We start from the raw sequence: 56,028 nt of genomic DNA, 5'->3' as shown, positions 1-56,028 counted from the left end.
TGAACTATTCCAATATTATTATAGTTGAATGTGACTGGCTCAGTTGGCAACCATTATCCAATCCCTGTGGCCAGAGGAATGTTTAGGACTGGCTGCCATGCTCACCCAGAAACCAGAGTCTGCACCAGTGGGATCATAGAGTCCTGGCCATTGTGATGTGTAGAGAGGGGAGGGGCAGCAGTAGGCAGGTGGGATATAGAAATAGAGGTAATAATACTGTCAGTTGTGCTTACTTAGCAATGGGAGGGAACTATGAAGTCTGCGAATTCAGCCAAGGCTAAATAGTTCTAGAAATCCTTTCAGAAAGGTCAGAAAGGTTAGATGCTGTTAACATTTCTTGAGTTCTCAAGGTGGCTGCTCAATCGTGATGTTGATCTGTAAGGTTTTGGAGATCTGATAGTGGAGACTTCCAACTTTTTAATCCAAGATTGCCTTGCCTTTCTTTATCCCCCATTTTTTTCTGAACATGCTGATTTTAGAATCTCATATCAATTTTCACAAATAAATCTCAGACTATGCTTGGAATTGCATTAACTTTATAGACAAGCCTGAATAAAATTGACATGTTTGTGCTATTGAGTCTTCCAAGTGAACAAAATGCAACTGTCCATTTACCTGGGTCATCTTTAAATTCTCTTAACAGTGTTTTGTAATCTTAATCATAGAGATTGAATACACCTATTTAATTTATTTCTGGGTGTGTTGTGTGTTTTGCTTTGTACATTTCTTTTTCTTGATTTTTGGTTTAGCACATAGAATTGCAAATTCTCTTTGTACATTGTACATCTTTTAACCAGTGACATTTATAAATCCAATTATTTATTCAATGGGATTATTTTGGACTCTCTGTGTTTACAGTCCTGTCAATCCAAATAAAGTCTTGCTTGGTCTCTAAACTGTTACTTTTCTTGCCTCATTGCTTTACAGTGATGCATATACATGTTCCTTAGCTAGGGGAAAGTGTTCTATATTTTACCATTAAGTATAACAATAGCTGTAACTTTTTCATGAATAATATGTGTTAAGTGAAAGGAATTCCATTCAATTCCAGGTTGCCAATTTTTTCTATCATGTACAGAAACTGAATTTATCCAATGCCTTTTCTGCATGTATCAGGATCTTTTTATTTATCTATTTCTTTGTTTGTTTGTTTTGGTATCGTTAATGTACAACTACATGAACAACATTATGGTTACTAGACTCCCCACATTATCAAGTCCCCCCCATATACCCCATTACAGTCACTGTCCATCAGTGTAGTTAAATGCTATAGAATCATTACTTGTCTTCTCTGTGTTATGAATGTATCAGGATCTTAAAAGAAAAAAAATCCTGTAGTCTGTTAATGTGGTTAGTTACAGCAATCCTCGATTTTAAATTGGTAAAGAATCTTGTGTTCCTGGAATGAAACACCCTTGGACATTATATGTATGAGTTTAGTAGCCTTTTCCTCTTGCTAGTTTCATTATGGTAACATAAAAAATTATTTCCATGTCTGTGTTCATGAGAAGTTTGTCTTTTATTTTAATTGTCTGTTGTTTTTTAAATTAGGTTTATGCTGTCTCTTAGAAGGAGTTGGAATACTTCTGAAAGACTTTGTATAAAATTTGAACTATCTATTTCTGATATGTTTTTAATAATTCACCAGTGAATCTTTCTTTGGGTTTTCTCTACAGGAAGCTTCTGTAAGATAGTTTCACAGGTGAATTATAGCAGACATATAAATAGACAAAACACTATTCAAATTTTCAATTTGTTCTTCTGTTAGTTTTGCGATCGCTGTATGTGTCCATTCCATAACTTTTCTAATTTGTTGCCATAAAGTTCATGATATCTTACAATTTCTTTTTAATATTTGAAAACCAACTATATACCCTTTCGTATTTCTGATATTGGTAATTTATATGTTCTCTTCCTTCTTTGGAAGGGATGTTGGATATATTAATTTATTTGAACAACCAACTTTCACTTTATTCTACTTTCTAATTACAAAATTAGAAGATTAAAAGATAAATTTTTTTCTTCTATTTGAATTTATTTTCTCGTATTTTTCTAGGTATTTGAGACAGACGCTTATATCATTGCCTGTCTTTTATTATGTCCAGTTGGCCTATAAATCCATCCAATCAGAACTTGCTACTCTTAACATTATCAACAGCAGTGCATTTGAAATATGTGCAGAAAAAAACTTTTTATGTGAGTGTTAAAGTCACAAGGGTTTCCTTGGTGGAATGGCGAGAAGACTGGGAATCAAGACACTTGATTTCCAGTCTTCATATTTCAACTCATTATCTCTCTGACCTTAGAAAAGCCATTACACATTCTGGACATTTTGGTGTTTGTGTGATTAAACTTTTTATTATGGAATAATTATAGATTCATAGTAGGCTGTAGAAAAAATATGTACAAGGAAAAACATGTAATCCATTACCCGGTTGCCCCCAGTGGAAATCTACAAAACTTACTTAGATTTCACCAGCATTACATGAGTGTGCACATATGTGTGTCTGCAGTTTTAGTGCATGTGTAGATTAATGGAACCACTGCCACAGGGTACAGAACTGCTCCATCACTACAAAATAGCTCTTGTAGGCTACTCGTTTGCATTCAGACCCAAACCTCTTCACCAACAGCCCCAGCAGCCATTAGTCTGTCCTCCTATCTAATTTTGTTATCTCAAGAATGTGATGTAAATGGAGTCATGCAGTATGTAATCTGAGATAGACTTTCTCACTTAGCATAATCCGCTTGAGATCCATTCATGCTGTGTGTGCAGCTGTGCTCTTTTTTTTATTTCTCACTTTTAAAAAGTCATGAACAGGTAGATATTGGTTTTTATTTTGATATTCCAAGAATTTTCTGTCATTGAACAAAGATACAAATCAATAAGTAGAGATATGAGTGACGAGCAGAAAGGGAAAAAACCAACCCAACTGCCTTCTGTATCCAGGTGTTCCAGGTGCTGAGGACAGAGGCATGAAGAAACCAGACAACACTCACTGTGTACTCGGAATTCAAATTCCAGGCAAAGCAGTAGTCAGTTAAACAACAAGTGCTCTAAGGAAAAATACACGGGGGTGGGGGGGTATGGAGAAGTCCTGAGAGAGAATAATTTTAAATCAGTTGCCTCAGAAATTGAGAAAAGACTTAAACTAAAGGCTGATGAACATTAGAAAGGGAAAGAAGGTGAATATTGGGCAAGTGCAGCACTGGCAGAGCAGGCAACAGGGGAAATGCCTCAAGGCATGGATGCCCTTGGGTGTTTCAGGAATTTCAACATTGGGGTATTTTGTGAAAATTACATGTGCTAAAGTTTAAGAACCAAAAACCACCTGGGACACTTCCCAACCCTTTGGGTCCAGTGTTTGTTCCTCCAAATTTTGGACACAAGAGCCTGAGTAAAACGATAGCGGTTCTGAGTCACTGGCTCTTGGAGTATCAGAAGGTCCATACATGCACAATGCAGGCACTCATAATTGTGCCTATATTCTGTGAAGTTTCTCAAAGTTCCTGTAACTTCATACATGGAATGCCATGTAGGAATATGGTATTCAACTCCCAATAGAAATGTGGAGTTGAGTCTAGCAACACTTGTCTTCTGCTCTGGACAAGATTAAAGGCTCTTTAAGACAGTGTGCATAGCAGTGGTTTTTAACCAGGAGGAATTTTACCCACTAGGTGACATTGGCAATGTCTGGAGACATTTTTGAATGTCACAGTTGGGGTTAGGGGGCCTACTGGTATCTATTGGAAGGAGACCAGGAATTCAGGGAATGCACCAGACAGTGCCCACAACAAGGAGCTCTGTGGCCCAGCTGCCAGTAGTGCTAAACTTGAGAGATCATGGTGTACAGCTAGCCCATTTCCATGGCAGCCTCCATCTCTACTGAGATCCAAGGGAAACCCTGAGCCATAATAAGCTGGAATGTCTTCATTTTCACCACCTAGGGAACAGCAAAACTTCTCAGTGTCCAGTGAGCAAAGTCTCTAGACATATATGACCTTGCAATTTTGGAATGCTCAAATGGGATCCTTGTGTTAATAGTTGCTTTCGTCTCTATAGTGGTCTCATGTCATGGTCTGAGGACCATAGCCTTCATTCCCATGTTTTAGATTAATTCTACCATTTCTTCACCCGTGTGTTCTTGCCTTTTGTCGTGTGACTTGTTTGGGCCAGTCAAATGTCAGGTAGTCAAATGTGAGCAGAGACTCAAAACTCATTGGTGCAGTTAGGCATCCTAACTAGCACCCTGGCATTACCCTATACACATAAGGGAGGTAAAAACAGACAAGGAGTCAGAAAGTTTTGTTTTCATTTAAGGCAGTTATATTATCCCTGGCCATAAATCAAACCAAAGCCATCTAGTACCATCAAAGATTCATAAAGAAAGCACTACAGGAGACATCAGAAGATGGCGGCGTGAGTAGAGCAGAGGAAATCTCCTCCCAAAACCACATATATCTAAGAAAATATAACAAAGACAACTCTTCCTAGAATAAAGACCAGAGGACACAGGACAATATCCAGACCACATCCACACCTGAGAGAACCCAGCGCCTCGTGAAGGGGGTAAGATACAAGCCCCGGCCCTGCGGGACACAAGCGCCCATCCACCCAACTCCTGGTGGGAGAAGAATAGGCAGAGCGGGAGGGAGACGGGGCCCAGGACTGCCGAACACCCAGCCCCAGCCATCCGGGCCAGAGTGCAGACACAGTGAGTGCGCAGGAGGCCCTGGATACTACGAAAACAGGGCAGCAAGAACAGTGAGCGGGCACTGGAGGCCTGGCGCCGGAGGACACCAGAAAAGAGAGCGAACATTTTTTTTTTTTGCTGTTTTGTTTTAGTGAGAGCTTTTTGGAAGTCTTAAAGGAATAGGGACCCAATACTAGGGAAGCAGGGCAGCAAGAATAGTGAGTGGGCACCGGAGGACTGGCGCTGGAGGACACCAGAAAAGTGAGTGACCTTTTTTTTTTTTTCACTTTTGTTTTGGTGAGCGCTTTTTGGAAGTCTTAAAGGGATAGGGACAACAATTCTAGGGAAACAGGGCAGCAAGACTGGTGAGCAGATGCCTGAGGCTGGCACCGGAGAATAAAGAAAAACGAGCGGCCACCTTTATTTTCTTTTTTTTTTAATTAAAAAAATTCTTTTTCTTTTTTTATGGTCATTGTTTTGTTTTGGCAGGTGGTTTTTGGAACTCTTAAAGGGGCAGGGTGGGACACTTAATCCAGAGGTAGAGAATTCGGGGATCTCGGCACCCTAACCCCTGGGCTGCAGGGAGCAGAGAGGCCCCTTACACAGATAAATAGCCTCCCATCCGCTACCCCTCCAACGCGACTCCACCACTTTGGAGGAGCTGCGCGAGCCAGGCCACGCCGACAGCAACAGCGGAGATAAACTCCATAGCAGCTGGGCAGGAAGCAGAAACCCTGTCTGTGTGCAGCTGCCCAGCACAAGCCAATAGAGGTCGCTGTTCTCCCAGGAGAGGAGGGCCACAAACCAACAAGAAGGGAAGTTCCTCCAGCCATCACTCGTCCCAGCTCTGCAAACTATTCCTATCACCATGAAAAGGCAAAGCTACAGGCAGACAAAGAACACAGAGACAACACCAGAGAAGGAGACAGACCTAACCAGTCTTCCTGACAAAGAATTCAAAATAAGAATCATAAACATGCTGACAGAGATGCAGAGAAATACACAAGAGAAATGGGATGAAGTCCGGAGGGAGATCACAGATGCCAGAAAGGAGATTGCAGAAATGAAACAAACTCTGGAAGGGTTTATAAGCAGAATGGATAGGATACAAGAGGTCATTGATGGAATTGAAACCAGAGAACAGGAACGCATAGAAGCTGACATAGAGAGAGATAAAAGGATCTCCAGGAATGAAACAATATTAAGAGAACTGTGTGACCAATCCAAAAGGAACAATATCCGTATTATAGGAGTTCCAGAAGAAGAAGAGAGAGGAAAAGAGATGGAAAGTATCTTAGAAGAAATAATTGCTGAAAACTTCCCCAAACTGGGGGAGGAAATGATCGAACAGACCACGGAAAAACAAAGAACCCCCAACAGAAAGGATCCAAGGAGGACAACACCAAGACACATAATAATTAAAATGGCAAAGATCAAGGACAAGGAAAGAGTTTTAAAGGCAGCTAGAGAGAAAAAGGTGACCTATAAAGGAAAAGCCATCAGGCTAACATCAGACTTATCAACAGAAACCCTACAGGCCAGAAGAGAATGGCATGATATATTTAATACAATGAACCAGAAGGGCCTTGAACCAAGGATAATGTATCCAGCACAACTATCATTCAAATATGACGGTGGGATTAAACAATTCCCAGACAAACAAAAGCTGAGGAATTTGCTTCCCACAAACCACTTCTACAGAACATCTTACTGGGAGTGCTCTAGATGGAAGCACTCCTAGAAAAAGCACAGCACAAAACACCCAACATATGAAGAATCGAGGAGGAGGAATAAGAAGGGAGAGAAGAAAAGAATCTACAGACAGTGTATATAACAGCTCAATAAGCGAGCTAAGGTAGGCAGTAAGATACTAAAGAGGCTAACCTTGAACCTTTGGTAACCACGAATTTAAAGCCTGCAATGGCAATAAGTACATATCTTTCAATAGTCACCCTAATGTTAATGGGCTGAATGCACCCATCAAAAGACACAGAGTAATAGAATGGATAAAAAAGCAAGACCCATCTATATGCTGCTTACAACAAACTCACCTCAAACCCAAAGACATATAAAGACTAAAAGTCAAAGGATGGAAAAACATATTTCAAGCAAACAACAGCGAGAAGAAAGCAGGGGTTGTAGTACTAATATCAGACAAAATAGACTTCAAAACAAAGAAAGTAACAAGATATAAAGAAGGACACTACATAATGTAAAGGGCTCAGTCCAAAAAGAGGATATAACCATTCTAAATATATATGCACCCAAAACAGGAGCACCAGTATATGTGAAACAAATACTAACAGAATGAAAGGGGGAAATAGACTGCAATGCATTCATTCTAGGAGACTTCAACATACCACTCACCCCAAAGGATAGATAAACTGGGTAGAAAATAAGTAAGAACATGAAGCACTGAACAACACAGTAGAGCAGATGGACCTAATAGACATTTATAGAACTCTACATCCAAAATCAACAGGATATACATTCTTCTCAAGTGCACATGAAACATTCTCCAGAATAGACCACATACTAGGCCACAAAAAGAGCCTCAGAAAATTCCAAAAATTGAAATCCTACGAACCAACTTTTCAGACCACAAAGGCATAAAACTAGAAATAAACTGTACAAAGAAAGCAAAGAGGCTCACAAACACATGGAGGATTAACAACACGCTCCTAAATAATCAATAGATCAATGACCTAATAAAAATGGAGATCCAGCAATATATGGAAACAAATGACAACAACAACACTAAGCCCCAACTTCTGTGGGACACAGCAAAAGCAGTCTTAAGACGAAAGTATATAGCAATCCAAGCATATTTAAAAAAGGAAGAACAATCCCAAATGAATGGTCTAATGTCACAATTATCGAAATTGGAAAAGAAGAACAAATGAGGCCTAAGGTCAGAAGAAGGAGGGACATAATAAAGATTAGAGAAGAAATAAATAAAATTGAGAAGAATAAAACAATAGCAAAAATCAATGAAACCAAGAGCTGGTTCTTAGACAAAATAAACAAAATAGATAAACCTCTAGCCAGACTTACTAAGAAGAAAAGAGAATCAACAAAAATCAACAGCATCAGAAACGAGAAAGGAAAATCACGACGGACCCCACAGAAATACAAAGAATTATTACAGAATACTATGAAAACCTATATGCTAACAAGCTGGGAAACCCAGGAGAAATGGACAACTTCCTAGAAAAATACAACCTTCCAAGTCTGACCCAGAAAGAAACAGAAAATCTAAACAGACCAATTATCAGCAACAAAATTTAATAGGTAATCAAAAAACTATCAAAAAACTAAACACCCAGGCCAGATGGATTTACCTCGGAATATTATCTGACATAAAGGGAAGACATAATACCCATTCTCCTTCAAGTTTTCCAAAAAATAGAGGAGAAGGGGATACTCCCAAACACATTCTAAGAAGCTAACATCACCCTAATACAAAAACCAGGCAAAGACCCAACCAAAAAAGAAAACAACAGACCAATATCCCTGATGAACGTAGATGCAAAAATACTCAACAAAATATTAGCAAATCGAATTCAAAAATACATCAAAAGGATCATACACCATGACCAAGTGGGACTCATCCCAGAGATGCAAGGATGGCACAACATTCGAAAGTCCATCAACATCATCCACCACATCAACAAAAAGAAAGACAAAGCCACATGATCATCTCCATAGATGCTGAAAAAGCATTTGACAAAGTTCAACATCCATTCATGATAAAAACTCTCAGCAAAATGGGTATAGAGGGTAAGTACCTCAACATAATAAAGGCCATCTATGATAAACCCACAGCCAACATTATATTGAACAGTGAGAAGCTGAAAGCATTTCCTCTGAGATCGGGAACAAGACAGGGATGCCCACTCTCCCCACTGTTATTTAACATAGTACTGGAGGTCCTAGCCATGGCAATCAGACAAAACAAAAAAATACAAGGAATCCAGATTGGTAAAGAGGAAGTTAAACTGTCACTATTTTCAGATGACATGATACTGTACATAAAAAAACCTTAAGACTCCAAACCAAAACTTTTAGAACTGATATCGGAATACAGCAAAGTTGCAGGATACAAAATCAATACACAGAAATCTGTGGCTTTCCTATACACTAACAATGAACGAACAGAAAGAGAAATCACGAAAACAACTCCAACTCCATTCACAATTTCGTCAAAAAGAATAAAATACCTAGGAATAAACCTAACCAAAGAAGTGAAAGACTTATACTCTGAAAACTACAAGTCACTCTGAAGAGAAATTAAAGGGGACACTAACAGATGGAAAATCATCCCATGCTCATGGCTAGGAAGAATTAATATCGTCAAAATGGGCATCCTGCCCAAAGCAATATGCAGATTTGATGCAATCCCTATGAAACTACCAGCAACATTCTTCAATGAACTGGAACAAATAATTCAAAAATTCATATGGAAACACCAAAGACTCCGAATAGCCAAAGCAATCCTGAGAAAGAATAATAAAGTAGGGGGGATCTCACTCCCCAACTTCAAGCTCTACTAAAAAGCCATAGTAATCAAGACAATTTGGTACTGGCACAAGAGCAGAGCCACAGACCAATGGAACAGACTAGACAATCCCGCCATTAACCCAGACATATATGGTCAATTAATATTTGTTAAAGGAGCCATGGACATACAATGGCGAAATGACAGTCTCTTCAACAGATGGTGCTGGCAAAACTGGACAGCTACATGTAGGAGAATGAAACTGGACCATCGTCTAACCCCGTATACGAAAGTAAACTCAAAATGGATCAAAGACCTGAATGTAAGTCATGAAACCATTAAACTCTTGGAAGAAAACATAGGCAAAAACGTCTTAGACATACACATGAGTAACCTCTTCTTGAACATATCTCCCCGGGCAAGGAAAACAACAGCAAAAGTGAATAAGTGGGACTATATTAAGCTGTAAAGCTTCTGTACAGCAAAAGACACCATCAATAGAACAAAAAGGAACCCTAGAGTATGGGAGAATATCTTTGAAAATGACACATCCGATAAAGGCTTGACGTCCAGAATATATAAAGAGCTCACACGCCTCAACAAACAAAAAACAAATAAACCAATTAAAAAATGGGCAGAGGAACTGAACAGACAGATCTCCAAAAAAGAAATACAGATGGCCAACAGACGCATGAAAAGATGCTCCACATCGCTAATTATTGGAGGAATGCAAATTAAAACTACAATGAGGTATCACCTCACACCAGTAAGGATTTCTGCCGTCCAAAAGACAAACAACAACAAATGTTGGCGAGGCTGTGGAGAAAGGGGAACCCTCCTACACTGCTGGTGGGAATGTAAGTTAGTTCAACCATTGTGGAAAGCAGTATGGAGGTACATCAAAATGCTCAAAACAGACTTACCATTTGACCCAGGAATTGCACTCCTAGGAATTTACCCTAAGAATGCAGCAATCAAGTATGAGAAAGATCAGTGCACCCCTATGTTTATCGCAGCACTATTTACAATACCAAGAATTGGAAGCAACCTAAATGTCCATCGATAGATGAATGGATAAAGAAGATGTGGTACATATACACAATGGAATACTACTCAGCCATAAGAAAAGGGCAAATCCTATCATTTGCAGCAACATGGATGGTGCTGGAGAGTATTATGCTCAGTGAAACAAGCCAAGCAGAGAAAGAGAAATACCAAATGGTTTCACTTATCTGTTTAATATAAGAACAAAGGAAAAACTGAAGGAACAAAACACCAGCAGAATCACAGAACTCAAGAATGGACTAACAGGTACCAAAGGGAAAGGGACTGGGGAGGAAGGGTGGGTAGGGAGAGATAAGGGGGGGGAGGAGTAGGGGGGTATTAAGATTAGCATGCATGGGGGTTAGGATAAAAGGGAGGGCTGTACAACACAGAGAAGGCAAGTAGTGATTCTACAACATTTTGCTATGCTGATGGACAGTGACTGTAAAGGGGTTTATAGGAGGGACCTGGTATAGTGGAGAGCCTAGTAAACAAATATTCGTCATGTAAGTGTAGATTAGCGATACAAAACAAAAAGGGCATTTCCTGTGTGGTAACCTCCAATGAGTTCTACACAAGGGTATAAAGGGCATATAAAAGTGTAGGCAAAGGGTCTGTTTGTGTTTATACAGAGGATCAAAGCCTAATTGGGTTACCCTGAAAAGGAACTAAGATACGATATGAAAGAGAACTTCCAACATCTGCACTCTCTGGAAGACTCATGCCAGAAGATGATCATCAAAAAACCCCAACAAAGATCCACGCACTGCTACAGCTGTAGATGCATTCATCCCACCAGTTCCTGGACTTGCCATGGGAATGAGGAAGGATATATCTAAGCTGCCCTGTGCATCCAGTAAAACAACAAATTTGACTGGATCTATACTGTTGGAACTCAATCAAGAATTAGGAGAAGTGCACATTGTAGCGCTCCAAAATCTTACAACTACAGACTATTTACTGTTAAGAGAACATGAGAGATGTGAACATTCCCCAGGAATGGGTTGTTTTAATTTGTCTGATTTCTCTCAGACTGTTCAAGTTCAGTTGGACAATATCCACCGTATCATAGATAAGTTTTCACAAATGCCTAAGGTGCCTAACTGGTTTTCTTGGTTTCACTGGAGATGGCTGGTAATTACAGGTCTGCTTTGGTTCTGTTACTATACTCCTATTATGTTAATGTGTGTGCGCAATTTAAGTAGTAGCTTAAAACCTATACATGCTGAAGTTACACTACAAGAAGATATGTCAAAGAAATATTCAATCTTCCCATGTTTTCTGCCGCCTGCTACTTCTATAGCTTTTCTTCTTCCTTCCTAATTACAACCCTTAAGTAGAATTCGTGCCTCATATCAAATTTACAGAGTATCATAATTCTTCCAAGTTGTAAAGATACCTCAAGACAAATGCTGGGCATAGAAGCTACAGAGCATAAATATGCAAAGAAATAAAAAGCTGACCATTTCAAACAATAAGGCTTCTCTCTCACTTACCAACTTTACATTTCCCTGTATGGCCCCGGAAGATGACTGGTTAGCCAGAGACAGGTAAGATTCCTCAAGGGAGGAACAACCTAAGACAGGCACAGTCGCAGGGGGGTCATTAGGTGAGAAATTGGGGATCAACAGAGGTGAGGCTTAGAACCTCACCCCTCCTGTTCTGAGAGAAATCTTCTGCATACGTGGATGTTTTATTGCCCTTGTGTAGCTTGAATTAACACATAGTCTACAGTCACACACCTGATCATCTACATGTGCTCTCTTACAACACTAAACTATGTTTTCTACCTTTATCTTGTATCTACCTACCACTTCAGCATTTTATTAAAAATAATAATAATAAAGAGAGAAATGTGATATCCACATATAAATCAAGTATAAAAATCAAATGAGTATTCATATTTGAACTGACTGTTTATAGTTCATAATGCATGAGCAAAACCGAAGGTTTCTGTGATGGCTGCCCTTGTATTATTCACCATGTAAGAACTTATTCACTATGTAAGAATTTGTTCTCCATGTAAGAACTTGTTTGTTATGCCTCAGAAGATTGGAGACTGACGAAAATTAGGCTTGGGGTGGATTAATGATTGTGCATTGAGCATTGACTCCCCTATACAGAATTTTATTGTTGTTATCAACCATTTGATCAATAAATATGAGAGATGCCCTCACAAAAAAAAAAGTACACATTTCCAATGGTAAAATAATAAGTAACCGGGATGTAACGAATATAGTCAAGATATTGTAACAACTTGGTATGGTGATAGCTGGTACCTGGAATTGTCATGTATATAAATGTTGAATCACTATGTTGTACACCTGAAACTAATGTAATGTAATACTGTGTGTCAATTACCCTTCAATAAAAAATAATTATCTGCAAAAAAATAATAATTATAATAAGTAAGAAATAAATCAGCAACAAATGAAACCAATGATAGGGAAAAACAAGTGAGAATGTTTCATATCTTGATCTGGATGATAGTTACGTGTGTGTATACACACGTTAAAATCCATTGAGCTGTACACTTAAGATTTGTGCACTTTATTGTATGTATCCCAAAGAAAAATATGAAAAAAAAATTGAAGTAGGAAACTCTCCTAGCAGACATAAAAATGTTCAAATTCAGGAATATTTACAGGTTCTGGTATGTAAATGTTAACAGTAAAGATGGCAATATTCCTGATATTTCATCAGTGTCATTTCAGTAAATCAAAAGTGCCATAGAATTTGCAAGTTAAAATAATCTAAGGTTTCCAGGAACAGCTTCTGTTTTGGACGTGTGACTGGAGTCGGCCAAGTACACGTGCCTCTGGGAAAGGGTAGGACTCAGAAGTAATTGAGCTGGACCAAGGACATTGACTTTCCTCCCACGGATCCTCAAAACTGCAAAGCCTTAAGGGAATAGCGCACATGGACCAATTTAGCCAATTATGAGTCCTGTGCATGGGGCTACCAAGGCCACGCATAAATAATCGGCCTGTATCTCCAGTATTTCTGGTTGAGAGCCCCACATCTCCTCCTCCCAGTGTAGTAATCTCCCTCAGGAGGCAAGCCTGAGTCTGTATTCCTGCCAGTCCTCAGGACACAGCCACAGCCATCACTGTGCACCAGGAAGGAGAGGGACAGCAGACTGGCCTTTCCTGGTCATGCAGCAGCAGAGTCACAGCGCAGCCCAGTGAGTGCCCTGGGAGACTGGGTGGAGTGGGCACTGGGACAAAATTGTTTCCTTATTGCCAGGAGAAGCAGGACATCTAGGATGGCGATGGACCGCTGGTGGAGCAGCAGCGTGCAAAGTTTCGCCTCTGAGCGCTGTGAAGTTAATGTTCCTGGTTCTGGAGGGAGTCCAAGGACTCCTAGTACAGTTCTTCTTTCCTCCAACCCTGGTTCTAGACACCATAGGCATTACTACAACTATAACAGGAAACAGGTCTGTCTAAACTGTCCCCTAAGAACTCAATGATCATGAAGTGGAGGTGAGGATTAATTCAGAAAGCATGCCATCACAAGTCTTCCCTAAGAATATCCTGAGGTGCCAGGAGCTAGCCGTTGTCTAGAGCTTGTTTCATTTTACCTGCATAATCACACCCCCAAAAGAGGAATGCACCTTATTGTCATTTTACAGATGAACAAGGGAGCACAGCATTTAAATATATCTTGCCATGGGGTGAAATGCATGAATTAGAGTTTGAATCTGGCCACCCAAAATCCAGACACAGGGCACCAGGCACACTATTCTCTCCTCCCAACATAATATGTCGTTCAACCTGCTGGGCCACTCTGGGCAGAGACCGTCCCGGTCACCGTGCTCTTCCCTTTGGAGGTTCCCAGTGGACCTCAGCAGAGACGACTGGATCCCCTTGCTTCATCAGCCACAGGAAGGACAGCAGAGATGAAGGCCAGGGTCAGAGAAGGATCAGCAGATAATTATTTAAGGCAGATCTCTCTCTCGCCACTGCTGCCATCTTCCTTGAAGTGTCTTCTTCCTCCTTCAGCTTGTACTATAGCCCTTCTCACTCAGGGTGCTGGGTTCCATTCTTAGGAAACCAAACTCAGATAAAAGATTTATCTTAACTAAATTTTGTTAAGACCTCTGGACGTCTGTGTTAAGCCTTGTGAAGGGCAGGGAAACAGTGTGAAGAGGAGCTTAGCATATGGGCGTCAGACACTCACAAATTATGTTAATTCTGTCTGCTCTATTTCTTATCTCTTGTGTGATATGGGGCCAGTTCTTACCATTTCTGTGTACATAGAAAGGGCAGGAAAAATTTCAGATATTATTATTATTAACAGTCTAGCTTCATACTGTTTGATTAAAATATCCTGTGATCTGAAGGTATGGATTTGTCTGACAGGACATTTAATTTTGCCCTTATACAAGTAGATCCTTTCCAGAATATCCCATAAGACAAGACAAGGTACAGCAGGACTGGTGTGTCTCTACAGCATGAACTTTCTATGAGCCTATTATTTTCCTTTTATAAAGTATATATCCCTATATACTCAAATATCAATTAAATATATTCAAGTGTCAAAAACTTGTGGAGATTTTAAACAATGAAAATTTTAAACGAGGGAGAAATAGAAAGGGAAGACTAATTTGCCATCATAGACTGAGACACATACAAGATTCCACATTTATGATATGAAGTCATGCCATGCTCTACTTCCCTGGTATGAGAAATGCTGTGATCTCTCTGCCATGTAACTAAATAAAAGCCATTAAGTTTTTCTTGAGGTTAAATTTATCAGTAACCTACTGCTGCAATAATAATTTAATTCTGATTAAAATTCCATAACAATACTAAGTGCCAAATTTCAGGGATATTATTCTTCCCATTTCTAGGTAAGAAATGCCATCAGAAACTGGTTGAGATATTTACACACTCTCCAAATTTAGTGAAAGATGTCGGACTCAGACTACCTTTGTCCCAGATGGTTTCTCTTCTCGGGACCCACTGAAGTCACCTGCGAATCTGGGAATGGAAAAAGTGGTTCACTGGGGTCTGTCTGGCGTGCCTATTGTGCCTCATAGGGTTTCCAAGAATAGTAGTATTTTTTCCATCTTACTTTGAAAATATGAGATATACAAATATTATTTCCTCTACAAGCTTAGAGTTTTAGGTGAGCCTTCATGGAATAATGATCACTAGACAGACTTCAGGGATATACCTGATTCTATATTTCAGCAGTAAGAATAGGTAGTTGATTGTATCTGATTTTTTAAATGGGAAAATTATGCAGGCAATGAATAGCAGAATTAAATGTGCACTGATTTGAATAATCAAAAAACTATACTTCATATTTATATCATACACATTCTCACTTGTGTTATGTGGAGAGGTAAATGAATTTTCATAAGATTGTCATAATAAGGAAATAAGCTAAGTTTTCAGGAAGACCGTTGAGACCTTCCCTAGTTGTATATCCTCAACTGTAAATAAGAGTATTCATTTGATGAGGAAACAGTACTTCACAAATTTTAGAATTAGAAATGCATTTTAACATTTTTATCAATCCTAACACCACAGAAACATTGGCAAGAGAATATACCTGTAAAATTCTAGACACTGGTTGCCTTTGAGGGACACGTATATATAGGGGAAAGAGATCATGAAGGGGGTGCAAGAAAGCTTAAATTTTTTTGGTAATATTTCAAATATCTATAGAATAAGCTATGAAGCACATATTACTGAATGCTCCCATTTTGAATGTTTGATATGATGAGTGGGTTTTACTGATACTACTAATAAATGGCATTAATGGAGGATTTACAAAGTGGTGGTATTCAAAGGCAGTGGTTCTCAGCTCTAACTGTACATTAGATTTATGAACAGATTCACATACAGAGATTCTACTTTAACTGGTTTTTGGCTGCATCCAGTACCTCAGTATATTTTAAAAGATCCACAGTTAATTATAATGGTCGATTGGGAGTGACCATCAGTGGACTAAGCACTTTATATTTATTATTTCCTTTAATTTCTCAAAATGACCCTATAAGCTGGGTTCCATTCTTACATCCATTTACAATTCAGGCTTTTGTTATATTATTCTCTGAATTACACTTTTTTTGCATTTTTTTCAAATTAAATCATGTTGTTACCTGCCAGGACGAACTATGACCCGTACTGCCTACAATTGAGAATTGTAGACCCCACGACCAGGAAGGACTGACATTGAAGTTCTCAATCTAGTTTAAGAAGGCTGGGATTCAGTCAGCTTTGGGATATGCCTTGGTTGTAAAATCTCAACTGTAAATAAGTGCTGCTTTCATGAGGAAACAATGCTTCACAAATTTTAGAATTAGAAATGTATTGAAACATTTTTTAAGGTTATCATTGATATATAATCTAATGAAGGTTTCCCATGAGCAACATTCTGGTTTCAATGTTCCCCCATGTTATCAAGTCTGCCCCACCACACTGTAATCAGTGTTCATCAACGTAGTAAGATGCTGTAGAGTCATTACTGTCTTCTTAATGCTGTACTGCCTTCCCCATGACCCACCTATATAATGAGTGCTAATTATACTGCCCCTCAATCCCTTTCTCCTTCCTTCCCTACCTAATCTCCCCAACCCCTTCCATTTGGTAACCGCTAGTCCCTTCTTGGAGTCTGTGAGTTGGCTGCTGTTTTGTTCCTTCAGTTTTGCTTGTTACACTCCACAAATGACTAAAGTCTTTTGGTACTTGACTTTCTCCATCTGGATTATTCACTAAGCATAATACCCTCTATCTCCATGCACATTGTTGCAAATGGTAGACTTGTTTTCTTCTTATGACTTAATAGTATTCTGTTGTGTATATGTACCATATCTTTATTCATTTATCTACTGATGGACACTTAGGTGCCTTCTATATCTTGGCTATTGTAAATAGGGCTGCAGTAAACATAGGGGTGCATAACTCTTTTTGAATCTGGGATCTCGTTTTCTTTGGGTAAATTCCTAAGGGTGTAATTACTGGGTCATACTGTATTCCTACTTTCAGTTTTTAAGGTACCTCCATATTTCTTTCCACAATGGTTGAACTAATATACATTCCCACCAGCAGTGTAGGAGGGTTCCCCTTTCTCCACATCCTTGCCAACATTTGTTGTTTCTTGTCTTTTGGATGTTGGGCATTCTATCTGGTGTGAGGTGATATCTCATTACATTTAAAATTTGCAATTCCCTGATAAATAGTGATGTGGAGCATCTTTTTATGTGTCTGTTGGCCATCTGAATTTCTTCTTTGGAGAAGGGTCTGTGCAGATCCCCTGCCCATTTTTAATCGGGTCATTTGTTTTTTGGGTGTTGAGGCATGTGCGCTCTTTATATATTTTGGATGTTAACCCCTTATCAGATAAGTCATTTACTAATATATTCTCCCTTACTACAGGATGCCATTTTGTTCTGCTGATGGTGTACTGTGCTGTACAGAAGCTTTTTAGCTTGATGTAGCCCCACTTGTTCATTTTTGCTTTTGTTTCCCTTTCCCAAGAAGATGTGTTCAGGAAAATGTTGCTCATGTTTATATTCAACAGGTTTTTACCCATGTTTTCTTCTAAGTGTTTTATGGTTTCATGACTTACATTTAGGTCTTTGATCCATTTTGAGTTTACTTTTGTGTATGGGGTTAGACAATAGTCCAGTTTAATTCTCTTGCATGTAGCTGTCCTGTTTTGCTACAGTTGTTGTAGAGGCTGCCGTTTCCTCATTGTATGTCCATGGCTCCTTTATTGTATATTAATTGGCCATGTATATGTAGGTTTATATCTGGGCTCTCTATTCTGTTCCATTGATCTATGGATCTGTTCCTGTGCCAGTAACAAATTGTTTTCATACTATGGCTTTGTAGTACAGCTCGAAGTTGGGAAGCATAATCCTGCCAGCTTTATTCTTCCTTCTCAGGATTTCTTTGGCTATTTACAGTCTTTTGTGGTTCCATATGAATTTTAAAACTATTTGCTCTAGTTTGTTGAAGAATGCTGTTGGTATTTTGATTGGCATTCCATTGAATTTGTAGATTGCTTTAGGCAGGATTGCCATTTTGAGTACATTAGTTCTTCTTATGCGTGAGCACGGGATGTATTTGCATTTATTGGTGTCTTCTTTAATTTCTCTCATGGGTGTTTTGTAGTTTACAGGGTATAGGTCTTTCACGTCCTTGGGTAGGTTTCTTCCTAGGTATTTTATTCCTTGTGATGCAACTGTAAAATGAGTTGTTTTCCTGATTTCTCTTTCTGCTGGTTCATTGTTAGTGTATAGTAAGGCAACAGATTTCTGTGTATTAATTTTGTATCCTGCAACTTTGGTGAATACAGTTATTAGTTCAAGTAGTTTTTGGGTGGATTGTTAAGGGCTTTTTATGTATAATATCATGCCATCTACAAACAGTGCCTGTCTTTCCTTTGCTCTGGAGCAGCAGGTTGTGGGTACCTGTTATGTACAAGCAACTGGAATCTCAGTCTCTCCTGTATTCTGCCTGCCTTTGCTTTCCAATCCCACTAATCTCTGGAGCACCATTTAAGGTGGGTTGGTGCCCCAGGAGCAGATCTCCAGGGATGAGTGTTTAGCAGTCCTTGGCTTCTACTCCCTTCCCACCCCATTTCTTTTTCTCCTGCCTGTGAGCTGGGGTGGGGGAGGGAGGGCTTGGTTCCTGCCAGATCATGGCTTTGTTACTTTACCTTTTTCTATGAGCTCTTCTCTTTTCCCCAGATGTTGGCAGTCTGTTCTGCATTCTTTGGGTAGCTTTTTCAGGAGTAGTTGTATTTGCTGTACTTTTGTGTTGTATGTGGTTTTGTGAAGAAGTTTCTGCCCCACTTCTCACACCACCATCTTTTCCCCCTGCTGCTAATATTTAGATATTTCCATCAATGCAATATATAGCGGAGATTTAAATGCAGAAAGCAGCCTCAAGCACAAAGGCTGTCCTTGACATGCTGTAGAGTTCATACAAACAGTGCTGTATACAAAACTTCATATTAGGATTAATGTTTACAAAAACTCTTAAACACAACTCACATAGGTGGGTGAGCACTTAATTCCACTGAGGACAGATATCAGAAAACCAAATCATAATGAAAATCCATCTAGATAACCGTCATATCAAAATTCTAACTGATTAAACACAACTTGACTTTCATTGAGAATTCAGGTAATATTACAGAGTGTTTATAAATGCTCCACATTAAGGGAATGTCTTGTAATGCAGTTGGATAAGTTAAAGTATATTTGATTGCTTCCTGTCTTTTAATTAGAGTGAATATTTTTATCAGAGAATGATATTTTTATCCCATCTATTTTCTTCAAAGGAGGAGACAGATATGTAAGTGCAGTCATGAATGTATCAGCTCTAAATCATTTGCTCCTCTGTCACAATTTAGCTCATTGTCTCTGAAATGGGTATATATAGAAACAGGTAAATAGACAAGAAATCAATGAGGCAAGAGATCTAAAAGAAATGAGTTGGCCACCAGTGACAAATATTGCTCAAGGTCCTGCAGTGTATGATCTTCAGTGGTTGAAGTCTTTACTTTGATTTGCTTGAATTCAAAATGTAGATGGAGTGCTGGCTTCCTGTGTGCTTGTTTCATTCATTCCCAGCCTTTTTTTCCTTTTTAGGAGGTGTCTCAGCTACATGGGAACAAAGAATCTAACATGTGTCACAGAATTCCTCCTCCTGGGCCTCTCAGATGATCCAGCACTGCAGCCCCTCCTCTTCGGGCTGTTCCTGTCCATGTACCTGGTCACCATCCTGGGGAACCTGCTCATCATCCTGGCCGTCGGCTCTGACCCCCACCTCCACACCCCCATGTACTTCTTCCTCTCCATCCTGTCCTTGGCTGACATTGGTTTCACCTCCACCACGGTCCCCAAGATGATACTGGACAATCAGACGCACAGCAGAGTCATCTCCTATGCAGGCTGCCTGACTCAGATGTCTATTTATATTGTTTTTGGATGTATGGACAGCATACTCCTGACTGCCATGGCCTATGACCGATTTGTGGCCATCTGTCACCCCCTGCACTACCCAGTGATTATGAATCCCCGTCTCTGCGGCCTGCTAGTTTTGGCGTCATTTTTCATCAGCCTTTTGGAATCCCATTTGCACAGTCTGATGGTGGTACATCTCACCTTCTTCATAGATGTGGAACTGCCTAATTTCTTCTGTGGCCCTTCTCAGCTATTCAACATCGCCTGCTTTAAAATCCCCACCAGTGCCATATTAATGTATTTTACTGGTGCCATTTTTGGTGGTGTTCCAGTGTCAGGGATCCTTCTCTCTTACTATAAAATCGTTTCCTCCATTCTGAGAGTCCCCTCAGCAGGTGGGAAGTCCAAAGCCTTCTCCACCTGTGGCTCTCACTTGTTAGTTGTTTGCTTGTTTTACGGCTCGGGCCTTGGGGTGTACCTCAGTTCAGATGCGTCACGTGCCCACAGGAAGCGTGCGGTGGCCTCGTTGATGTACACAGTGGTCACCCCCATGCTGAACCCCTTCATCTACAGCCTTAGGAACAGGGACATGATGGGCGCCCTGCAGAGGCTCCTCAGGGGAGCCTCCAAATCTCAATGCCTTTGCCACCTTTCTCAGTGTGCGGGTTGAAAAATTCAGTAAAACCAAATAGCTGGAGCATGAAGTTGTGCCCATTTGGTTACATGATTTTTGTGATTCTTGTGGCTGTCAATACCCTCAGTGTTTCCTATCTGAGTATTGATTATTTGATCCATTATCAGCGGGATTGGGGCAGCTTTGTGTTAACCTATCCTCATACAATCAGTGCATGATTAAATCATTGTACAGGAGTGGAGCATTTTTATTTCTCATCTGTGACCCCAGAATTCTGGAGAAACGTTCAACTTAGGTTTTTTTAATAATTACAATCCTGAACCCTTTCCAAAATTCACAGCTATTCACATCCAAACAACTTTTGGATGCATGTTATGAGAAAGATTGCCCATAACTGGCTCTCATCTCTGGCTTTCTGTTACAATCATTGGGGAGCTTTAAAAGTATGGATGAATCCTCTTCACCATAGAGCATGATTTCATTTGACTTAAGTGTAGCCTTAGCATGAGGATTTAAAATTGATCCCCGTTGGCTGTCATGTATAATCAAGGCTGGAACTACTGATATAAGTACATGTTTGTTCAGTGACATCTAGTGTGTTTGAATCCTTTCCTGCTCGTGACTAGGTGCTGAAGTTCTCAAAGTGATCTGAGCTCACACGAGGGACAACAGCAAGGTCCCCCTGGTGATGGGCAATGTGACTTTCCCCAAAATCCTTCATATTTCTCTACCTACCTCTTCCTTGTGTACCTTGCAACTGCATATCTGTGTTGGTAATAAGATGCTGTCCCCCTGTGTACTTTACTTCAGCAAAGGTAGCTACCTCCCTTCACTAGTAACACTATAGGGCTCAACTGGAAGATGCTCCTCCCTATCTGTTATCCTGAGAAGTCAGCCTGTGCCTCTGATGTGTGTCCACTACGCGGGTGCCCATCTTTCCTTTAGAGATGCTGCACGTAGTTTGTTCAGCGAGCTGGGTCTCTCTGAAAACATGTCTATAACTAGTTCTATTTATTTGACCTTGGGCCAGTAACTAAACTGTCTATCAACTTCACGATGAGGAACTTTCATACTGGAGAAGGGAGCACCCTTTAAAGAAGATAAAGCCATGCAGACCTAATAAGAAGAACTATCCCCAATCAAAAATGACCAAACTAGGGTTTTGATTCCTTTGTTTTTCATGAGGTGATATAAAAAGCTTTGGGTATGATCTACTCTGGAAAAAATGGATAGGGCATGCCTACATTTCTGAAAGCCAAATAAATGGACAAAAGTTATGGAATTTGCCAAGGTAATTGTGATGGCTCATTTAATGTTTCCGTTTGGCCTGAAATTGGTGCTCAGATATTTGACCAATTATTCTGGATGTTTCTGTGAAAGTGTTTTATGGCTGAGATTAGCATTTAGATCAATGCAGTTTGAGTAAAGCTGAGAACCTGCTATAATAGGGGTGGGTCTTACCCAATCAGTTAAAGGCCTTCATAGAAAAAAACTGATATGGTCGAGGAAGAAACCCTGCCAGTAGACTGCATCTTGATTGAATTAGAATGCCTCACTGTTTCCAGCCTGTTGGTCTACCCTGTAAAATTTGGGCTGGCTAACTCTCCACAACCCTGTGTACTAATTTCTTAAATTTCTCTTCTATTATATATATATATGTTTCTCTGGAGAACCTAATTCAGCAAGGTTTCATTTGACATCTCATTTTGTATTCTCCCCAGAGATAAAACTCTCTTTTTTCATTCTTCGAGCTTTGATATTCAGAATGAATGCTACTAATACAAACACAATGCATGGGGAAAAGCCTCGATGGAAATATGCCAAACAAGTCCACAGTAGCAATCTAGAATGTTGCTATTAACTTTGTTCTAAGGGAGGCATCACAGATAACAGGAAGAGTATGGGATTTAAAGACACACTCCATCTAGATCTCAGCAAAACTTTGGTACCTGTGGCACCTCAGTGCACTTCAGATTCCTCATTAGTGAAGAGGCACTCTCTAGGATGGAGGACACATCTGCAAACTATAAGTCTGCTAATTGGTTAATCTCCAAAATATATAAGGAACTCCGATGAATCAGTAGTAAAAAAACCTAATAACCTGGTTAATGATCATGCTAAGGGTGGAAGCACACATTACTCTAAAGAATGTATACACATGGCTAACAGGTATATGAAAAAGTACTCATTATCACTATTTATCAGGGAAATGCAAATTAAAACTACCCTGAGATGTCACTTCACAGCTGTCAGGACGGTTATTATAAAAAAGAAAGGCCACAATTGTTGGCACGGATGTGGAGAAATTGGAACCCTTGTACAATGTAAGTGCAAATTATTTATTTGTTATTTATTATTTATTTTGGTATCATTAATGCACAATTACATGAGCAACATTGTGGTTACTAGATTGCCCTCATTATCATGTCCCCACCACATACCGCAGTACAGTCACTGTCCATCAGTGTAGTAAGATGCTATAGAATCACTACTTGTCTTTTCTGTGCTCCATTGCCTTCCCCATGTCCCCCCACTACATTATATGTGTTAATCATAATGCCCTCTATTCCCCTTCTCCCTCACTTCCGAACCCCTTTCCCCCCAGTCCCTTTCCCTTTTGTAACTGTTAGCCCATTCTTGGGTTCTGTGAGTCTGCTGCTGTTTTGTTCATTCAGTTTTTGCTTTGATCTTATGCTCCACAGATGAGTGAGATCATTTAGTACATGTCTTTCTCCACCTGGTTTATTTCACTGAGCATAATACTCTCTAGCTCCATCCATGTTGCAAATGGTAGGATTTCTTTTCTTCTCACAGCTGAGTAATATTCCATTGTGTATATGTACCATTCTTTATCAATTCATCTACTGATGGACACTTAGGTTGCTTCCATTTCTTGGCTATTGTAAATAGTGCTGTGATAAACATAGGGGTGCATATGTCTTTTTGAGACTGGTTCCTGCATTCTTAGGGTAAATTCTAAGAGTGGAATTCCTGCGTCAAATGGTATTTTTATTTTAAGGATTTTAAGGAACCTCCTATTGTTTTCCACAGTGGTTGAACTAATTTACATTCCCACCAGCAGTGCAGGAGGGTTCCCCTTTCTCCACATCCTCACCAATATTTGTTGTTCTTGTTCTTTTCTATGTTGGCCATTCTAACTGGTGTGAGGTGATATCTCATTGTGGTTTTAATTTGCATTTCCCTGATAATTAGTGATGTGGAGCATCTTTTCATGTGCTTGTCACCCATATGAATTTCTTCTTTGAAGAATTGTCTGTTCATATCTTCTGCCACATCATATATGTGGAATCAAGGTTTAGCCATGTTTTAATAGGGTTATTTGCTTTTTGGGTGTAGAGGCATATGAGTTCTTTATATATTTTGGATGTTAAGCCCTTATCAGATAAGTCATTTGCAAATATATTCTCCCATACTGTAGGATGGCTTTTTGTTGTGCTGATCGTGTCCTTGGCTGTACAGGAGCTTTTCAGCATGATGTAGCCCCAGTTGTTCATTTTTTATTTTGTTCCCCTTGCCTGAAGAGGTGCGTTCAGGAAAAATTTGCCCATGTTTATATTCAAGAGAATTTTGCCTATGTTTTCTTCTAAGAGTTTTATCATTTCATGACTTACATTCAGGTCTTTGTAAGTGTAAATTTTTAAAAATGTTGTAGCCACTATGCAAAATAGTATGAAGCTTCTTTAGAAAATTAAAAATAGAGCTCCACAGGATCCAGCATCCCACTTCTTGGTATATACACAAGGGAATCGAGATCAAGATATCTAAGTGATATTTGCATTCCTGTGTTCATTGCAGTACTAGCCAGAATAGCGAAGAACTGGGAATAGCCTAAACTCTACATGTCCATTGACAGACGAATAAATCAACTGTGATTACATATTATAATTTGTCCTGATTCAAAAAAGGTGATTGTGCATTTGCAACAACATGGGTAAACCCTGAAAACATTGTGCTCAATGAAATAAGCCAATGACAGAGAGAGTAATACTGCGTGATTCCACATATATGATGTACCTAAAATAGTCAAATTCATAGAATCGTAGGGTGGAATGGTGGCTGCCATGGGCTGGCAGAAGACGAGTTGGAGAGTTACCAATCTAATAGTATAAAGTTTCAGTCAAGGGAGGTGAATAAACTCTGGAGATCAGAAGTACAGCATTATGCCTACACTCAATGATAATTTATTACCAGGTCTTGTTAAAATAGTATATCTTATGTCAAGCATTCTTTCCATGGTAAAAAGTTGTCCTTAGAGACAAAACTATGAATCAGAAAAATGGAAGTACTATTAGATTCTTTTTTTATTTTGGCTTCTACTTCATTATTTATTTATTTATTTATTTTGGCATCATTAATCTACTATTACATGAAGAACATTATGTTTACTAGGCTCCCCCCTTCACCAAGTGCCCCCGACATAACCCTTTGAAGAACAGACAATTCTTCAAAGAAGAAAGTCTCTATTCTGTTCCACTGGTCTGTGGCTCTGTTCTTGTGCCAGTACCAAATTGTCTTGATTATTGTGGCTTTGTAGTAGAGCTTGAAGTTGGGGAGCGAGATTCTCCCCCCCACTTTATTCTTCCTTCTCAGGATTGCTTTGGCTATTCGGGGTCTTTGGTGGTTCCATATGAATTTTTGAACTATTTGTTCCAGTTCATTGAAGAATGCTGTTGGTAATTTGATAGGGAATGCATCGAATCTGTATATTCCTTTGGGCAGGATAGCCATTTTGACGATATTGATTCTTCCTAGCCAGGAGCATGGGATGAGTTTCCATTTGTTAGTGACCTCTTCAATTTCTATTAAGAGTGTCTTGTAGTTTTCAGGGTATAGGTCTTTCCCTTCCTTGGTTAGGTTTATTCCTAGGTATTTTATTCTTTTTGATGCTATTGTGAATGCAATTGTTTTCCTGATTTCTCTTTCTATTAGTTTATTGTTAGTGTATAGGAAAGCCACAGATTTCTGTGTGTTAATTTTGTATCCTGCAACTTTGCTGAATTCTGATATTAGTTCTAGTAGTTTTGCAGTGGAGTCTTTAGAGTTTTTTATGAACAATATCATGTCATCTGCAAATAGTGACAGTTTGTCTTCTTCTTTACCGATCTGGATTCCTTGTATTTCTTTGTTTTATCTGATTGCCTTGGCTAGGACCTCCAGTACTACATTGAATAAGGGGGGGAGAGTGGGCATCCTTGTATTGTTTCCAATCTCAGAGGAAAAACTTTCAGCCTCTTGCTGTTCAGTATGATGTTAGCTGTGGGTTTATCATATATGGCCTTTATTGTATTGAGATACTTGCCCTCTATGCCCATTTTGTTGAGAGTTTTTATAATGAATGGATGTTGAATTTTGTCGAATACTTTTTCAGCATCTATGGAGATGATCATGTGGTTTTTGTCCTTTTTGTTGATGTGGTGGATGATGTTGATGGATTTTCGAATGTTGTACCATCCTTGCATCCCTGGGATGAATCCCACTTGGTCATGGTGTATGATCCTCTTGATGTAGTTTTGAATTCGGTTTGCTAATATTTTGTTGAGTATTTTTGCATCTACGTTCATCAGGGATATTGGTCTGTACTTTTCTTTTTTGGTGAGGTCTTTGCCTGGTTTTGGTATTAGGGTGATGTTGGCTTCATAGAATGAGTTTGGGAGTATTCCCTACTCTTCTATTTTTTGGAAAGCTTTAAGTAGAATGGGTGTTATGTCTTCTCTGTGTGTTTGATAAAATTCTGAGGTAAATCCGTCTGGCCTGGGCATTTTGTTCTTTGGTAGTTGTTTGATTTCTGATTCAGTTTCATTGCTGGTAATTGGTCTGTTTAGATTTTCTGTTTCTTTCTGGGTCAGTCTTGGTAGGTTGTACTTTTCTAGGAAGTTGTCCATTTCTCCTAGATTTCCCAGCTTGTTAGCATATAGGTTTTCATAGTATTCTGTAATAATTCTTTGTATTTCTGTGGGGTCTCATGATTTTTCCTTTCTCGTTTCTGATTCTGTTGATGTGTGTTGACTCTCTTTTTCTCTTAATAAGTCTGGCTAGCGGCCTATCTGTTTTGTTTATTTTCTTGAAGAACCAGCTCTTGGTTTCATTGACTTTTGCTATTGTTTTATTCTTCTCAATTTTATTTATTTCTTCTCCGATCTTTATTATGTCCCTCTGTCTGCTGACCTTAGGACTCATTTGTTCTTCTTTTTCCAATTTCTATAATTGTGACATTACACTATTCATTTGGCATTTTTCTTCCTTCTTTAAATATGCCTGGATTGCTATATACTTTCCTCTTAAGACTGCTTTTGCTGCGTCCCACAGAATTTGGGGCTTTTTGTTGTTGTTGTCATTTGTTTCCATATATTGATGGATCTCCATTTTAATTTGGTTGTTGATCCATGGATTATTTAGGACTATGTTGTTAAGCCTCCATGTGTTTGTGAGCCTTTTTGCTTTCTTCGTAGAATTTATTTCTAGTTTTATACCTTTGTGGTCTGAAACGTTGGTTGGTAGGGATTTCAATCTTTTTGAATTTACTGAGGCTCTTTTTGTGGCTGAGTATGTGGTCTATTCTGGAGAATGTTCCATGTGCACTTGAGAAGAATGTATATCCTGTTGCTTTTGGATGTAGAGTTCTATAGATGTCTATTAGGTCCATCTGTTCTAGTGTGTTGTTCAGTGCCTCTGTATCCTTACTTATTTTCTCTCTGGTGGATCTGTCCTTTAGAGTGAGTGGTGTGTTAAAGTCTCCCAAAATGAATCCATTGCATTTTGTTTCCTCCTTTAATTCTGTTAGTATTTTTTTCTCATATACTGGTGCTCCTTTATTGGGTGCATATATGTTTATAATGGTTATAACCTCTTGTTGAACTGAGCCCTTTATCATTATGTAATGTCCTTCTTTGTCTCTTGTTACTTTCTTTATTTTGAAGTCTATTTTGTCTGATACTAGTATTGCAACACCTGCTTTTTTCTCTCTGTTGTTCGCATGTAATATCTTTCTCTATCCCTTGACTTTTAATCTGTGCATGTCTTTGGGTTTGAGGTGAGTCTCTTGTAAGAAGCGTATAGATGGGTCTTGTTTTTTTATCCATTCCATTACTCTGTGTCTTTTGATTGGTGCATTCACTCCATTTACATTTAGGATGATTATTGAAAGATATGTACTTACTGCCATTGCAGGCTTTAGATTCGTGGTTACCAAAGATTCAAGGTTAGCTTGTTTACTATCTTACTGTCTGACCTCACTCACTTATTGAGCTGTTATAAACACAGTCTGATGATTTTTTCTTTCCCTTCTTTTTCCTCCTCCTCCATTCTTCATATGTTGGGGTTTTGTTCTGTGCTCTTTTTAGGAGTGCTCCCATCTAGAGCAGTCCCTCTAAGATACCCTGTAGAGGTGGTTTGTGGGAGGCAAATTCCCTCAACTTTTCTTGTCTGGGAATTATTTAATCCCTCCTACATATTTAAATGATAATCGTGCTGGATACAGTATCCTTGGTTCGAGTCCCTTTTGTTTCATTACATTAAATATATCATGCCATTCTCTTCTGGCCTGTAAGGTTTCTGTTGAGAAGTCCGATGATAGCCTTATGGGTTTTTCTTTGTAGGTGACCTTTTTTTTCTCTCTGGCTCACTTTAATACTCTGTCCTTGTCCTTGATCTTTGCCATTTTAATTATTATGTGTCTTGGTGTTGTCCTCTTTGGATCCTGTCTCTCAGGAGTTCTGTGTGCCTCCGTAGTCTGAGCAACTATTTCCTCCCCCAGTTCGGGGAAGTTCTCAGCAATTATTTCTTCAAAGACACTTTCTATCCCTTTTTCTCTCTCTTCTTCCACTTGTACCCCTATAATGTGGATATTATTCCTTTTGGATTGGTCCCACAGTTCTCTTAATATTGTTTCATTCCTGGAGATCCTTTTATCTCTCTCTGCATCAGCTTCTATGCGTTCCTGTTCTCTGGTTTCTATTTCTTCAGTGGCCTCTTGCATCTTATCCATTCTTCTCATAAATCCTTCCAGAGTTTGTTTCACTTCTGTAATCTCCCTCTGAATGTCTGTAATCTCCCTCCAGACTTCATCCCTTAGCTATTGCATATTTCTCAGCATCTCTGTCAGCATGTTTATGATTTTTATTTTGAATTCTTTTTCAGGGAGACTAGTTAGGTCTGCCTCGCAGATCCTTTCTCAGTTGTAAGTATCTCGGACTGGACCAGATTTTTTTTGCCTTTTCATGGTGATAGCAGTGGCTGTAGGCAGGTTGTGGGTGTGTCAGCTGGGAGAAGAATGTCCTTTCCTGCTTACTGGATGCCTTGCCCTTCTCTGCTGCCTGTGACAGTTACCCACACTCCTGGAGCAGCCACTGGGTTAGGCCTCTAAGCTGCTGTGGGCGGGGTGTCTGGCAGAGCAGCACAGAGCCCTGCAGGGAGTGGCAACCATGCCAGGTGCGCTCCTCCATGCTAGCGGTGTCCCTCTCTGGAAGCTGTGTGGCAACAGCGGCCTTTGGGTCTGGCCCGGGTGGCTCTGCATTGGGCTGGGATTCCAGTCAGCTCCTGGGAGTACACCTGCTCCTTCTGGCTCTGCTGCAGGTGTGTGTGGGGCTCTTCCATGCAGGCTTCTACCGGGCTCCTCTGGCTTCACTGCCACCAGTGTGCACGAGCCATGCCCGAGCTGTTTGGTCGTGCTGCTGCAAGTTAGCACATGCCTCTCTATTGGGCCAGGTTTTCGGGGTCTGTGCCAGTTGGAGGAACGACTGGCAAGCCTCTTAATGCCGTGAGGGGCTTCCTAGCTGCACTGCCTCCCTGGGGTTTAGGGCACCTAAGTTTCTCTGGTATTCCCAGCTGCCAGGACAACTTCGTCCAGCTATGGTGTCCCTGTCTCTTTAAGACTTGCAGAAAGCACTCACTTTTCTTTTGTCTCAGGGGCGCCGGTTATGGGGACCTGCCCACAGGTTTTGCTTTACCATTTCTCTAATATTCAGCACCACATGCACCTTGTGTCTGCATTCCAGGTGCGGATTTCTAGAGCTGGTTATTTAGCAGTCTTGGGTTTCACTCCATCCCCATTCCGACTCCTTTCTTCCCACCGGGTTTTGGGGTGGGGAGTGTTTGGGTCCCACCTGACCGCGGCTTGTATCTTACCCCCTTCATGTGATGTTGAGTTCTCACAGATGTAGATATATCCTGGCTGTTGTACTGCATCCACTGGTGTCTCTTTTAGGAATAGTTGTATTTATTGTATTTTCATAAATATATGTGTTTTTGGGGAGGAGATTTCCTCTGAACTACTCACGCCACCATCTTCTCATGATCTATCCACATTAATATTTTCATCCCATCATTTAATGACAAACGAATCTCCACATTTCTCAGCAGAGAGATGTCTGGGTCAGGAAGGCTGCATGGAATGGATTTAGAAAGTTACAAGAGCCCGCTATCCACATACATCCCACTTTCATAAATTAGGGTGGAAAACCAGATAAACCAAAGCCACATTTATTAACATTTTCATTACCTGAAAACACGAACAAACCTGAAGACAATGCCTGCTTGAGTCTGTAGATTCCTCTCTGGTAGCAGAAATCAGAGCCCCTGGGGACATTTGTTAAATGTGCCCATGCAATCGCTGCAGATTGGCCTGATGATGAACAGCCCTCCTGCTGTAACAGAATCCAGGGAGTCAATTTGAGCCAGCATGACCAGAAGCGGTATAGTGGGGTCTGCAGAAGTACCCAATGCAGAGGAAATTCTACCCATTTGGCAGGTTGTCTCCAAGCAAATTTTGTTGTGCAGTGAATTTGAGACACAACCTGAGTCTCTCTAGATGCTGGGGTCTGTGTAGTGTGCCATATACAAGATGCTCCCAATGACCCCTAACTCCTGTCTTCATGCCTGCCCATTAAATGTGAGAAAATGGAAATGCTTATAAATATTCTAAATGCAGGGAATATCTAGCATTGTATTTGAATAAAATAAGTTACATATAATTGTTTCTTAAGTTCTTTAAATTTGAATGATTTTTTTCTTAATGGGTGAAGAACAGTTCTTATTGTATATTTTATCTTAAAGAAGTAGGATGTGTTTTTACTGTGATCATGGATTTGTTATCTCAGTGTTCTAGTTCCTCTGATCCTCTTCAGTTGAGTATTCTCTAAATTTCATGTGTGTAGAGAGCTGAATAACAGAAGCCAATGAGGAAAGAGCTCTGGGGAGGTAGAATTAATCAAACTGATAAATATTGCAAGTCACTGGGGTGTTTGACTCCAGGCTTGTATACTGGTTGGCAGTTGCTTGAACCCAACATATAGACACAGTAATAGATGCATTTTTAATATACTTTTTCCTTTTATTGAACACACCCCACTGTATTTCAAAAAGCATCAAAGCTACACCAGACCACAAAACTTCACACGTCTCAGAATTCCTCCTTCTGCATTTCTTGGATGACCTGGAACTGCAGCTCATTCTCTTAGGACTGTTCCTGTTCATGTACCTGGTCACCATGTTTGGGAACATGCTTATTTCCTGGATGTCAGCTCTGACCCTCACCTCCACACTCCCATGTATTTCTTCTTTTTCAACTTATCCTTGGCTGACATCGGTTTCACCTCCACCATGATACCCAAGATGGTAGAGGACATCAAAACTCACAGCATAGTCATCTCTTAAGTGGGCTGCCTGACTCAGATGTCTATATTATCATTTTTGGATGTATGGATGGTATGCTCCTGACCGTGATGGCCTATGATCTGTGAAGGGCCATCTGCCACCCCCTGCGCTACCTACTCATGTGAACACAAGCCTCTGTGGCTTAGCTGAAGTGTTTTCTTCATCAGCCTCTGTTCTCCAAGCTGCATACTTTGAGGATGTGAAAACCCACCTGATTCAAGGATGTGGAAATTCCTCATTTCTTCTGTGCCCCTTCTCGATTCCTCCACCTCACCTGTTCTGACACCTGCACCAATAACACAGTCATGTATTTCTTTGGCGCCGTCTCTGGGTGTCTCCCTATTTCATGGATCCTGTTCTCTTACTGTAAATTTTCCCGCTCCATTCAGAGCATCCCCTCAGCAGGTGGGAAGTACAAAGCCTTCTCCACCTGTGGCTCTTCCCTGTCAATTGTTTGTTTACTTTTTGGACCAGCTGTTGGGGTGTTTTGGATCATCGTTGTCACCTTCTCCCAGGAAGGGTTGGTGGTGTCCTTGTGGATGTATCTGCTGGTCTTCTCTACAGTGAACACCTTCAGCTGGGCATGAGGAACAGGTACACCCAGAGCTCAATGTGGAGGTTCCTCACCAAACAGGCTCACCTTGGTAGGTATAGTCCTTTTTGGAGCGTAGGGTGAAAAAATCGGCAAAGCCAAACATTTATATATAAATTTAAAAAATAATCTCTGGGGATGAGACCCAGCCATCAGTGTTTACAAGACTTCCCAGGAGATTCCAATAAAATCCCAGGATGAGGACCAGGAAACTGCATCCTTAGACAATACATAAATGAATACACTTGACAGATGCAAAATTTCTATGGAAAATACACAAGCAAACGTGGGAAAGGATGTAAATTTTAAGTATATAAAAATAGGTTATTTCACCTGGATAGCAGGTTTTTTAGAAGAGTCTCTCATGCATTCATTCTGATGTCCAGGGATCCCAAAATATTACCCAATACAATTAAAGACAAATTGTGAGAACTAACACTCATCTATAAAACATGGACTGGAGTGAAAGCCATGACAATGGAAAATACATGACCAGGGAAGAGTATTCACTGGTATAAATGTACAGATGAGTCTTCTCCTGAGAAGAGGTAGGGCCCAGAACCTTCTAAACACATTCACTTTATCCTTTTCTTCTGTTAAGATCAGGATGTCCTCAGAGGTTGGGAGAACATGGATGAATTTCACTTAGTGATGAGCTCTGTGCACTGAGCTCCCAGGGCAAAGGTGGAGAAAACAATTAGCCAGCGCCTCCAGCCTTACCTGGGTGCCAGTCTCGGTCATGCCTCATCCGTGTCTTATCATCTGCACACCAGGATTCATGCCTGAGTCTGTCTTCCTGTCAGTCCTGAGGACAGAGCCTCAGCCCCATCACTGACCACTCAGGAGAAGGCACTGGATCCGGGCTCCTAAGTCATGACCCAGCTGAGGTACAGCACAGACCAGGGAGTGTCTGGGCAGGTGGTGGGTGCGGCAGGGACTTCGGGTGATCAAGAAGACAAGCAGAGACAGGTTGAGGTGGCCCGTTGGGAGGACTCCCACGTGCAAAGTTTCAGGTCAGAAGCTGACGAGGTTCCTGCACTTGTTTTTTTCTTGCGGATTTCAGAACCTCATTCGGAATCCCACTCTCCTCCACCACCACGTCTCACTCCCATGAACATAGCCCAAGCCAGAGCAGGAAATGGATCTGTGCAAACCAGTTCTGAGCACTCCCAAATGAGCATGCATGTGATGATCATGATAGTCACGAGAAGGGCAACCCCAATATCACCAAACGTTATTTAGGGCTTCCTGTATCAGACTTTGGTGATTTTGGACATTCGATCTCACAGCAGAGTCATTTCCTATGTGGGCTGCCTGATTCTGTTGTCTTTTTTTAATATTTTTGGATCTTCGGCCTGTGTAGTCCTGACTGTCATGGCCTGTGATGGGTTTGTGGCTATTTGTCACCCCCTGCACCATGCGGCCATCATGAGCCCCTGCCTCTGTAGCCTGCTGGTCCTGCTGTCTCTTTCAATCAGCCTTTTGGTCTCCCAGCTGCACTGCCTGATGGTGTCACAGCTTACCTTCTGCATGATTGTGGAAATTCCTCGATTCTTCTGTGACCCTCCACATCTCCTCAAGCAGGGCTGTGATGACATCTCCACTGATAACATATTCATCCATTTTATTGATGCCGTCTTTGGGGGTGTTCCAATCTCGGGGATCCTTGACTCTTACTACAAAATTGTTTCCTCCATTCTGAAAGTCCCATCAACTCGTGGAATGCCTAAAGCCTTGCCCACCTGTGGCTCTCACCTGTCAGTGGTTTGCTTGTTTTATGGCACAGACCTTGGGCTGTACCTCAGCTCAAGTGTCTCACATGCTCCCAGGAAGGGTGCAGGGGCCTCAGTGGTGTACACTATGGTCGCCCCCATGCTGAGCTCCTTCATCTACAGCCTGGGGAACAGGGACATCAAGAGGGCTGTGCAGAAGCTCCCCAACAGAATATACTCATTTTAGTACTTGGGCCATTTTTTTTTTTTAGTTTGTGAATTAGAAAAGATTGTAGAACCAAACATCTGGAATTGGCAAACATGACTGTTTGTTCACATAATTCTTGTAGCTCATGGTTTTCATTCATTTGGTTTATCATATCTGAAAATTGTTTATTTTGGCACATCTTTGATGGGATTAAGGTAGTATTCTGGGATCCCATGTATGTCAAAATCACTGCACAGTGGAATCCTATAACACCAATAGAATCATATGCATTTGTCACCTATGACCCAGTCACCCTGTAGAAATTCACAACTCTCCTTTTAAATATGTATACAATGAATCTCAACCATTTTCACTGTCTATGTCTATTGCCCATAAAACTTTGGCTTCAATCAAATCTATTGATGCAGGTTGTGTTTGAGAGACTTTATATCACTGGTCCTCAGTTGTGGCTTCATATTGGGCACATCTGATGAACTTTAAAGCATCTTCCCAAGTCCTACCACCAAGGATTAAGATTCAGTTGGACAGGAGGGTGGAAAAAGTATGGGAAGACTTAGTAGCACTCCAGGTTGGGTCAAAGGTATAGCCAAGGTGCGGGACTCTTGGATTTTGTCAGACATTTCATTCAAAGATGACTTGCATTTCAGTTCTTTACTGTTCACAGTCCAATCCCGCCTTACTTTCAAACCTGCCTTACTTGTAAAGAGTAAATGCAATCAGAACCATTCTTTCCTTCTCTTGGGATTTGGTGAACTCATCTGTAGGGGAATGGGCCAAGGGTTCATGGGGGCCTTTATTGCACAACTACTGTAGATCACAGAGTTTCTATGCACAGCCATGCAACTTGTAAACTATTTTTGGAAATCTGAGCTGTGGAAATATTATTCCCTGTACAATATGTGAATTTTCATGGAGACCTGTCATGGAAAGATAGTTTCTTTGCTAGACAGATCTTTCTGTTTCTATGCCTTGACAACAACAGCATACAGTGGAATTTGTCTGACTTTTCTATTGGAAAAACACATGTAGGTAATTCATAGTGAAGTTGCACATTGCCAGTTTTTAGAAATTATTTCTCTTTCATGCATGTATCTTACAGAAGTTCTCACTGTGTGAAAGAGGCAGAAGCATAAGAATTTTATTAGTTGTGTCATAATAAGGAATTGACAAATGAAATTTATTTTTCAAGTAATATTAGGTATCATTCAAAGTGTTTGAAATACATATATGTACTTCACAGAGTCTTAAAATACAATATTGGGCAAGTAAGAACTCAGGAAACAATATGTGTACAATGAAAATATTTAGGTAAGGTCAAGACAACAGTTGATGGACATATAAACCAATGCTACTATCTAGCAGTATTGACAAGGAAATACATCCACAAAATTTATAAAAAGTGTTTGTTTTAGGACAACTGGTGTGCAGAGAAGTGGAATCATGTAGGGATGGATATTGTGTGTGTGTATATATATATATATATTTGTATATATATATATATATATATGTAATGGAATATTATTCAGTCTTTCATGTGATACATGAATGAACTTGGAGGACATTATGCTAAATGAAATTAACCAGACATGGAAAGACAAACACTGCATGATTTTACTTAAATGTAGAATCTAAACAAGTTGAACTCATAAAAGGAGAGATCAAATGATGGCTACCAGGGGCTTGGGTGTGGGGGAAATGAGCAGATATTGGACAAAGAACACCAAGTTTCAGTTATGCTGAGTGAATAAACTCTGGAGCTGTAATTTACTGTTTGGTGACTAGAGTTACATAGAATAGCATGTTGTATACTTGAAATTTGCTCAGACAGTTGAACTTCAGGGCTCTCAACACACACGCGTGCGCGCACACACACACACACAAAAATCATACCCATGTGATGTGATGATTATTTAATTAGCTTGATCATGCTAATCATTTTATAAAGTATACATGTATCAAAACATCACACTGTATACCTTAAGTATATTTAATTTTTATTTGTCAGTTATATCTCAATAGTGCTGGAAAAAATGAATTCTTAGGGAAGTATTATTACATATTTATATTTTTAATATTGCTAGATGATAGTAATGGTAATAAAAATAATACATAATGTTATTGGAGGATTTACTGGTGTCTGGTAGTGGTTCTCTACCTAGGCCTTGTATGTGTGTGTGTGTGTGTGTGTGTACATATGTATGTATGTATGCAAAGGACTTAAGTGTAGATTTTATTGGTTCTGGGTGTGACCAGTGCAACAGAACTTTTTAAAGGTCAACAGGCAATGCTAGTGATCAACTAGACCCTTGTTTTAGCACTTTATAGTTGTCATTTAACTTAATTTCTTACAGCAACCCTATAAGGTCGTTTGAATTAATATACCCACTTAACAGAGTAGCAAACAATCCAGATGTTTGTAAATCATTATCTGTTCTTTTTCTTTATGCATTTCCCTCAAGTGAAATCATGTTTTGACCTGCCAGGAGAAATGAACACTTTGAGTTGTCACCAGTGAGCTGAATTTAGGAGAATTGCAATTCCCCATAATAGAGGATAGATTTTAAAACACTTGAGCTGGCATAGGAAGGACAGTATGGGGTTTCAGTCTGGGCCTTAGTCTTAAATTTCTCAACTGTATGTAAGAGGACTGGAACTGATGAGAGACGAACCCTTCACAAATGTGTAGGATGAGAGATATGTTTAAGAAGTTTTACCAAGGACAGGAAATAAAACCAGCAAAAAGAAAACTCAACCTCACAGCTTTCACTGAGATTGTACAACATGGATAGGGAATAACCTCCCAGTAAGCATTTTATAATGCATATGATTGTCAAATCACTGTTATACACCTTAAAATAATATGTTTTATATCAGCTATATGCCAATAAAAAATCAACATTCCATCAAACAAAGAAAAGATACAGCATACTCATGGAAAGATAGTTGTTTAACCATTTAATCACTAATACTGTCTTCAGGATCAGGGAAGCTGAATGCTTCTGTGCATGTAACAAAAACATATTTATCCAAATATGAACTCACCATGTCCAAATATTTATATATTTGAGTTATATTTGAGAAGCCTTTGACCAGAGAACCCACTCATGTGAGTGAGCCCTCAGCACCATGAGAAAATGGGTGTCATAACAAATTATCATAAAAGTTCATGAAAAAATTGGCATATAAAAATACTATCAGGTTATGAACATTCAATTTTAATTTAGAATCCACATAATGTGATGATTTTAACTTTCTTAGGGTTATATTCCAGATTAGGAGAATATCTTATGCTTCCTTTGGATAAGATAAACTATATTTGAGGGTTTGTTAGTGTACTTGAATTGGAATCATATTTTCTTAAAGAGATTTTAATATTTATTATTTATTATTCCACATTTTTCTTTAGAATCAGGGGCTGATATTTTACTGTGTTCATTTCAGAAACACATGAATAACCCAGATATCAACAAGCAATGAGTTTTAAGAAGAGCTCGCAAATGAGAAATATTGCTGAAGGTATCAGGGTCTATTGTCATCATGTGAATACTTTACTTGTGAATTTCTTGAATCAATAATATACACAATGATGAGTAGGGACGTCAACATCTTTTCATGTGCCTGTTTGCTATTTGTATGTCTTCTTTGGAAAAATGTCTCTTCAGGTCCTCTGCCCATTTTTTAATAAGTATTTTCTTTTTTTGGTATTGAGGTGTTTGAATTCTGTATACACTTTGGACATTAACCCTTAATCAGATATGTCATATGCAAGTATATTGTACATTCAGTAGATTGTCTGTTTTGTTGATGGTTTCCCTTGTTGTACAACATCCTTTTAGTGTTATAGAATGCTCTTTGTTTATTCTTGTATTTTTCCCCCTACCTGGGAAGACATATCAATACAAAAAATTGCTAAGGCTGATATTCCAGTTTACTGCCCATATATACACAATGCAATATTATTCACCCACGCAAAAGAATGAAAACTTGCCATTTGTAACAGCATGGATAGACCTAGAGGGTACTATGCTCAGTGAAATAAGTCAGGCAGAGAAAGACAAATACCGTATGATACCACTTACAAGCAGAATGTAAAATATAAACAGAACAGAAAGGGAGTTACAAAAACAGAGAACAAACTGGTAGTTGCCATAGCAGCTGAAGAGGTGAGATTGACAAAACAGGTGACAGGGATTATAAGGAGGGACAAACTTCCAATTACAAAGTAAATTAGTACAAGGATGAAAGTACAACATACAGAACATAGTCAATAATATGGTAGTATCTTTGTACTTTGACAGATGCTGATCACACTTACTATGCTGTGCATCTAGTAAAGTATAGAATGATCCAATCACTATGTTGTCCACCTGAAACCAATATAATAATTTATATCAACTATATTTCAATTAAAAAACAATATTCAAATAACTAAAGTGCTTTCACATTAAAAATATTTATTATATGTTGTATTTCACACAGTACACAATATATGTTCATAGTAATACATATCACAATATTTATTTATGCAATATATATTCCCACTTTAAAAGGTATATATATTTTTATAAAATATATAAAAAATAGACAATTAGCTTACTGCCTATATTCATATTTTGTTTATACACCCTAACTCTTCTTTTTGAACAGGTGTCCCACCTACATGGAACCTCAGAATCTTACAGGTGTCTCAGAATTCCTCCTCCTGGGCCTCTCAGAGGATCCAGAGCTGCAGCCCCTCCTCTTCAGGCTGTTCCTGTCCATGTAACTTGTCACCATCCTGGGGAACCTGCTCATCATCCTGGCCGTCGGCTCTGACCCCCACCTCCACACCCCCATGTACTCCTTCCTCTCCAGCCTGTCCCTGGATGACACTGGTTTCAGCACCACCACCGTCCCCAAGATGCTGGTGAACATCCAGACCCACAGCAAGTCCATCTCCCATGCAGGCTGCTTCACTCAGGTGTCCTTCTTTTTTCCTTTTTGGGTTTTTGAACAGCCTACTCTTTTTTTCTTTTTTCCTTTTTTCCTTTTTGGGTTTTTGGACGGCCTACTCCTGGCTGTGATGGCCTATGACCGGTTCATGGCCATCTGCCACCCCCTGCACTACCCGGCCTTCATGAGGCCCCATCTCTGTGGCTTGTGAGTCCTGCTGTCATTACTCATCAGCCTTTTGGACTCCCACACTGACTGCTTGATGGTGTCCCAACTTGGCTTCTGCACACATGTGGAAATCCCTCATTTCTTCTGTGACATCCCTCAGCTTATCCCCCTTGCCTGCTCAGACACCTCCACCAGTAACATAGCCATACTTCTCATTGGGACCATCTCCGGGCTTCTCCCCATCTCAGGAATCATTTTCTCCTACTATACAATTGTTTCCTCCATTCTGAGAGTCCCCTCGGCAGGGGGAAAGTACAAAGCCTTCTCCACCTGTGGCTCTCACCTGGCCTTGGTTTGCTTGTTTTATGGCGCAGGCCTAGGTATGTACCTCTCTTCGGCTGCCTCATCTTCCCCGAGGAAGCATGCGGTGACCTCGGGGGCGTATGCGGTGGTCACCCCGATGCTGAACCCCTTCATCTACAGCCTGAGGAACAGGGACCTCAAGGGGGCGCTGTGGAGGATTGTCCGCACGGCAGCCTGATGGCGAGGCCCGTGCTGCCCTTTCTGCTCAGCGGACTGGAAAAGGCAGCAAAACCCCAGCATGCCACCCAATCGCCTGAATCCGCGGTCCCGTGGTTTATGTGCACGCACGCATTCCACTCTCACAGGTGCTCCCCTCAGCATAGCTCTGAAGGAAATGGGACATCATTTTGCACCCCCTTCCCCCACAGGGCATGGCCCTCTGGGGTTATCTGTTGTCCCTCAGCGCATCCCTCTCAGCCGCTCAGCCCCAGGGCTCTGGGTCAGGAGCGGTCTCACTGTGTCCCTGAGAAACCAAACCCCCGTAACCCTCTCCTGCTTGTCACTCACTGCTTCTTCCCTGTTCCCCTCATTTGCTTAGACTTGTTAGGAGGGTCTAAACCATACCTTTAAAACCTGGACAAATGGTAATATCTTTCCCCTTAATGATCTTGACTGCATTCTGAGCAGATAGGATGAGTACTTAATTTCCTGTCCAAAGAGGGTGCTTTTTTTTAACTGAAAGTGAGACTATTAATAGATAGTTTGAACAAACAGTTATCAGTTGGGACTTCTAGGAAAAATTTGGATGTATACTTCCAGGGAAGATGGAGAGGAACTTTCAGAGCACTGATATATTCCCCAACTTTTCTGATAATCATCTTTCCCATTTCATGCACTCTCCCCAATCATATTACATACATGCTTAAAGTTCATATATATCTATGTGTTAGGATATATATATATATTAGCACACATATATACATATACTAGCATACATATATTTGTAATATAAATATATTAGTATATGTGTGAAGCAATATACTCCTTTGTACACATATATAAAACAATATAATAGAGAGATAACTACAAACTATGTCATTGGTTTTCATTAAGAATAATAAAGGCTTACAAGTAATGTGCTGAGCATTGAACTAAGTCAGAAAAATAACACAACAGTAAATCCAAAGCAAATTGAAGGAAATAGTGAAGATACAGACAAATATCAATTAAATAAAAAAAGAGTACTGTAGAAAGTGTCAATAAATCTAAAAATTGTTTTCTTGACAGCATTAATAAAACCTATGAATCACATTCAAGACTGAGTGAGAAAATAAGAAAAAACAAATTATGAAATATAACTGTAACATGACTGTAGAGATGTAAAGAAATAATTGAATACTGTAAAAATATGAATAATATAGAAACATAAAAGAAGAGGGCCAATTCCTAAAAACTGATGACCAGTTACAACCAGCTCAGAAGTTACCTTAACCCTGAATAGCTAAACATATATTCCTTTTATAATAAAGACAATTAATCAGTGTTTTAAAATTCCTTACATAAGAATAAAAATGTTTTCATAATTCCACCAGTGAAAGAACAGCTCAATCCAATCTTATGTAAATGTTTGCAAGGAACAGAGAAAGGGGAAATGTTCACTTAATAAGACTAATTAGAGCCTGATACCGAAACTGAAGAAATGACAACTCATTACTAAAAATAAGTCAAAAATTAAAAATAGAATGACCTTACTATTCAGCATTCTCCTTCTGGGCATATACCCAAAATAACTGAAAGCAGAGAGCCCAGCAGGTAAGTGTACCATGATGCTCACAGCAGCATTATTCACAGCCACCAAAATGGGGAAGCTTCCCAAGGGTCCATTGCCTGATGAATGGATAAATACAGTGTCTCCACATACAAGGGAATATTATACGGCCGTGAAAGGGAAAGATCCTGGCACATGCTACAAAATGGGTGAACCTTGAAGTCATTATTCAATGTGAAATAAGTCAGTCACAAAGGGACAAATGCTATTTGATTCCACTTTTATCAAGTACCTAGAATAGTCAAATTCATAGAGACAGAAAGTAGACTGGTGGTTGGAAGGCCTGCATTGAGGGAAGAATGTGGATTTGTGAATTCTTATTCATTAATGGGGACAGAGTTTCAGTCTGGGAAGATGCAAAAGTTCTGGATATGGATGGTGCGGACGGTTGTTCAACAATGTGAGTGTGTCTAATACCCCAGCACTGTACAGTTAAGAAGGGTTAATATGGCCAATTGCTGTTCTATACATTGTACCATAGTAAATGGCTGAAATAAAAAAAAACCCACCCGTGTCTCTTAATCAAAAGGAAGTGAAGATTTCAGGAAGGAAAGGAAGCCTCAGGCTCTTCGATGAACGTGCATTTTCTCTTTCCCCTCTTTAGTTATATCTGGAAATCCTTAGGGACTGAGACAACATGGACCAATCTGCCTAATTATGAGCTCTGTGCTTTGAGCCCCCGAGGCTTCACAACTGTGAATAATCAGCCTGAGTTTCCAGCCCTTCGGAGTGAAAGTGCTGATGGTGTGGGTCCCGCGCCTGTGGCCCCTCCCTCACGGTCTTCAGCATCAGGACGCTGATGTCTGAGTGTGTCTTTCAGCAGGTCCTGAGGACAGGCCCTGAGCTTTCATCATTCGCCAGGCAAGCGAAGAGGAGGTTTTCCCTCTGTGGTTATGGCCCACCAGAGTCACAGAGCAGCCCTGTAAGTGCTGAGGGTGCCGACGAATAGAGGAGGGGCTCCTGACAGTATCGTTTCCTCCTCATCAGGGCAAACAGCACAGCCGTGACAGGCGGGAGGGCACCGACGTGCAGCTCCAGCTCCGCGCCCTGGGGAGTCTACCTCTCGTTTAGGCTGCAGCTCCAGGAACACTTGCTCTGTTCTGCTTCCCCCCACACCGGGTCTGGGTCTTACAGGCGTCTCCCAAGTGGTAGCAGGAAACGGGTCATGCTTATTTGGCCCCTGATATGCAAAAAGGATCACAGAGGTGATGTTGGGAGGAGGAGGTGGACAGTAAGTACAACATCTAGAACCGTTTTTGGTGTGTCCTAAGTGCCAGGCTCTGAGCTGGGTATTGTATGGGGCGTCCATCTGCACAATCTTCCCCAGGGTGTACACGCACACATTACTATTTTATAGAGAAGGAAAGGAACATGGCATTTTTAAGGGAATTTGCACCCGTTATGAGTTGGAAAGGGATGAAGCTGGGTTTGAATCTGGGCAGTCTGACTCCAGACTCAGGGTCCCCAGCCATCCCATCCCTGTTATTCCAGGCAGATGTCCTCCCCCTGCACCCCACCAGCTCACAGTGCTCTCCACTTGGGGTTCCTGGTGGGTCACATTCCCTGCTGTACCAGCGATTGGAAGAGTAGCCTAGACCACATCGTAGGGATCCCAGAAGGGTCAGTCCAGGATACCTCAGCACAGCCCTCTCTCAGGGTCCCCCTACAGGCTTTCTCTGCAGCTGTCTGCTTCTCCCGTGTTTGTATAAACTGCCCCCTCCATCCCAAAGGAGACAGGAAGTCAGGGGCTTGGCTTCCATTGCTAATTGGAAATTGGAAACTATTTTAAATTTATATTTCAGATGTACCTGTGGTTAAGATCTCTGGACCTCTGCTCAAAACATTTTGAAGTCCAGGAAACAAAGTTGAATGCAGAGGAGTCACACTGACCATTTACTTTTGAATCCTGTCTGCTCCATTTATTATCTGTGTGACATGGTGCAAGGTCTTAATGTCTCTGAGACTTACAATTGTCATGTGAGTTGATTCCTAATTGGTGCAATGCCATGAGAAACATTTCACAGGTAATGCATGCACCATATAGGGTCCATACATGATGGATGCATAAAATGAAATTTATTAGTAGTAGTATTAATTATAAGTGTGACCTTCATGTCATTTGACATAGATGTCCGGTGACCTGAAGTTACAGTTTCCCTACATTCCCTGAAAGTTTTTTATTTTTTACCTTATACATATAGGTACTTGGTGTATGGAGAAAAATGGCTAGTATCCTTTATGTCTGATTCCCCAGAGCCTTTATCTTATTGGCAAAGAGGAATCACCAGAAACAAACAAAAAATCTGTTAAATACTGAAGAGACCCTTCCATTGTCCACAGAAACAAAGCATAGACAATAAGCTTCCACACGCAGGGACTATTCATGCCTGTGTTTCATCCCTTATTTTAGGAACATCCAAGAGGACTAGAGACAAGATAAAATAACACTTGTTTGTATCTATGTCATGGACTTTCTTTGGGATGTATTATTTTCCATGTAATTTCTTCCACAGCATTCAACTATTAGAAACTCATGGCAGAGATTTTTATAAATGTTAAAAACTGAAAGCAGAAACAGAAAGAGGAGGTACATCTTATTGCATGGGCTTAGATGCATTTTTGGATTTGAAGTCATTCCATGCCTCAGTGCCCTGAGATAGGAAAGCTTTTGATGTCCTTACCACATAACCCATGAGTTTTTGGTAAGATAGTTCATTAAGTACATTGTTCCAATAGTGACTGAAATTCTTGCTAAAAGTAGTGACCAAATATTTATCAAGGTCCAAATTTCCCTTAGGTCTATTTCCATTTTTTTATTTGTTTCCTTTTTGTTTTGTTTTGTGTTTTAGATTCCACATGTAAGTGAAATCATATGGTATTTGTCTTTCTCTTTCCGACTTATTTCATGGGTTAGCTTCATTCTTTGGTATCTGACTTAATACCCTCTAGGTCCATCCATATTGTTGCAAATGACAAGATTACATTCTTTTTTATGGCCAAGTAATAGTCCATTGTGTCTATGTACCACATTGCTGTCCATTCTTCCACTGATGGCCACAGATTGGTTCCATGTATTGGCTATTTTAAATAATGTGGCAGTAAACATATGGCTGCAGATACCTTTTCAAATTAGTGATATTATTTTAAGAAGGCTAGGTAATAAATTCTTTTTCATCAGAAAAACAAGAGAGTATTACCAAGCTACTGCACAATAGAGTTAAAAATATGGTAAAGAGGGATCTCACACGTCAGCTTATATGGAGTCAATTTCAATAACTCTGTATAAAATTAAAAATCCAAGATGTTTCCTTAAAATGTCCTCACTGTTAATCATTCACAAGTTCATTGTACAATGTCTTTGTGAACAGCAATGCTGAGTAATTTATGCATTTAGCTAAACCATCTATATTAAAATTTGATGCCCTTGAAAGCCAAGGATACGAGTTATATATTAAATCGCTTTGAAAAGCCCACCCACTTATTTAAGTGAGCACTTATTTCCATGAAGGAGGGAAGTCAGAAATCAAAGAATGAAGCACACCTATGAAGATAAGTGGCACATAAAAATATCCTCTGCTCATGTGCACTGGACTTAAAACCAAATCCATCCGACATGCTCTAGCACTTAAGAGAATCCTTATAAATATTCTAAATCAAGGGAATTCCTAGCATTTCATATGAATAAAATATATTTGACTGCTTCTTGACTTCCTTTCACTACAATTGTTTCCTTTTCTTAAGGGGGGAAGGATGTTTCTTATCTATGCTTTTGCTTTGAAAGAGTTGGCTCTATTTTACTGTGATCATGGTTTAATATCTCTACTGTTCTTGTTATTCTAACGTTCTTCACTCGAGCACCTCTGACTGGGTGTGCATTAAGAAGGCTGATTGGAACACAGCCTAGAAATATTTATTGCTCGTGGCACTGGAGTGTATGGGCTTCCAATGTGGATACTTCACCAGTAAAAAACTGAAATCCAAAATATAAATACAGTGATAGTTGTCATTCTTCTTCCTTTTATTCAACCCACTTTCTCTTTATTTCTTTTTTTAAAATTCAAAGGTGTCAAAGCTACAAAGAACCACAAAATCTAACAGGCATCTCAGAATTCCTCCTCCTGGGCCTCTCAGAAGACCCAGGGCTGCAGCCCCTCCTCTTCGGGCTGTTCCTGTCCATGTACCTGGTCACTGTCCTGGAGAACCTGCTCATCATCCTGGCCATCGGCTCTGACCCCCACCTCCACACCCCCATGTACTTCCTCCTCTCCAGCCTGTCCCTGGCTGACATTGGTTTCACCTCCACAATAGTCCCCAAGATGCTGGTGAATATCCAGACACACAGCAAATCCATCTCCTATGCAGGCTGCCTCACTCAGGTGTCCTTTTCTTTTCTCTTTGGATGTGTAGACAGTCTACTTCTGACTGTGATGGTCTATGACTGGTTGGTGGCCATCTGTCACCCCCTGCAGTATGTGGCCATCATGAACCCCCACCTCTGTGGCTTATTGGTCCTGGTGTCATTTCTCATCAGCCTTTTGGACTCCCAGATTCACTGCTTGATGGTGTCCCAACTTAGCTTCTGCACAGATGTGGAAATCCCTCATTTCTTTTGTGACATCCCTCAGCTAGTCAGACTTGCCCGCTCTGACACCTCCACCAATACCGTATTAATCTATTTTATTGGTGCCATATTAGGTGGTGTTCCAGTCTCTGGGATCCTTTACTCATATACATGAATTATTTCCTCCGTTATGAGAGTTGCATCTTCAGGTGGGAAGTCCAAAGCCTTCTCCACCTGTGGCTCTCACCTGTCAGTGGTTTGCCTATTATATGGCACAGGCCTTGGTGTGTACCTCAGTTCAGCTGCCTCATCATCCCCGAGAGACAGTGCAGCAGCCTCAATGATGTACACAATGGTCACCCCCATGCTGAACCCCTTCATCTACAGCCTGAGGAACAGGGACCTCAAGGGGGCGCTGCAGTGGATTTTCAGCAGAGTAGCCTAATCTCAAAAGCTGTGCCATTTCTTTTGGTTCAAAGGACAGGAAAAAGCATCAAAATACAACATGCACAACATGAAATCTTGAATCTGCAGTCACATAGTGTATATGTACTGATATGGCTCTGCTTTCTGCTTACACAAAAAGCTTAACTCTAATGGAATTAGAGACTTTGGACTCCCACCTAAATCATAGCTCCTCCAGGATTACACATGCTACATCAGTATGCCCATCTCGTTTTCCTTATGCACTACCCAGGACTCTTGGTCATGCGCAGTTGTTTCTATCATTGCAAAGAAATCATAGCTGTCTCTTTCTTGTCATTTATTCTGTATATTTTTAGTATGATCTTTTTTTCCTATTTGTTAGGAGTATCTAAACCTTACATTAAGGACTAAGACATCTAGTGTATTTTTGCTTCTTGATTGGTCTTGGTCAGATTCTTGAGCAAGTAAAGTGACTATGTAATTTCCTGTCTGAACGAGGGTATTTAAAAATGGAAATGGGACACTATAAAAATTGAGTTTCAATAAGCTGTTATCAACTGGGATTTTCCTAGGAATACTGGGATGCCTGATTCCAGTAGATGGGAGACTACCTATTACAGCAAAGGCATTTCCGGACTCCCTGATAATTCTCATTCCCATTCCATCTACCTTCCCTTCAATCACATTACATATCCAGACACAAAGGGACAAATCCTGTGTGATTGCTCATAGGAGGTCCCTAAGGAGTCACATCCACAGGGACAGGAAGTAGATGGTGGGGTCAGGGCCTGGGAGAGGAGATGGGGATGTTAGTGTTTCATGGGGACAGAGTTGCAGTTTGGGAAGATAGAAAGTCTGGACAGTAAAGTGATAAATGGCCATATCCTCTACTTCTAATGTATAAAATCTGGTCCTAAGGTGTAAGGGAAAATATCCTAAGGTAAAATGTGTGGCGAACTCATTATTCATCATTTCAAGTCCTATTTGAATCCTAAGTCAGCTGCTCTGCAACCCCAGGTGGAACTTCATGGAAGAAGTCGTCATTGCAGTGCATTTGAATTCTGAGAGTTTAGGAACACACCCTGCAGCAGCCAGACCCCCTGCTTGGTCCATATGAACAAGACTCATTCTCTTTAGTTTCTCTCCCTCCTGTCCATTACTTTTTCTATTGAGTATTTTTGGATTGCCTCAATCTTTTTGGTTCAAGGAAGCAACATTTGACTATCCCAGGAATAAAACTGTCTCTCTTGGCAAACAGTTACCTACTTACTCTCACCAAATACATTTCCTTTCTAAATCTGGAAGGTCTGCATGAATATGATGTGTAGCTGAGAACAAATACCAGCTTCAGACACTGCCCCTTCTTGAACCACTGCTCAAATCAGCAAAGGTCATGGAAGGGATTTTGAGGAATCTCCTCTCTGTTGCTCATGAAATTCTTGAAGGAGACAGAGCACATGGATGTTTATATATTAGTCCAAAAGGCTGATGGTCAGACATGCAGTGATGCTTAGACCAGCACTAGGAAGGGAGACGGGAGACATTTGTTAAGTGATTGTCTGTCCTCTGGCTCTCTCCTTCCCGGTCCTGAGGGTCCTGTAAGCACAGGTGAAGGAATGTGCATCTGTACCCACTTTCCTGCTGTTGCTTTTTCTTGGAAAGTGTATCTTCAAGGGTTTGAGGAGACAGGATCTCATCAAGTAGGGAATGGAGAATTTTTAGCTTTTAAATTTTTTAGATTTAATGATTCTCAATAAACAGGATGAATGACTACCCCAGACACCAATGGACGGGGGTTGATGAACATTATGAAGTGATGTATGTAACAAATAATGGAATGTAGGATTCCTAAATTTTTAAATGTTAACATTTTTATGCCAAACCTTTCACTTCAAGAATTTTAAAAAAATAGAGAGTGTCTATTTCATGTTCTTTCCTTCCTCAATCATTCAGCTGATGGGCCAGTCCCATGGAATCGGGATATCACATAAGTGTTTCAGAATGTTTCCTTCTGGGATTTTCTCAAAACTCAGAGCATCAACCCCTCCTCTTTGGGATGTTCCTGTCCATGCACCTGGTCACCATGCTGGGGAACCTGCTCATCATCCTGGCCGTCGGCTCTGACCCCCACCTCCACAACCCCATGTACTTCTTCCTCTCCAGCCTGTCCCTGGCTGACATTGGTTTCACCTCCACCACAGTCCCCAAGATGCTGGTGAACATCCAGACACAGAGCAAGTCCATCAGCTACTCAGGCTGCCTCCACACAGGTGTGTTTTTTCATGGATTTTGGAGGAATGGACACTTTTCTCCTCACCGTGATGGCCTATGAGCAGTTGATAGCCATCTGTCACCCTCTGCACTACACGGGCATCATGAGTGCCCATCTCTGTGGCATCCTGGTGCTCGTGCCCTGGCTCATCAGCTTGTCATACTCCCTGATGCAGAGTCTGTTGATGTCGCGGCTGTCCTTCTGCTCCAGGCGGGTGATTCCACACTTCTACTGTGCACTCGCTCAGGCCCTCACGCTTGCCTGCTCAGACACACTCATCAGTCACACCCTGCTGTACATGGTGACTGCCTTTCTGGGCATTGTCCCCTTCTCGGGGATCCTTTTCTCCTATACCAGGATTGCATCTTCAATATTAAAAATCCCATCAGCTAACAGGAAACGTAAGGCTTTTCTACCTGTGCATCTCACCTGTGTGTGGTTCCTCTATTCTATGGGGCAGAGCTTGGTGTATATCTCAGTTCCAATTCATGTTCCCAGAAGGGCATGATTGGCTCGGTGGTGTACACAGTGATCACCCCCATGCTGAACCCCTTCATCTACAGCCTGCAGAACAAGGACATGAAGGGGGTCCTGCAGGAAGCCTTTGGGAGAAAACTGTCTGTTCAGTGAGAGAAGGGTGATTGTGGAGTTTTGAGTTGATGGTGGTAGCAGTGGCTGGCTGAGAAATATTGAGTTTTGCTTCTCACCCATCCTCTGTAAGTGACGTTCATGGGAATTGCCTGGCAAGTACTCGCTCTTAAGCCTTACGGTGGATGCTCTGTTATCTCAGTTCTGCTCTCCACATGCCCTCCTTTTACTTACCCGTCACTGCACCACCGCATAGACTTCCAGTACTGTGGGTCAGTGCCAACTAGAAAGTTGAATTAGAGTCTTGCAATAGAGCATGATTTTATGGGTTTTTATTAATAATCATTGGTCGTTATTATCAAATTCATTCATTTGGCAGTATTTACTGAGTACCTGTGGTGTGCCAGGCTCTTATGGGTGTCAGCAGCACAACAGTCAGTGGGAAAAATAAAAGATGAAAATCTCTGCCCTCTTAGAGCTCAAATCCTGGATTTATATGTCCAAATAGAAAATACACTGAAGGATAAATTATTTATTTGGTTATTCGTGAGGTCAAACTTTTCTCCGTATGTTTGTTTATTCCATTTCCAAAAACTGAAGAAAAGTGTATCAGCAGAAATAGAAAAACGACAGGATCCAGAGTATCAGAACCAACCAGCATCAAATCCACTGTTGGGTCCAGTTGCCTTCTTCCACAGGTGAATTTGCAGAGGTCCAAACACAGGAGTTCAGACAGTGATGAAATGTGGGTGAAAGGGGCCATACCTTCAAGTGTGGTGTCAGGACAGAGCCCTTGATTACAGCTCAGGAGAGTCAGAATCGAATCACAGGATTGCCACCCCCTCGGTATGTGATGCTGAGCAGCTCAGGGGAAGCAGAGTATGTTAGGATGGGTGGATCCCCGATGAATGTCTACTTCACCTGTCTGCTTCACCATAAAGAAATTGGTGATGTGTTAAGTCTTTAGATGGTGGTGTTCGCCAAGGCACAGCAGGAAGAAAAGACAGACATCAATACATAAATATTCATCTTGGTAAAAGCGAATTACTGCCCACTCCAGGACGGAAGGAGGCTGACAGCATCAATGTGCTCCCGAGCGCAGTCCTAGAGGGATGTTACCACTGAGAAAACCATACTGTGGGCTTCCAAAGGGGGACCCATCTCCCCTTCAGTCTCTTTCAGGCTTTGAGTCTGAAGACTGGCTTGGAAACTGAGAGAAGAACTGTGATTTTGATTAATATCTCATAAACCCAAGCATTATTTTACTGCTCTTCTCCCATCTTATGGATGTCCTTAAAAACCGGCCCTCATAGAGCTAGAGGGTATTATGCTCAGTGAAATAAGCCAGGTGGAGAAAGGCAAGTACCAAATGATGTCCCTCATTTGTGAAGTTTAATAACAAAGCAAAACTGAAGGGACAAAGCAGCAGCGATTCAGAGACTCCAAGAAGGGACCGGTGGTTACCAAAGGGGAGGGGTGGGGGAGGATGGGTGGGGGAGGGAGAAGGGGATTGAGGGGAATTATGATTAGTTCACATGGTGTGTGGGGTCATGCGGAAGACAGTGTAGCACAGAGAAGACAAGTAGTGACCTGTGGCATCTTACTACACTGATGGGCAGTGACTGCAATGGGGTGTGTGAGGATGGGGACTTGATAATATGGGTGAATATAGTAACCACATTGTTTTTCATGTGAAACCTTCATGAGTGTATACCAATGAAATGTTAATATAAAAAGATAAAAGTAGCATTTTAAGCCAGTGGGGAATGGGTGAATTTACTCATAAATAAATTTGATTTCACTACCTAATATATTTGGGTGCAGGGGACATGTGAGGAGTTGAAACATAACTTGTATCAGAGTAAATCCAGGTAGATCAAAGGCGTGAATGTGAGATCTGAAGCTTACGAAGGGGGTGCGTCATAGGCACTCATATATTTTTGGTACAAGATAATTTGCATAACTCTTTGGAGGCCAATTTGGCAATAGCTAATAAAACAAAGAGATGCTCATATAAAAAAATTGGTGACTGCTATCATTCTCTTTGTGAGGTCAGAAAATGCTATTGGGGGCCATGCCTGACAAACCCACAGTTCACATCATATTCAGTGGCAGAAAGCTAGAAGCTTCTCCTCTAAGAGCAAGAACAAGAAAGTGTGCCCACTCTCACCACCTTTATTCACACTAATCCCATAAGGCCTAGTCACAGGTACAAACAGTCCTTTGTGCATTTGTTCATCATAGGTTGTGACCACTTTGCTCACGACTGTCTTTCCAGGGACGTAGATGATGCCTGGCACAGAGTAGGTACTCAACACACATAAAGGTTAGACGTATAATAATGGCTGAGCCCAAAAGCACCAGCTAAAACACAAGAACAAAACCTTCAGGCTCATTGTATGCCTGAATGTAAGCACAAAACAGAGTATTAAGGGTAATTAAGATGGACCCGTATCTGTTTTAAAAGAATAGTATGTTATGAACAAGTAACACCTATTCTAGGATCAGGAAGCTTGTTAATACTAGGATGTGTGTTAAGATAATTCAACACAATAATAGGGCAATAAAGGGAAATCATAACCCTAATCATGACAGAAAATGTAACATTCATTCCTGTGCTTAGCAGCCAGGACTGAGCCTCTGGCTAAATGAAGAAACTAAGGACAATTTCTTAACCCAATGAGGAATGGTTGTTATAAAACTGAGAACAACAGGATATTCTATATTAAAAAACTAAACTCTCTGTGTTAGATTCCCGAAGAAGCCTAGGAAGTCTATTACAACTGCAATCACTTGGTATCCTTGATATTCTCTGGAACATTGAAGAGACTGGTAAAATGAGAAAAGGAAATTAGCCTGTGTACCAAACGTCAGAAATAGTTATATTATTTGTAGGTGATCTTGAGGATGCCTGACTGAAACAAAAATCAATACAGAATTATTAAGTGTTGTCAGTAAGTTGAGTCTGCCACAGAAATAGGGAATACAGGAGAAAAACCCAATCACATGAGAAGTAAAATAGACAACACTTCATGCATAACAGATCTCCAGTGAGTAGTCAGTAAATGAGTGACTGGACCCTGGAAATCAAACAATAACCTGCAATTCATGTCAAAGAGCGGAGAAGGTATGGACCTGGAAATAAGTCTTGATGGAGAGCAGGACTAGAGTCCAGAAAGACAGAGCAGGACACACAGCAGGAGCTGGAGAAGACGGCTTTAAATAGAAACCAAAGCACCTGGAGTTGCAGGGCTGTGTCTCTGTAGACTAAACAAACATGGGACGGTCCTCATCTCATTTTTCTGGAGGCAAAGCCCAGTACCCACATGCTCTCTTTTCCTTCTTACCCCACCAGACCTGACCGGGACACAGTGACCCTCTCGGTCATTATCACTGATGCTTTCTGGTCTCTGCAGTCTGTCCTGCAGAAGCCCATTGTCTTTCCATCTAGGCTGGGATCAGAGAATTCTAGAAAGAAAGCCAATGGGACATGCTATGATCAACTCAAGGGCTGAGTTCTCAGAGCTTCTCGTTAAGTGAAATGTTCTATTGGCTTTCCTCTCTCCCAACAATTCAGCTCCATTCGGGTACAAAGATGAGAGAATGGACACTTTCCCGCCAATGTTTGTCTGTGTCGGCAACACTGGGGGATGAAGAAGGCGTTTTTGACAAGGAGAAATTCCTCTTTCTTTGGTTTGAATTCAAATAACCAGGAGTCCCCTAAGGGATGTGTGATTTCTGCAGGAACCAAAACCTGGGGCCGACTTTCTGTGATGTTCTTCTCTTGAAGAATCTTTGGAGATTTCAAGGATCCCTTGGTTGCCCACAGTGTGCTGGAGCCCAAGAGGTCCTTTCTGAAGGAAAGCAAGGAGGATAATAGCTTTTGCCCCTGTTGAAACAACTAACCAAATGAGACTGAGAAACATTTCTTGACATCTCCTGGTGACATGGAGGCATTTATTGATATTAAGGAAGATTCCATGCATTCCTATAAATAGAGAGATAGGGGAAGAACACCCCAGGTAGAGTGGCTTGAAGAGTATTGAGGAAACATTGGTGACAAAAATCAATCATCTGTGAAGTTTATCAGGTAGGGGATGTCAGAGGTGAAACCTAGTCTAAAGGGAGTATGGCATATGATTAGCTAACAAAATTGATGGAAAATATGCGAACAGGTTTAACTCCAAAGAGGACGATTATACTTAGTGTACGCATTTGAATACACAGTACATGGTGGTCACATAACTCAAAGGACGCAGTATACACTCCAAATCAATGACGCTCATAATGTGTGTGTCACCACGTTATAGAGCCCATAGATCCTGAAATCCAGGGCTGGAAGCAGAAGTGGCCCTGCCTGATGTCAACCCCAGTGAGCCACTGGGGAGTTTCTGCCTCAGGATCCACCTCTCTGGCCTCTGCATGTCTAGATGTCTTGATTCTTAATGGGTAACATGTCCAGAGACACGGCAAAAGCCCCAATAGCCTTCAGGCTGTGCTGCTGCCTGCCACTTCACGTCCCTCCTGCCAAGAAGAGGAGACACCGCCTGGCAGGGTAATTGGCCCCGGTCATCAGTGTCATTGTGTGACCGTGCAGTGGGCATGCCCTGGTATCCAGCTGTGCCCAGCCTGTGTCTGGGAGCAGCCAGGGAGGGACCTCAGGGCCAGCACCCTGGTGGATACAGGGGGCTGTCAGTCAGTTATGCACTCGCACCATGAAGTCTGAGTGGTGTGGCCTTGGGTGGGGCAGCTTCCTTTAGCAGAGAGCAGTTCTCTAGGAGGATGGCTGAAGGCTGTCTCCTGGGCACCCCCTGCACCTGGGACAGTGATCCCTTAATCCTGAGGGAGGATCTGGGCAGCGAAGCATGGGATTCACATCGGTACACCCCCTGGGACATTTGGATCACCTTTTTAAAAAATTGAGATAGAACTGACATACACCATCATAGCAGTTCCAGGTGTGCAACAGAAAATATTTGGTACTTATATATATCATGAAATGATGATCACATTACATCTAGTTAACATCCATCACCACCACACATAATTATAATGCTTTTTCTTATAAAAGCTTTTATGAATTATTCTCTTAACAACTTTCATATGTACAATGCAGTATTATTATCTATAGTCACCATGCTGTCCATTATATCCCCAGGACTTATTTATTTTATAACTGAAGCTTAGTACCTTTTTACCCTCCCCACTTTTTTGATCAACCCCCTCCCTGCTTCTGGCAACCACCAATCTGGTCTCTGTATGAATTTAATTTTGTTCTTCTTTTATTTCACATAGAAGTGAGATCATATACAAATTTGTCTTTCGTTGTCTGAGTTATCTCACTTAGCATAATGCCCTCAAGGACCATCCATGTTGTCACAAATGGTCACAAATGGCAGGATCTGCAACTTGCTCAAGGCTGAATAATATTCCATTCTGTTTCTATATGTGTCACGTGTTCTTTATTGATTTGCCCACTGACGGACACCTGGGCTGCTAACATGGCTTGGCTATTGTAAACAATGCTGCAGTGCACAAGGGGGTGCGGGTGTCCTTTAAAGTTTCCATTTCTTTCAGATAAATACCCAGCGGTGGAACTGCTGGATCATATGGTCGTTCAATTTTTCTGTTTTTGAGAAACTTCCGCAGTTTCTTCCCTGTGCGCTGTCCATAAAGTTACATGTTCAGTCGGCTTTCTCACAGCCGTTCTTAAGATTTCTAACTTTAGATTGAAAACACCTATAATGCCTCTATTTTTTCCCACATTCCAGAGTATTTGGATCTAGGATGCCTTCATTCCACAATATTTGTGTCAAGGGACCAGTGACCATGAGGAATAATGGACCAGCTCTTAAATCGTTTTAACCTACAAGGGATGCATCACTCATATTTTCTTAAAAAATCAAAACATATTATTACCTCTTTTAACTTCAAAAGATTAAGAAAATGCAGTTCTCTTAGATGTTCAGTAAGATCGGATGACCAGAAATAATGTCAATCAGCAGTGAAATTCACAATAGAAATACACACGTCAAAATCCATGTGAGAAGTTGTGCAGCCTTCTAGGTAAGAATATCTGCTTGTGGACAAAGTTCTGGGCTTGAATCCCGATTCTATAACTTGGTCCCTCTGTAACTTTGGAAAAGATTTTTTGTTTCTTTGTTTTTTTACCACTCAAAGTCTCGATTTTCCCGCTGCCAAAATGAGGAAAGTAATCACTCCCTTTGGGGAACATTACATAACATAATAGCAGTTAGCACAGGCTTACCATGTAATTCCCACTAAAACATCAACTATATTTTAATAGGTATTTTAATCCTATTTTAGCCAGTAAAGCAAAAAAATCACACACACATAACACTGTTGGAGATACACACACATAAACAACACAGATCTGCACTCAAAGACACAAAAATTAAGGAGAGCAATCAACAGCTCAAGCCTTCTCTGCCACCATTTGAGGTACCAACACTCTACTAAATGCTCCAGATCAAAGTTCAGAGCTCACCAGCATGGAATTAAGAAAGAGGACCCAGGATATAGTTTTTGAATCATCAAAAAAATTCCTGGGATTTTAGTTGTTTAAAAAGTTTGTAAAAGCTAAGAGAGAACAAAGTCACAGGTTCTTCAGGACTGGAGGAAAGAATAAGAGAGTTTGAGAGACTCGAGAGGAAGAACTTCAGAATCAGTTCCTGCCCTGGGGGCCCACGGACGCCTCAGCCCGGGTGGGTCCATCACAGACACGAGGCTGCACGGCCGAGGAGCCCTCCCAGGGCCCCCTTGACGTCCTTGTTCCGCAGGCTGTAGATGAAGGGGTTCAGCATGGGGGTGACCACCGTGTACATCACCGAGGCCACTGAGACTTTCTGGGAGGCCTGGGTCACAGCAGAAGTGAAGTGAACTCCAACTCCAGTCCCATAAAATAAAGAAACCACAGTTAGGTGAGAC

General features: G+C 40.8%; 3 protein-coding genes and 3 pseudogenes across 3 annotated transcripts in view; 5 read left to right on the top strand and 1 right to left on the bottom strand.

The window, feature by feature from the left end:
- The first annotated feature begins 19,850 nt into the window (after window positions 1-19,850).
- LOC118921033 (putative gustatory receptor clone PTE01) lies at window positions 19,851-20,834 on the top strand. Its single transcript, XM_036902618.2, has one exon. It carries the CDS (start codon window positions 19,866-19,868, stop codon window positions 20,832-20,834), a length of 969 nt encoding a protein of 322 aa, XP_036758513.2. The 5' UTR covers window positions 19,851-19,865.
- Window positions 20,835-33,435: 12,601 nt separating this feature from the next.
- On the top strand, window positions 33,436-34,020 carry LOC118921028 (olfactory receptor 18-like). Its single transcript, XM_036902604.2, has one exon. It carries the CDS (start codon window positions 33,436-33,438, stop codon window positions 34,018-34,020), a length of 585 nt encoding a protein of 194 aa, XP_036758499.2.
- A 4,642-nt stretch (window positions 34,021-38,662) lies between these two features.
- On the top strand, window positions 38,663-39,643 carry LOC118921016 (olfactory receptor 18-like; annotated as a pseudogene).
- Window positions 39,644-45,264: 5,621 nt separating this feature from the next.
- LOC118920794 (olfactory receptor 7E24-like) lies at window positions 45,265-46,239 on the top strand (annotated as a pseudogene).
- A 1,950-nt stretch (window positions 46,240-48,189) lies between these two features.
- On the top strand, window positions 48,190-49,122 carry LOC118921006 (olfactory receptor 7D4-like; annotated as a pseudogene).
- A 6,670-nt stretch (window positions 49,123-55,792) lies between these two features.
- LOC130679735 (olfactory receptor 7D2-like) overlaps window positions 55,793-56,028 on the bottom strand; it is a 1,030-nt gene continuing 794 nt past the window's right edge. The window contains exon 1 of the mRNA XM_057489173.1: window positions 55,793-56,028. This exon is cut by the window's right edge and continues 794 nt beyond it. Within this exon, the coding sequence (XP_057345156.1) occupies window positions 55,815-56,028 (214 nt within the window). The 3' untranslated portion in view covers window positions 55,793-55,814.

Source organism: Manis pentadactyla, chromosome 12, assembly GCF_030020395.1.
Source record: "Manis pentadactyla isolate mManPen7 chromosome 12, mManPen7.hap1, whole genome shotgun sequence".
In the NCBI taxonomy this organism is placed as follows: Eukaryota; Metazoa; Chordata; class Mammalia; order Pholidota; family Manidae; genus Manis; species Manis pentadactyla.
The sequence above is the reverse complement of the archived record's forward strand: the minus strand, read 5'-3'. Positions and strand labels throughout refer to the sequence as shown.

Bases quoted from the DNA above. Each gene is read 5' to 3' on its own strand.
- LOC118921033 (XM_036902618.2), top strand. From the start codon at position 19,866: ATGGGAACAAAGAATCTAACATGTGTCACAGAATTCCTCCTCCTGGGC.
- LOC118921028 (XM_036902604.2), top strand. From the start codon at position 33,436: ATGGCCTGTGATGGGTTTGTGGCTATTTGTCACCCCCTGCACCATGCG.